The sequence below is a fragment of the Papio anubis genome, unplaced genomic scaffold (genome assembly GCF_008728515.1).
Source record: "Papio anubis isolate 15944 unplaced genomic scaffold, Panubis1.0 scaffold442, whole genome shotgun sequence".
Classification (NCBI taxonomy): domain Eukaryota; kingdom Metazoa; phylum Chordata; class Mammalia; order Primates; family Cercopithecidae; genus Papio; species Papio anubis.
Window position 1 is genome coordinate 1 of NW_022164597.1, and position 70,506 is coordinate 70,506.

Consider the following 70,506-nt stretch of genomic DNA (forward strand, 5'->3'; position numbering starts at 1 on the left):
ATTGTGGGTGCACTGCCTGGGTGTCATGGGAGAGGCCAGCGTGTGTGATCTGGGGAGGGCCGCTGCAGGCACTACCTGTGAAGCTCTGGCTCCTCCCTCTTCCTCCCCTTTCCCTTCGAGCCCCTCTTTTCCAGGAATCTTGCCACACCTGCACCTGCGCCCTCCCCTCCCCAGCCCTTCCACAGCTGCCGCAGCACACCCCTGCTCTGCGCTTGCCTCACCAGCTCTCTGCTCACTTTTCTCTCCCCATTTTCTCTCTGCTTTCTCTCCAACTGCCAGCTGATTGGGTCAGACAAATCCATCCTGTCCTGAGAGCCCCAGGCCCCACTTTGACTTCTAAACAGATCCTCCTCTTCTCTGAGGCCTCCCTTTCCAAGCCTGCCTGCGCGGGTGTCCTGTGACTTGACAGTGGCTCCCCAGCCCAAAGCCAGCCCCCTTCGTGTGTGACTTAGTCTGTTGTAGTGGTGAGCTGACACATCCAGGTGTGACCGTTCCTGAAAACTTGTGCCCCTTCTGTGGTATGCCCTGCCCTGTTCTATAAATATCCATAAATACTCTGTGGCATGCCCTGCCCTGTTCTATAAATATCTATAAATACTCTGTGGTACGCCCTGCCCTGTTCTATAAATATCTACAAATACTGATACATATATACACACACACACATATATATACACACACACCCCTACACATGGCCGACCGCCTCGCCTCTAGCGCTGGGAATCAGTCACCGTGCTGTCCTTGTGGAATCTTGTGGCCCAACAAGAGAAAACTCTCCCCTGACATTCCCCTCCAAATTGCACCACCTCCAGTGAGCCTCCCTGTCATGCGCAGCCTGTGGACAGCCACCCTCCGCCATCCCTCCCAGCCCCCACCAAGCATGGGGGTGCTGTGCAGGCAGCCGTGTGGACTGAAAGTCTCCACCAGTTCTGTTGTTCCTCAGCTGAGAATCAAACCCATTTCTGGATGGTGGGGAATGTGTCCTCTGCTGGCTGTGTTCTCTGTGGAGCTCAGGGGAGGGAAAAGGCCCAGCCATGTCTAGGGTGCTGTTGGGAGAGGTGAAAAGGCCACACCCTTTCTGAGGGACACTTCCTGGAAAGCCCCTGGAGCTTAGCTGGCTCTTATCCTGTGAAGCTGGCTGTGGCCACTGGGGGCAGGGCCATGAACTCAGCCTGGAGGAGCCTGCAGGGCACCTGTCACTCTGGAGGGGCAGACAGAACCGGTCACGAGGTGCACTGAGGGGCAGACAGAACAGGCCACCAGGCGCAGACAGGAGAGGCAGGCAGGGGGGACAGAATGGAAGATGCCTGGGGTGGATGGAAGTCAGGGCCCTTGAGTGCTGGTATCTGCCTTCCTGGCCACCACTATATCAGGCTTCCGAGCCTGTTGGCTGTCAGGGCCTCACTGTGCCCCATAGGTGCCATGACAGTCCCTGTGAAATCCACCAGGTGTCACCAATCAGCATACAGGTAACAGGCCTGGAAGGTTCCCAACAGCCAAGCTGGACATGCTCAGACACTCTGGGGCTCCTCGTTCAGTGACACAAACTCCAGGACCCAGTGAGGGAAATGGGAACCCACCAGGCTGAGCAGTATGGCTAAATCCATTTAGTCCATAATGAAAAGCAAAATAAACAGGAGTCATATCACCAGGGAGCCACAACCCCATCCCCACCTCCTTCCTCTGTCCTGTGCTATCAATAAATAAGTCTCCCAGACATAAATAATGACTAGAACCTCCTCCCCATATGCCAGCTCCAACCTCCATGAGGTACAATACAGGGGGTGACCCTAACCCCTGGAATATACAAAATGTTACACAGATACTATATGTACACTGGGGAAGGAGGGTCACCCCAGCAGCCCGTGCCCTCGCCTGCTCTACACTTAGCCCCACTGTCCCGCCTCAGCTGCCTCTCCCAGTAAGAAGACGGGAGCCCCTCTGAGGGAAAAGTTGCTTTGGTGAGAGTAGGGAGGCCATCAGGCCTCCTCCAAACAAACCAACTCCACCAGCCTCTGGCTCTTCAATAATAAACATCACCTTCCAGGAATGTAAGGACTCAGCCCTGAGTCAAGGTGGTGAAGGGTCTGGTTGTCTGTCCTTCTTAAACCCTCAGGTTAGAAATCGTACCACTGTTAATTAGCTACATTATTTGGTCTAACAGTTTTTCTTTATCATTCTGAAACTGGGTTTATCCAATACACTGATAAATTCATACAATTTGGAAGAGTCAGTTGAAGGACCAATATTTGCACTCTTTCAGTGAATGCAGGCAAATCTGTTATTTCATCTGTAAAATCATATTATTGCTCTCCTATTAATGTCATATTTATAAAAGTATCATGAGGATGCCAAATGCTAAAAATGGAGATGGTCTAGTAATAACTAGAGTTTCATTCCCCAGGAAGTGCGCATACAACTCCCCCTATATCCTAATACTGTGACGTATTTGGGGACATAGACATTAGAACTTCATGAAGTTTTCACTGTTGATTCTTTCCCAAGCATCATGAAGTTATGATTTAGGCAATGTATGACTGAAATAATTCATTCATCCTGTATAGGCACATTAACATAAATATGGCACAAAATATGCCTCTAACTGAAACCGAGAGGTATAAAAACATATTTCACTCTTCGTAAAGAACTTTGTGAGGAAATATAACTCTGTGATTGTATAGATACTTTTACTCATAATACTTTGACATTCACAAACAGTAGATTGCATTGCAGTTTGTAAACATTTTAAGTTGCATAAACTTCTCCTTGATTTTCAAATGCAGTATAATACTGTCCACTAAAACTGCTTTTTGTTTCGACTAAGTACTGTCACATATATTAGTTTATTAAAATGGTTGTTATTATTTTTAAAGTGTTTTCCATTCAAGGAAAAGAAGTAAATTCCTATGTCAGATTAACCAATGTGGCTGAAGAATAGGTATTAGCCAGAGAGGTCTAGATGGTAAAATCAATCTTCTAGCCTCAAAGAAGCTCCGTGAACATAGAGGAATGCCAGGTGTCACACAGCTTTCCTTCACTCGAATTCATTCTTGACTAGAGCCTGTATGCCTGTTCCAGGGACATTTAAACTCTGAAAGGATTTCTTATGATCTTCACTAAATACACTAAGAAGAATGCCAAGCAGTGCCCTTTTGTGTACTGGGACATGTAGTCATGTGATTAAAACAGGTAACATGAACTCTGACTTTAAAATGTATTGTAGATATAAATGCTCTAAGCTAGAAAAGGTTTTCCACATCCACAGTCCATGATGGGAGCCTTTCATTCCTCAGAAATAATCCCTTTTTAGGTCATTGAGAAAGAGTCCAACTGCTGCAGCTCATGCTGCAATATCTTCATGAGCCCAGAGCACATACAAATCCTAAGGGAACTACCATAGTACCGCGCTCATTCCTGGCACCAGAACAAATGAAACACACTCTATCCTGCACACACCTGCCAGAGCAGGCCACTTTCCTCTTCTGTGAGATTTAAAAAGCTCCCCAAAGTGTTATCACTCCCATCCCCAATACACAGAAAATAGGGGAAAGGCTGTTTCCAGTTCTTGGCCTTTAAACAACTCTAAATGTCAGTACTCACAGGGGCATATTACAAAGTAAGAAACTGCGCACTTGAGGGCAAACCACATATTGAGCTAATGAAGAGCTCACTGTGATTAGGATTCGATCAAACATAATAGCAGAACATAAGCCAATTTTATCTGAATTCTGTAATGAATATACATGCTACAATAACATTGAAAAAGCATGGCAGCCTATTCCAAACCAGTAAGAATAGTTTTGTGCAAATAGCGGGTCTTTGTGTGTTTGGACTCCCACCATGTAAGGGCAAACTCGATATGTGAGCTAATGACCTACAATTATCAAATTAAAAACAAAAATGCTAAAGGTAACTTTCTACAAACAAATTTAAACTGTAAATTAGAAACATAAATAAACATGAGGGGCTCTAACATTCCAATGAAGTAAATGAATTGTGTAGGGGATTCTTTTTTTTTTAAACTTCTTGACCAGCTCTCAGATGATGATGATGTTTATCTCCCTGTTCTTGGCTGCCCGGTAAAAGAATGGCACGCAGGGTTTGCTGGCCAAGCCTGGGTGCTCCTGGGTGTCCTGCGTTACAGGAAGCAGCTGCAGGATCTTCAGTGCAGTGGGGCTGTCACGGGGAGAACCCTCCCTGGCCTGTCCCGGTGCAGGCTTCATGTTGTGAAAATCTTTGGAGAGAGGGAGGCGGGGCTCTGAGTACACTGCGAGCCTCCCCTGCTCCGGCCTGCCCGCCCCGCCTGAGGACTCTACTCACCACCCTGCTCCTCCTCAGCCCCAAGTTCCTGGGGGGCTGGGGCCCCTGGAGCGGGCTCATCAAGAGGGTTCTGGGCAGCAGGGAGGAATTTGTCATGCCTCTCGTGGTCGCCCACAACCGGCAACACCATATCTTGCAGCTCCAGCAGCTTCACCTGAAGGGAGGGGTGCTCAGTTACCACGCCTGAGCCGGCGCCAGCACCCACCCTCACCCCCAACCCCGCAGAGATGTTGCACACCCTCTACCTTCATCTCCTCCTCGTTCTGGGCCAGCCTGCTGGCTTCCTCCTCCTTGTGCTGAGTGTTTGACTCTGCCCCCTGGCTCTCATATACCATGATGTGCTCTCCTGTGAGAGGACACGGCTCAGACACTGGGGCCCCTCTGAAGGCCCTGCAGCTCCCCGTGCCCGTGCCCTGGCCTCCTGCTTACTCATGCCATCTGTCGCTCCAGAGAGCTGGATGAATCCAAGCTCTAGTTTCTCCACCTGCTGCTTCCAGTCCACCTTATCCCTCGGGAGGTCCATAAAGTCACTCTGAAGCCAAAATAATAGGGTCACATCATGGGAGTGACCTGTCCTGCCCAACCCCCACTTTTCTTGGTCCATGCCAGGACTCACTCACCTTCACCTTCTCCATGGCCTCCCTCAGGGCCCGGTAGCTCTCCCCACACACAAACTCACCCCCAGTCCCTGGGGCTGGGGCCTCTCCTCTGGCTCCTTCCAGGCCGAGGCCACCAGGTGAGCCAGGTGCAGGCAGCACAGCCTTCACACCTTCTGCTGCCCACATAGCCGTGCCTGCTCCTCCTGGGAACTGGCTCCAGTGGAGTTGAAAAATGCCACTTGAAGGCAAGAGGTGAGTATTCTTGTAGGGGCATACACAGAACAAATGGGGCAGGGAGGTGGAGCACAGCCCCTTCCCTTGGGGCCTCAGAGAGTGCACCTGTTGGTCACAGGTGAAGTGGTGTCTGACCACTGGCTCCTGGAAGGGGTGAGGGTCCAGAGAAATCAGAAGGCGGGGAAACCAAGAGCATAAGGGGGTCTGGGAGGGACCACAGAGGAAGGTGGCAAAGTGGGGGCAGGGAAAGTCAGACTCACCGTGGCTTCCCGGCTCTCCAGGTCCTGTGGGACACTCGGCATAGGCCGAGGCACCCCCTCCTCCTCACTGTTCAGATGTCCTCCTCCATCTCCTGTGGGGAGGTGGCCAGAGGGGTCCTCAGAAAACCCAACAAGGGAGGTACTGTGGGCCCACCTCTGTCCCCACCCTCACTGTGTAACCCTGAGCCAGCCCCTCCCCAGAGGGGAATGAGCTGCTGTTCTTTAGTTTTCCTATAAGATCCAAGATCTTCTATATTGCCCAGGCACAGTCACACTACCGGTTGGTGCGGGAGTTCTGACCTGCTCCCTTTCTGATCTGGGCCAGTTCACTCATCCTTAGGCAACCTGGTGGCCCCCTGCTCCCAGGAGGTCATCATATTGATGCCGAACTTAGTGCAGACACCCGGTTGGCTTAACAACCAGCTCTTCTAAAGGTCTCTTCCAACCCCTCAATCCTATGCTGCTAACAGTCCCCCCTTCCTCCTGGGGCTCTCTCCTCTTCCTCTGAGTGGTCTCCTGTACCTTGTCCAGGGAGAGCCATGAGACTCAACTGGGTCTCCAGCTGTTGGTTCTGCTGGCCAGCAGCTTCTAGGCACTCCTAAGGGAATGGAAAACAGAGTGAGAAGGCACAGAGGTTGCCAGGTCGTCCCCCTCGGGGCCCTGTCCTCAGCGACTCCCTCTCCTGGGTCTCCTGCAACTTTTGGCAGGCCATCTCAGCCACCGCTTTGCCCTGAGCTTCCTGCTGCTGCAGCTGGTCCACGAGCTGGGTCTGCAGCAGTAACTGCCTGTGCGGCGCCTCCTTCTCAGAGGTCAGCTGCTAATGGGTGACCATGTACTGCTGCAGGTGACCCAGGTACTAGTCTCACTGCTGCTGCTGCAGACTCTGAGACTCTTGGCTCTTCAGCTGTATCTGCAGGAAGACCCTGGGCATGAGGGCATGTGGTGGGTGGCTTCCAGATTCTGGGCCCATTAATAGGGTAGCGAGGGCACGGTGGGGCTCTGTCACCTGCCCAGGCCCCTGGCCCCTTGCTCCAGGCCTAAGAGACTTCCTCCCTTTCCTAGAACCACATGTTTCCTTCCCCAGCCTCAAATCTCATGTCCTTCTTCCCACCATTTAAACTGTAGACCACAGACTGGTGGAAAAGCAGAAGGAGCCAATCACCATCTGCTAAGTGTGCTCCATGCCTAATGCTTTCCATGTGTTCTCTCATTTAATCCCCAGCACCTCCATAAGAAAAATATTAACTTCCTTTTGAAGTTAAAGAAACAGAGACTTAGAGATGAAAAGTAGTTGAATGGTGACCAGTGGAATCGAGGTTGGAATCCAGTTTGAATCTAAGGAGGCTTTTTTGTTTTATTTTGAGACAGAATGTCACCTTGTGGCCCATACTGGAGGGCAGTGGTGCAATCTCGACTCACTGCAACATCCACCTCCCAGGCTCAAGCGATTCTCGTGCCTCAGCCTCCTGAGTAGCTGAGATTACAGGCATGTGCCACCATGCCGGGCTAATTTGTTGTTGTTGTTATTTCAGTAGAGATGAGGTTTTGCAATTTTGGCCAGGTTGGTCTCAAACTCCTGACCTCAAGTAATTCTCCTGCCTCAGCCTCCCAAAGTGCTGGGGTTACAGGCAGGAGCCACTGTGCCCGGCATAAGGAGCCTCTTGTTCCACTGTCTCTTCCTCTATGGTTGGAGTAATCTATGCCTTTAGCTGGGGTGATGATGTCCAGACCTGGGAGGAGCCCAGGGCTACCCACCTCTAAAAGTCAGAGGGCAGGAAGCAAGAAACAGTCATGGAGCTGCCCTGGAGGTTGCTGCCATCACCTGCCCCCAGCTGGAGCTGCCTTTGGCCTGGCACCTCCCCTCCCCAGAGGCTGGTGCCTGCCTCCCAGCCCTTCTTGGATGGGGCAGAGGTTACCGTCTCCTTCACCTCGCTCAGCTTCTCCTGCAGCTCCTTTACTTGCTGCTCCAACTGCAGTGCGCTCTTGTTCTCATTGTTCTGGACAGAAAGAAGCAATCAGTGGCCAGCCACTGCAGCTGGAGACCCCAGAACTTGGTGTCTGCCTCCCATGTCACTGGGAAGGGTGGAGGCAAGTTAGAAAAATCATCCCCTCTCCCCCACAGCCATCAGAGCAGGGCCTGATGAGCTCTGGCTCACAGATGCCTTTAGAAGTACCATGTCATGTGAGGGCTACACTGCCCCATTTTACAGGTGGGGAAACAAAGGCCTGGAGGGCTAGGGATGAGGGCAGGCTGCCCAGGTGGGGCAACCCACCAGATCCTCAAAGCTGCACTGTGGCTCGGCCAGTTGCTTATTGAACTTGTAGTTCTGGGAGAGCAGGAGCCTCTCCTCCTGCATTCGCAGCCTCTTCTCCTGTTTTCGTAGCCTCTCCTCCTTCTCCCACAGCCTCTCCTCCTGCTTTCATAGCCTCTCCTCCTGCTTTTGCAGCCTCTCCTCCTCCTTTTGCAGCCTCTCCTCCTGCTTTCGTAGCCTCTCCTCCTTCTCCCACAGCCTCTCCTCCTGCTTTTGTAGTCTCTCCTCCTGCTTTCGCAGCCTCTCCTCCTGCTTTCGTAGCCTCTCCTCCTTCTCCCACAGTCTCTCCTCCTGCTTTCATAGCCTCTCCTCCTTCTCCCACAGCCTCTCCTCCTCCTTTTGCAGCCTCTCCTCCTGCTTTCGCAGCCTGTCACCCTGCTCCCCCAGCCTCTTCTGCTGCTCCCGAAGCATCTCCTTTTGCTCACACAGTCTCTCCTGCTCCTGCAGCCTCCTTTCCTCCTGCTCGTGGATCTTCTCCTCCTGCTTTTGGAGCCTCTCCTGCTGCTCTTGGAGCCTTCCTCCTCCTCCTGGAGTCTCTCCTTTTGCTCCTTGCTCAGGAGACTCAAGGCCTGATTGTTTTCCACCTGGGATTGGAGCTTTCCCTCCAGACTTTCCACCTCCTTCCTCAGGTGTTTGGCCTCATCTTGTAGCTGCTCCACCTCAGATGTCCCTGCTGGGGGTGCCGAGGATGGGGGCTCAGCTGAGAAATGAAGCAGACAATAAGGGGCTCTGGATTCCCCACCCACCACCCCCCCTCAAAGAAAAAGCCCTCCTTTTGATGCAGCTCCTCTCAGGCTTCCCAAACTTGGCCTCATTGCTAATGATTCCTTGCACCGGATGGTAGCCAATTTCCAAGCCATGTCAGATAGAGAGCACTGTGGGTGGCTGACAATGGGCACTCCTCTCTCTTTGCTGATGGGGACCCTGAGGCTCATGGAGATGACAAGGCTTGCTGGCTGATGACACAGACCACTTTCCTGCTGCCTCAAAGCCCTTCCATCCACCCACCTCCCTGGGGCATTCTAAGCCACCCCACAGCCCTCTGATGCCAGTCCTGCTCCCAGGTCACACCAGCCCCATCTTACCCATCTGGTGTTTGAGTTCAGACAAGCTCCTCTCCAGCTCCTGTATCCGATATATGTCACGTTTCTTCTCCTCCTTCAATGTGCGAGCCTGCCCAAAGTACAGGGGGAAAGGGCCCTGGAAAGAGGGGCTGGTGGCTGGACAGGCTACCATCTCCCTCTCTGCCCCCACCTCCACAAACCCAGACCCATGACCACCTCTGGCTGTACTAGTCCCATTTTACAGATGCCCAGAAAGATCCAGTGACCCATCAAAGGTGGGGGCTGAAGGGTCAGGTCTCACCTCCATCGACATTTTCCACATCCTCTCCTGCCACCGGGCCCTCTCTCCTTTTATATGTTGAGCATATTCATCTCTCTCTAGCTGGACTTGTTTAAGTGACTCTGTCACCTGCAAGAATGGCCACAGAAGTGAGAAAGGGCTGTCACTGGTCCTCACCTGCTCCTGGCCAGCTGGGATCATCTTTCTTCCACATCCCTCCCTCTGCAAAGCCTCACCTGTGTCACGTGTGTGTTCAGCAGCGCCCGCTCCTTTCTGGTCTGCTGTAACTGCCGCTGGAGGACTGCTTCACTGCGGCTCGAGGACTGGATGGTGAAGAGTGAGAAGTTTTGATGTGGGGAGCCCGGGCAGTGCCCCTTAAAAGGGCTAGGTCTAGGCTCAATATACAATTCAGTCAATAAAGATCAAGACATTTCTAAGCCCATGGCCTGGTTTTAAAAGAACTCAGTAAAGTTGGAAGGGACAGGGAAAGAGATTGAATTTACAGCTGGCTAACGGAGGCCCAGAGAGATCAGATAACATTGCTATTGTTATTACTGTTATTACTACCACTGTTTGAACCTTTATGGAGTGCTTCACCAGGTACCATACTAGCAATCCCATTTAATCCTCACAACCACCATATGAGACAGCTAATAGGATAACCCCTATTGTGTAGATGAAAAACGTCAAGTGTTCGAGGTTAAGGGCTTGCCTAAAATCACTCAGACTGAGCTGGGATTTGAACACCCAGGTCTATCCAATTATCTAAGCCCATTTTTCTTGCTGAGGGTGGGGGCACAGATAGCAAGGGGGAAATTAATCTTTTGTTCACTTTTTGAAAGGTTGATACATTCCCATAGTCCAAAACTCAGAAGGTACAGAAGGGAAGTGTCTCCCAGGCACCCCATTACTCTCTGCTGAATTTTTTACAAACCCTTGCAAACATGTTTTATGTATATTATCATAGTATGTACACACACACAGACACACACACTCACACCCACACACACACACCTTTCCTCTCTCTACAGAAATGGTGACATACTAAAGGTACTCTTCTGTACCTTCACAGTACAAGTACCGAATATCCCACCTAGGACTTGGCCAAGGCCACAGCCAGGTAAGGGCAGGGCAGGCACTTAGCCTCTGAGCTCTGCCTCCAGTGCTCGCTCCCCACAGTGCCCCCAACTCACCCACAGCAGCTGACTCAGCCCCAGGTTGCCTCTAACAACCACACACAAAAGCAGCAAGAAATGAGCATGCTGCCTTCTGGGCAGGACACTGCATCCTGCAGAAGGGACTTTTACACTCTCTCCTCCATCTGGGAAGCTGGGCTGCCAGGGGATGGGGCAGCTGGTTGGACTCACCCTGTCCTCTTCCTGCTGCTGTGCAGACACAGCAGAGAGAGCCCGCTCCAATTCTTGAATACGCTGTAAAGAGTATTGCAGGCGGCCGGCCAGATCCTTGGACTCTTCTGTAATGACAGAGGTGGAGATGGGGCCCAAAGGACTCCCCCTAAAGACCTGTCAAAGTGCCAGGTTGAAGGATGATGGGGTGCCCAGATTCCCACCTTCGAAGTGTCTGGCGGCACGTTTAGTATGGTAAAGGGTGGTCTTCAAGTCTGCCTTTTCCAGCGTGAGGATGTTGATTGTCTGAAATGGAATGTTTGGGAGAAAAGCCAAGCAAGTGCTGAAAGAGAAGGAAAGAAACATTCTCCGGAGGACAGGAGAAAACTCCCCACCCTCCACTCACCTCTAACTGCTCCGTCTGTGCTTTGTGTATGTCATTGTTTGCTTTCTTTTCCTATAGGAAGAGGAAGACAGAGCTCTTACCCGGGGGAGGCAGAGATGGCACAGCAAGAGACATGCCCCCAGAATGCCACCAATGCCCCAGCACAGGCCCACCCATGGGACCAGGTTATCAGGGACCCTGTGGGGATGTGGTGGAATCTGAGGGATGAGCCTTCTTCCCCAGGCTGGGAGTGGGCGAGACGAGACTGGTGCCTCTACATCTGAGTGCCCCCCAAACCCAGCAGTCATGTTGTGAGCAAACAAAGAAATCACGTTACTTCTTCCAGCTGATGTTCCACTTGTTTCTTCTGTTGTTTCTGTGGGGAGAGTCAAATTCAGGTGACTGAGGGTGGCCCCCTCAACTCTATTCCCCAGACCAGGAAGCGGTAGGCAGGGGCCAGGAATGGAATTTTAAAGACAAAATTCTCAGACCCAATGGCAACATGAACGGGTCAACTGTCCTCAAGCTCCCAAAGACAGAGGATTTGGGTCTTTGTTGGTTTTTGCCCACAGCCACGGAACTCAAAGTCTGAATCTGGATTCTCTCCAAAGGACAGTAACATAAACCTCTAGAGACAGAGTCTGAGAAAGGCCCCACCCTTCTGCCAGCTTGTGATTGAGAAAGGTGCGTTCATTCAACAAACATTTACTGAGCACGTACAAGCCAGGTACAGTTCTTCACAGCAGATATAGAATGGAAAAGGACAGACAGGAGCCCTTGGCCCTCAGGTTTCCATTGTAGGAGCCTTTAAATCTCAGACTCTCAGAGCTAACCGAGACCTTTGATGCTCTACCTCCTTTGGAAACAGCAGCGCAAGGAGGAGAGGTGGCTTGTCCAGACTCAAAAAGCAAATTGGGGACTGAGTCACAGCAGAAATACAGGGCCCCTGACAAACCATCAGGCTAGTGCTTCCCTGAGAGGTAGACAACCCCAGGGCATGTGTGGCAAGGACTGGAGCAGGGGTGTCTGGAGAAGAGAGAGTAGGCAAAGAGGACAGTGACAGAAGAGCCATGCTGCATGCTCCTTGCTCTGGGGTCCCTCCAGGTGAGGCCTGGGTGCTCCAGCTCCCCATTTGCCCTTGGCACCAGGGGCCCCGACCCTTTCTTCAGAGCCCCAAGGGGAAAGTAAAGCTCAGGATTGGCAGCGTGGAATCACAGGACCCCACTGGACTCTTACCAATGATTCTATGTTTTCACAGAGTTGATTGATTGTTGCAGAGCTTGAGTCTAGGGCTACTTTCAGTTCTTGGTTCCAGCTCTGAGGCGCATGCAGAGAGGAGGAGTTGGAGGAGGATTGTGGGAAGAGGTAGAGAGAACAATCATTAGGGCTGGGGTGTGTGTGTGGGCTGTCTCAACTGGCAGAGGGGCACCCAGCCCCCGCTGTGAGAGGAGGTTGGAGGGCTGGCCTGCAGGGTCACTGCACGTCAGCCCAGGGCCTCTTACTTCCAGATCCTTCAGAGTAGTAGATGATGCAGGAGTAATAAAAATTAGAAATTAAAAAAAAAAAACAAACAAACAAACCAAAAACTGACATGGGAAACGATTATGGATATAGACAAAATATATAAACAGCAAGGCGCCAGGCACGGTGGCTCACACATCTAATCTCAGCACTTTGGGAGGCTGAGGCTGGTGGATCACTTGAGGTCAAGAGTTCAAGGCCAGCCTGGCTGACATGGTGAAACCCCGTCTCTGCTAAAAACACAAAGATTAGCTCCACGTGGTGGCAGGTGCATTTAATACCAGCTACTCAGGAGGCTAAGACAAGAGAATCACTTGAACCCAGGAGGCAGAGGTTGCAGTAAGCCGAGATTGCACCATTCCACTCCACTCCAGTCTGGGTGACAGAGTGAGACTCTGTCACAAAAACAAAACAAAACAAAACAAAAAAGGCCCCGAATCCCACATGCCTGCTCCATACTTTATTCCCAAGTTACTTTTAAACTTTAAGGTCTCACCGTTTCCCAGATGACAAAAGATGCGGGGAAGGAAAAAACCCAATCAATCAAGCAGGTGAAGAAGCAGACATAAACAGGATGAAGGTTAATGGCAGCAAAATAAAATAAGCCAGAGGCAAAGTATCCCCCAAACCAGAGAATCCTCAGGGGCATGAGGGGCATGCACAGCTGGACAGAGCAAGCCGGAGAGGGGTTGCAGCACTGCTTCACCTTCCACTTGTGCAATGGGGGAGCGCTACCCACTGGAATGGTTAAGGTTGGACACCAGCACCTTCGGAATGTCCTGAATCTACAGGAGGTGACAAGGGAAAAACAAGGGCATGGGGAGAAAGACAGAAGTGGCTTAGAAACAAAAAAGTCAGGGTAGGAGGAAGATGTGGGTTGAGGAAAACAAAATGCTAAGAAGGGCAGAGGAGTTTGAAACCATGGCCTGTGCCATTCTTCCAAATGGCCACCTGCTGCCTTGCCAGGGGCAGGAAAAAATAGAAGGAAATGTTCCCTGAGTGATGCAGTCACAGGGTGGAGTCACCTGACCAACGCAGCTCTTAATATGCTCACTGGACCCATCTCCTCAAGCCCAGGATGTGGACGATGGATCTGGTAGAGCTCCAGACCTCCACCTCTATTTAAAAAACCAGACTCCTGAGTAAGGGTTCACTTGAACTAAGGGGGCTCCAGCTGAAAAACAAGTTTGAAAGGTACTGATCTTGTCCAGTATCGTCTTACAGAGGAAGAAACTGAGGCCAGGGGAAGAAGTGATTTTTCTGTGGTCACCCAGCAAGCTGGTGGCAAGTTAGATCCTCTCTTACTCCTAGTGCCTGGGACTGTCCTCACCACACACTGGCCCTCCTTCTGTAACTCCTAAAGGGACAGTCTGATGGCAAGTGGCTGTACACATTGTCCCAGCTTCCCCTTGAGAATGGGGATCAGGAAAATCAAACAGCAATGACAATTTCATGGGCATCCTGAGTGTTTACAGCAGACCATGTACTGGGGATTAACATAAAAACAACAACAATAAGGAATTTCATTTAAACTTCACAAATGGAAGTCAAACAATGCTACCTCTGTTTTACAGATGTGAAAACAGAGGCCCAAAATGCTCAAGCAATTTGCCGTAAATCAGATCCCTAGCAGATGGAGAGGCAGGATTCAATCCCAGAATCCTTAACCAGTAACCAGCAATCTCAACAATTATCCCCTACTGCCCCTTGGGCCCCCTGTCCCCAGGAGCCTGGTCAGCCAAGACTCACATCCCCAGGTGAGTGGCAACCACCAGAAGTGGTTGTCTCAGGGCTACCGCCAGTTTTTTTCTTTTTTGTCTTCTCTCCTGCCAGAACACCAGGGCTGTTCCTCTGATGATATTCTTTTAGCTGTGGGAAAGAAGAGCAGTAATACTCATGAGAACTACCAGCCCCTACAGCTACATCCCCCTTTACAGTTTTTGCAAAATAGTCTTTTATACCATCTGATTTAATGCCACCAACAACTGTACAACGCGTTGTCACAGTCACTTAGTGACTGAGAGGAATGTATATTATGGCTTAAAAAAAGTAGTGGGGAGGCAATAATGGAACTTAAACTCAGTCTTCTGACTCCAAGCTCTGGGGTTTTGCCATGAATCAGCAGCTGCCAGAGACCAAAACCAGAGGCAGAGGTAGAAAAGTAAACATTAAGTAGGCAGGAACTGCACACTGTGAGGTTTGGAGTCACACATCCTCACACATCTGTTAGTGTGAAGAAGTGCACTGGGACCTCTCAAACTTTTATATCAATGTGTCCTCATGGCAGAAGGCAGGTTTTTGGTAAATCTGTGAATTTCATCCCTAAGTACATTAATGTTTTTTCTCTCTCAAGAGAATCAAGGGAAACTGATGCTTCAGAAAGATCTCCCACATTTATGCTGAGACACTCAAAGTACCCAGGTTGAGATGATATGAGGAAGATTCAAGCTATCAAGTTCAGTTTTCCAAGATCTATTCCACAGAAGATGAGCAAATCTCACTTCAGAGACCACTGACTGAAGGGCAGTCTGGTCCCAGAACTGTGGAGAATTAGAATATGAGGTGGAGAACTCAGAAAAACATGTTAAAGTCTCTCTGGAGAGTAGAAGCCTAGGAAAAAATGAAAGCAAACCCATTCTCCCATTGCCACCCAGAGATACTGTCAACGTTTGATCTCACAGGGGAAGTGTAGGCTTTTCACAATGTCAATGTCTATGCAAAGGGAGTAAGGCAACCTGAAACCTGTTGCTCCTAAGTCCCATTGCCCCCATTCCCCTCCCAGCTGGAAATTTGTGCTGCGGCCAGAGGAACCAGAAATGGGGCGAGGATGCTTAGGGGACTGAGTTATAAGATCAAAGGCTGGTCTTGCAGCAGTAATGACAGTTCCTTGGGGGACTGTGACATCACTACATTCCACTCCTCCTGGGGGAGGGGGGGAACCACATCAGTGCAATGGTTGAGTTGCTGATCCATGATAGGGGAGGGGGATATAGGGCTGGGACCCAGGCCTTTGGAGGTGCCAGTCCAAAATGCCCAGGAAGGTCAGGCTCGGGTCAGCAGGAGGGGAGAGCAGAGTCTGCAGCAGGGAACCGTAGGAGTCAGCAGCCCAAAGTCACCCAGGGATGACTGGTGATGGTGGGGCGCTGGGGCTGGGGGACCGAGGTCCTCGGAAAGGTGAGCCCAAAGAATCCAGGGAGGTTGGGCTTGGGCGGTAGGATGTGAGCACCAAGTATGGAGCAGGGAGCCCCAGGAGTCACCCACCAAAAGTCACCGTGGGGTGATTGGTGAGGGCAGAGGCTGGGCTGCTTGCTGAAGGGGTGGGGTTGACTGACGAGACTTTGGTGAGGGGAGCCCAGAGGCACCAGTGTAGGGGACTCAGCTTGGTGTGCCTGAGGACTGGTATGGATTCTGGCAGTAGACTTGTCATTGGAAACGATCTCTGGCTAGGTTGGGGGGCCATGACCTGGTGTTTCTTACCTTTTTCTTGGCTGCTGCCAATTTTCTCTGTCGAGTTTCTTCTAACATTGTGGGGTGGGAAGGGAGGCAGTGTTGGGGCCACATCAGCGAACACCTCCTGTCACCTACCAGGCGGCTGTGCGACTGAGCCAGAGGTGGCGTAACCAGGGCCCCACTAGAACACAGAATAGGGGTGTGGCCTTAATGCTCCAAGCCCATTGGTCAATGAGAAAGATGAAAGGGAAAGGAGGCATGGCCAGTGAGCAGTGTGTCCAGGGGAACCTGTGGCATCACAAGGAAAGCTGCCCATGCAACTGCTGTCCCGCCCACTTGGAGAGAGGGGTGGGGCCTGCCTACTCCGGGAGAGGAGAGGGGCTGGGTTTTGCTTTAAAACTTTAAAAATAATCTTTAAAAAAATATGTGTTTATACTTTATATATATGTGTGTCAGTGTGTGTGTGTCTACATGTTCCTCCAGAGCTGTCTTCATTATCTAGCTTCTATACATGGTCTATGATTTTGGCCTACATTTTTCATCTTCAGATGGAATACAAGAATTACCAGTATTACCTCAATTGAGACACAAATCCAATAAAAATGGAAAATCCATAGCACGTTTGATGATTAATGAAGTGGACTATATTATCCAACATTCCAATAAGGTAAAATAATCGCAATGATTTCTCTTTTATGAAAGATATTTCTCTTATTCTCCTACATTATTAGGATTTTTTAAAGAACAAGAAACATGTTCAATATCTTTAAAAACACAAAGCATTTGGGCAGGGTGCGGTGGCTCACACCTGTAATCCCAGCACTCTGGGAGGCCTAGATGGGTGGATCACCTTAGGTCAGGAGTTCAAGACCAGCCTGGCCAACATGGTGAAACCCCATCTCTACTAAAAATACAAAAGCTAGCCAGGTGTGGTGGTGGGTACCTGTAATCTCAGCTACTCGGGAGGCTGAGGCAGTAGTCACGCCACTGCACTCCAGCCTGGGCGACAAAGTGAGACTCCATCTCAAAAGAAATAAAATAATAAAAAATAAACAAAACACAAAGCTTTCAATTTAATAAGCACTCAAAGCTCTTTACTGGTTTAAAGCATATACAAAGCCCATTTATCTAGAATCACCTGACCTCTCTAAAACTTGAAAATGAAACTGAATTTCTCACTTGATACTTGGCTATGACTTACAACCATGAAAACCAAGAATTGTGCTATATCACTGTGTATTGCTTGTTACCTGAATTCCACACTAGACTGAGATCAAGGGTTGAATCTTTTATGATTTGCTCCATAACCTGTGAGCTTCTCTTCCCACACCAAACTAAGCTTTTTTTAGAGTTCTACAATTCACAGTTAGTAGACAAGAGTGGTTCTCAAAAATGTAGTCTCTGGACTAGCAGCACCAGCAGAACCTGAGAACTTTTTATAAGTGCAAATTCTCAGGCCTCACCCTGGACCTCGTGAAAGAGAAACTCTGGAGTAGGGCTCAGCAATCTGTGCTGTAGTAATCCCTCCAGATGTTCAAGAACCTCTGGCATACAGCAGGTAGAAAAATGTGTTTCCTTCTGTAAGTCCAAAGCCAGGGATACCATATGTTCTGTCTTGATATGAAACCATGACATGCAATTAAAACACATAAATCTCCTTCCTACTCCCACCCTCCACCCAATGTGTTTTATTTTTATGAGTTAAATAAGAAAACAAGTGGCAATCAGAGATTCAGTCTAAAAAGTATATTTACAAGTGTCAGTTCTCTTTCAGCCTGATCTCATACAATTTACACCCTCTTACATCTCAAGTTTTTAAAAAAGTGTCTTCACAATGTAAGTCTCAGACACACTAGCAGTTCTATAATAAAACACCAAGTAGATGGGAATGTCCAAACTTACTAGAGAAGAAAAGTGGAATCATTGGCTGTATTTTCAAATTGCATTCAACAGGAAATGTGAGTTTTGAATTCTTTTCACCTTCACACTTCCACGTTAACAGAATCAAATCAGAATACTTCATTATTTCAAAGCCTCTAGCCAGGCAAAGTTTTATTGTATTACTTCTTGCTTTCAATGGATATAAAGCAGAGTCCTGGTAGGTACATTTTTTATGTCTACAAACATGCAGAACTAAACAGTTCCATCTGTTCAATATTAAAACAAAAGTCCTGTAAACCTTGGATAGTGAGTGTAATACTTCAGCACTAGCACTAAAGCCTCAAATATAAAAGGATACCAAGAACACCACTAGCAAACAAAATGAGCTTTCAGCCAGAAGCAGTAGTTCATGTCTGTAATCCCAGAACTTTGGCAAGCCAAGGTGGTAGGATCACTTTAAGTCAGGAGTTCAAGACCAACCTGGGCAGCATAGTGAATTCACATCTCTACAAAAAATTTTTAAGAATTAGCTGGGCATGGTGGCACACACCTGTAGTCCTAGCTACTTGGGAGGATGAGGTAGACAAAATTGCTTCAGCTCAGGAGTACGAGGCTGCAGCAACTATGATCATGCCACTGCACTCCAGCCTGGGTGACAGAGCAAGATCTAGATAATTACAATCTGTCCTGCTCCTGTTTATGTTAAAATCATTAAGTTAAAATGCTTTCAATCAGCAGGATAAAAATTAACTGAAATGTGACTTTGGAGGTTGGCTAGAAAATAGGCAATGGGGAAACAGGCAATTCCCACAAGAATAAAAGTGTCCAATAAGCATATAAAAAAGATTCAAGGTTAGGTGCCATGGCTCACGCCTCTAATCCCAGCACTTCAGGAGGCCAAGGTAGGTGGAACACCTGAGGTCGGGAGTTTGAGATCGGCCTGACCAACATGGTGAAACCCCATCTCTACTAAAAAATACAAAAAATTAGCCAGGCATGGTGGTGGGCACCTGTAATACCAGCTACTCAGGAAGCTGAAGCAGGAGAATCGCTTGAACCCAGAAGGTGGAGGTTGCAGTGAGCTGAGATTGCTCTGTTGCACTCCAGCCTGGGCGATACAGCAAGACTCCATCTCAAAAAAAGAAAAAAAAAAAACTTCAAAAGCACTAAAAACCAAAGAAATGTAATGAAAACAATGAGATTTTCTGCTTAAATACCAGCAAAGAGGACAAATGGAAGGGGGACACTGGAACTCTGCCCCTGTTGGTGGGAGTATAAACTAAACCAATTTTTCTGCAGGATAATTTGAAAATTTCTATTAAAAATCTTAAGACTGTTTTATGTTATTTTCCTCCAGAAATTCTACTTCTATGAATTCAGCCCAAAAATGCTTGATTGAGTCCATTAAAATACATACGTAAGAAAATTTACTTCTGGGGTGGCAAAGATTAACACTACATCGAGCTTTTACAAATGATGATGCCAAGGATATATTTACTGCCATAGAAATATGCCCCAAACATAGTGACAAAAGACTATATATTATGATTCTACTTTTTAAAATGCTTATATGCATAAAAAAGTATAAAAAGCAACAAACCAGAATGTTTTGAGTGGCAAAATTAAAGACTTCTTCATATTTTGTCTTCCAAATTATTACAGAAAGTGGTTTTCTTTGTAATCAGGGAGAAGTATTATTTTCATTTATTTATATCTAAATTTCTTTTCCTTATTTTTTCTCATGTATGTATCACATGTACTCTAGAGAGCTTGAATCCCTACCTCTTGAGGTAAATCAGACCATTTCTGTCTCTATCAACTTGCCTTTTTTGGACATTTCAAATCAATGGAATTATATAATATGTGGTCTCGTGTCTGGCTTTTTTACTTAGCTAATGTTTTTGATGTTGGTCTGTGACATATAACAGGTTTGGTAGTTTGATCATTACTGAGTCCATTGATGGATATACCACATTTTGTCAGCAGAGAGCCATTTAAACTTTGATTTCCATTTCCTGTGGTCTGAATGAAACCCTTGGAACACAAGACTTCTAGGGAAAGCTGCTGTGCATGTCAAAATAACTACTTATCAGAACCAGCTTTGTCATCAGGAACCTGAACTGTTGAAGACATTTTTATCATTTTGAAACTTTTTTTTTTTTGCAAGCAACTTTTGTGCTACTACACATCAGGACTTTTGAAGCATCTGATACATGCATCGAATAAGTATGAGCATGTGTCTGAGTGGACAAGTGAAACCATCTATGCTACACTGCATATTTTTTCCTCCCCCAGACTGGACCAGGGAATCTCTCAGCTTTCTAGAGTACCCTGTCTCCACTGACAAAGCCAAACAGTATTAAAGACCCTGCTGCTCTTCATTAGGCAGATTTGGAGGGGAGGCCCAGCAGCAAGGGAGGAGAGGAAAAAGAGAGGGGAGCTTGTGGAACAGGAAGCCCCCCGGGGTCCACGCATGGCTTTCCGCTGTGGAGGATGTTGTGCATGGGGAAGTGCTGATGGTGTCCCGAGGCAGCCTAGCACCTCCACTGGGCCCAGAAGGTCTTGACTTTGGAAGCTTACCCATGTTCCAGAAGTGTTTAAAAGCTGTTCTGGCTTTCGTTCTTTTCCTAAAAAATCATTACTTGGTAGTTAGTTATTAGTCTTTCTTTGGGAGAGGGACAGGGCTTTAAAATTGAAGAACGTAATTTTCATCAAAATATCAAAAATGGAAAAAAATTACTTTGTAAACAATTTGCCATACAAACCAAATGGCAGCTGTTGAGGATCTCAATAAAATGTTAAATGCATATGCTGCCGTTAGAATAAAGACATAAAAATTGAGAATAAAGAAAAAAATGCATTTGCTGTCAGTGGTACCATTTGCCTAAGGTTGGGTCATGGTGTCATCATACTGTGGTGGGGGGTATGTGTCGTGTATATGTGTGAAACTTTTCTTCTCAGGATGGATCATAATCCTAGCTGCAGTTTTCCTTCCAAATAAGATTACAAAGTAGTAAAACATGGGCTTGGAAGTGACAGACCTGAATGAATCAGCACAGTTTAAAGAAAAACCCAATAAAACTAACTTAACAATTCCGAGGTTGGTTTTTGAATACAATAGATACAATTATTTACTCTAAGCATCTGATTATGAATTTGAATCAGTAATACATACTGTCTTGACACCCCCCCTTTTTTTTAACGGAAACAGGTTTCACCCGGAAAACCCCAAAACAGTGACTTTTTTTTTTTTTTTAAGACAGGGTGTCACTCTGTCATGCAGGCTGCAGTGGAGTGGTGGATCTCAGCTCACTGCAGCCTCCACCTCCCACCTTAGCCTCCCAAGTAGCTGGGACCACAGGTGCCACCGCGCCCGGCTAATTTATTTTATTTTGTATACAGATGGGGTTTTGCCATGTTGCCCAGGGTGGTCTCAAACTTCTAGGCTCAAGCAGTTCACCCACTTCAGCCTCCCAAAGTGCTGTGTCTACAGGCATGAGCCACTGTGCCCAACCTGCAGTGACTTTTTAAAACATGAGTTCAAGCATCTCTTCTTAACTGCTTTAATTGGAGGTATCTCTTCTCTCATTCTCCTCATCTTTGGTGTTCCCCCAGAGTTCACTGTTGACTGGATGAACAACATATATTTCAAAGTCAAGGCTGGGCTGGGTGCAGTGGCTCATGCCTCTAATTGCAGCACCTTGGGAGTCCAAGGCAGGCAGATTGCTTGAATCCAGGAGTTCTACACCAGCCTGACCAACAGGGAGAAATCTTGTCGCTACTAAAAATACAAAAATTAGCTGGGTGTGGTGGTGCATGCCTGTAATCCCAGATACTCAGGAGACTGAGATAGGAGAATCACTGGAATCCAGGAGGTAGAGGGTGCAGTGAGTCAAGATCATGCCATTGCACTCCAGCCTGGGCAACAAGAGTGAAACTCCATCTCAGAAACAAACAAACAAATGAAACAAAATACAAAAACAAGAACACCTTTCTTCTGGAGTAGTCTATGTGCGCCACCTACCTAACCTACTGAAGGAAACCCAGATCCTTTCCTATTTCTCCCAGTTACAAGGCACTGTTACAACGTTCAGACTATTCAGAAATAAAAAGCCGGGAAATAGCAAACACTATGCATTTGTGGAGTTTAAGTCTGAGGATTTTGCCGAGATAGTTGCTGAAACAATGAACAACTACCTGTTTGGTGAAAGACTCTTGGAGAGTCATTTTATGTCACCTGAAAAAGTACAGAAAGAACTCTTTCAAGACTGGAATATTCCATTTAAGCAGCCATCATATCCATCAGTGAAATGTATAATCAGAATTGGCACTTACACAAAAGCTATGAATGGAGGAGTGATTTAAAAGGAAAGGATTACTTGGGAAGAAATTAGCTTAAAAAGGAATTGATTATTATTTTCCTTCTTTGATTTTACAGAAAATGGAAGGTATTTCAAAAATGAATCATCAGATGTCTACAAAAGGCCAAGTTTTACATAAGAAGAAAAAGGTTTTAGGTACTCCTGACACTCCTGAGAAGACAGTGGATATCTAGGGCCCCACACCGGTTTGTACATCAACATTTTTAAAAAGATGAAAATCTGAAGTGGCTGAAATGAATGATGATGATGAAAATAATGAAATAGTTTTCAAACAGCCCATATCCTGTGTAAAAGAATAAATACAAGAGACTCAAACACCTACACATTCACAGAAAAGATGAAGAAAAACCAATCAGTGATTTTCAATGTATTATATATAAGATTTCTTCTGAAAAATATTTTTATGAGAAAAATACATAAAATTAGCTGGGCATGGTGGCTCATGCCTGTAGTCCCAGCTACTCGGGAGGCAGAAGTGGATCACCTGAGCCCAGGAAGTTGAAGCTACAGTGAGCCGTGATCACGCCACTGCACTCCAGCCAAGTCAAGTCATTACATTTATCTTAGCCTATTCTAGGCTGGTTTAAGTGGGATTTGCATTAAGAATACGACAGGCAACCTCACAGACATCTAAGCACAAAACTCAAAATATGACCACACCATGGAAGGCCTGCCTGGGCTGGGAGGTGATTTTCCTCTCCTGCATGCCTTCACTCTGGACTTCTGCTCCATGCTTGTGCTCTGCTCTGTGGATGAACATTCTGCATGTGCTCCAGGCTCCTCCAGCCTCTGAGGCTTTGGCTTGCCCTGGAAGTACTCCTGGTCCCAGTGTTACTGGACCTTTCCATACAGATGCTCCTCTGCAAAAAATCTATTGAAAACTCTCTGTGTCATTTCCAATGAGCAGGAGAGAGAATCTGATCTGCCTAGCAGTGAGGGTGGGAGTTCCCTAGTTGTCCCTGGATTTGTAGTGCTGCCCTTTCCAGAGACTCGAGGAGGGGCCAGATATCCAAAAAGAGGGTGCGGGTGGGGCATCAGTAATACAGTCTACTTCAACAAGAAAGTAGAAAGTAGAGGTGGTGGCTCATGCCTATAATCCCAGCACTTTAGGAGGTCGAGGCAGGCAGATCACTTGAGCTCAGGAGTTTGAGAGCAGACTGGGCAACATGGCAAAACCCCATCTCTACTAATAATACAAAAAGTTAGCTGGGCATGGTGGCACATACCAGTAGTCCCAGGTACTTAGGAGGCTGGGGTGGGAGCATTACTTGAGCTCAGGAAGTAGAGGCTGCAGTGAGCCGCGATCATGATGCCACTGCACTCCAGCCTGGGCGAGAGTGAGACCCTGTCTCAAAAAAAAAAAAAAAAAAAGAGAAAGACATAAAATGGAAGCATCTGTGTTCATTATTGAAGTCATACTTTCCATCTATTTTTTCCACCTTCCCCTTTTCTCTCTAAAACACTGTATCTTAAGCTTTTCCCTACGTTATCAAGTACTCATAAGCATTATTTGAATGGTTGCATCAGAATCCATTATCTGGACTCATTGTCATTTATCCATCTGCAGTTGCTGGACATACTGCCCTTTCTTCCACACTCAGTCACCCTTCTGACCTTGCACTGTGTCCAGTTATCTACTAATACACATACTGGTCATTTAGGACTTAAAGTTAAGAATAGTCATCATGGTTTCCAACACTTCAAAAAGAATGTATCTTCCTAAAAATAGAATGGCTTAGTGGTTATACTTTTAAAGAAAAACAGACAAATCGATGTTGAAATTAATATGGTCTTTAGACCAATAGCGGCGGCTGACCCCTGGATGGAGCATTAGAGCTTGAGTGCACGTCCCACTCCAGGAGTTCCAGAAGAGGGAGTGCAGGCTGATGCCACCTCCACCCCCATCGCTCTAGGGGAGAAGGCAGAGCTGGTGCTGTTTGAAGTTTGGCTGCAGATCCTGGGCCAGCACTACACCAAGGCCTTGGAGGACAAAAGCAGCCCTGAGTTCTGGGCACTTCAGGGGCAGCTGACGAGATGGGTGAAGTGGCGGGATGAAGTGAGGGGTTGGGGAAGAGGCCTCGGGAAGATGGGTGATGACTGGACAAGACTTTGGTAGAGCTGTGACCCTCTTCATCCTCTCCTGACTCCCGAGCTGACCCTTGTTCTCAGACCTCTACAGAACTTTGACCAAGTGGTGATGGAGGAATTCTGGTGGGTCCGGGGTGGTTCTGGGTGACCCAGGGCTCACACCTGAGTTCTGGGGTTGAAGGCACGAGGCTGGAAGAGATGACCTCCCTTAGGCCCCTCAGGCTGCCAAGATCCCTGAAGTGGGATGATCCTCCACCAGGCCATGCCCACTGACCACCAGAGTGGGTGCCACCTTCTTCAGGGTGGTGCCAGCCCAGGTTCTCATGTGGGACTGTGTGCAGCAGGGTCTGCCCACCCTGTGGGAGGCAGAGGGCCTCCTGGGAGAGATGGTCATCCCAGACGTCGGTCAGTACCTCCTTCCCTCTGCAGGCCCCTCCCTCTGTCCATCTGCCTCCTCCCTCGGGCTCACTGCCTCCACATGCCCTGATCTGAAGCCTGCCTCCCCTCCTCATGGAGCCCTCCAAGGTGCTCATAGCCCCAGCTCTCTGGTCCCTCAGCACCTTCTGGGCCCAGATTCTATCTTCTCAGATGTCTGGAAGGCAGGGCCCTGCCTGGCCATAGGCTTCTTGGTCTGCTCTAGGCACTCCTAGCCCCGAAGCCTTCAGCCACTGGACATCTCCATCCCCGGCTATGCTGTGGCTCTCCTCATTCTAGGCCTCCTGCTAGTCACATTCACCCTTGTCCTGGTGAGTGTCTGGCTGGGCCTGGGCTCCTTCCTGAGGGGCAAGTTGAGCCTTTGATGCCTTGAGCCTTTGAGCCAAGCTGAGCGGTAAGCACGCCCCTTTACTCCCCTGATTCCCCCACCCAAGCCCAGTATCTCCTCACCCTCCAGCTGGGGCTGTGGGGTTTGTGGCCAGGGGGCTGGGCCTGATCCCAGTGACACTGCCCTTCTTGTCAAGGTGCTAAAGTGGAGGGCCTCCCATGGGGTGTTCAGCCTGGTGGCATAGAATTGTGCAGTGTGGTACAGAGGACCCTCTCCAGACAGGTAAGTGGAGGGCGGTTCTCCCTGACCCCACCCCAGGTGTTTGTTCTGGGTGGGGTCCAACCAACACCCCCTGCAGCCAAGGCCTTCTGCAAACACTCCCTGGGGGCTGTTGCTGGCAGCGCCTGGGTGGTGCAGTCAGTGTGCCAGAAAAGCTCCCCACTACTGTGGGCAGTGGCCCAGGCAGTCAAGCAGACTCCCCCAAGCAAGCCCCACCATCCCTAGGCTGTTCCCAGCTGCCTCCCACCAACCCTAGAAATGATGCTGGGGGCTGACAGAGACTGAAGTTAGGAGCACAGGAGGCCAGGAGACCTGGGACAGAGAACAGGGGAGGGAATCTTCCTTCCCCTACTTCCCACTGCATGAGCGCCAGACAGTGACACTCCTCCAGGTGCCTGGAGCTTACCAGGCACCTCCAGGTCCTGGAAGGACATGTGTGGATCCAACTCAGCTTCCCTGTTGTCTCATGGCCTTTCTTCTCCCTCCCCCAGGGCCAGGTGGATGTGGGAGGAGACACAGCACCATCCTGGGTGCCCTCAGACTCATTCCTCACTCCTGGCCTTCACTCCCTTTCCTCTACACACAGATGATCTCTCACGCTGCTGATCCCTCTGCTGAAATCCAAACTCCAAGCCTCTCCTCTCCCCGCCTTCACCTTGCCCCACAGCTTCCACAGACAGTGCCTCAACGCTGAGGAATGAATCCGGAGTTCCAACACCACAGACTTTCCCAGGAACTCAGAGCCAGAGAGGGCCAGGGTCCAGCCTGAGGCCACACAGCCAGGGGCTTCTTCCCTCCTAGACCCCCAAGGACTGGACTTGCAGGGCTGGGACAGAGGTAGGGTGGGGGAAAGCAATGCCTTGTCAACCCACACAGGGAGCCCCACTCCCATCCCCAAGGTGCATAAAGTCGAGGAACACCCCTGCTCCCACGTCCACGCTCACTCAGGGCCCTGCTCCAAGTGCTTGGCACTCACACTGGCCTCCCACCCTCCATGCCACAGGTATCGGTCTTATTTACAGAGGGGAAAATGGTGGCCAAGTGCCTCCCCCAGCATACACAGCTAGACCACACAGAGGACTTAGGCACAGCTGGGGGGCCCGCAGTCTCTGCTGCCCCTCTTGCCACCAAAGTGTGGTCCTGCTGCCAGGTGGCAGGAAGGGGATAGAAGTCTGCCCCAAAGAGGGCTGGGGCAAGGGCACCCTTATGACTGCCTGGTCCAGACCAGTAGGACTGGAGAGACTGTCAGTCCTAAGAGAAACGCTGGCCCTTTGGGGGTATGGAAAAGTCAGGAAGAAATCCAAGGTCGGTATTTTAAGAACTGATTTCTAGATATTTAGACAGTCATCTGGTGTGAGGAGCTGGGAGGGCCCCAGGGTAGAGTCCACAAGAGGAGGGAGACTGAAAAGGGGTCAGAGTGGGAATGGGAGCTGCTGACGGCAAGGCCCACCCTCCTCCCTGACCCCTCAAACCCAGCCAGAGAACCAGTCAGCCTCAGGCCAGAGGGTGTGAGCAACGGGGGCCCTGGCTGCCCTACAGTGGATCAGAGCCACTGGGTGTGGGGGGTCTTCCAGGGCAGGTGTGGGGCTGCTGGGGCAAAGTTAGGCAGACTCTCAGGGCAGAGACTGAGGGTGACCCTTGCAGCCACCCCCTACCCCCTGCAGGAGGAACACCGGGATAGGCAAGGGTCTTAGTCTAGAAAGCCCCAGCAGCTCCTGTGCCCATCAGGACACCGTTGAGGCTTGGTGGTGGTGGAACCCAGGAATGGTCTTTGAACCCATGACCTGGAAGGCGAAGCCAAGGACAGTCTTGGCCCATAGGCTCCCCTACCTGCAGGCAGTGGGCAGGCCCAGTGAGGGGACCCCAGGAGCCCACACCATGAGCTTACCTGGCCAAAGACAGCGGCCAGCACCAAGACATCAAAGAGGGTGGGTAGAAAGGTCATCACATCAGGGTTGACTGCGGCTGGCACCAGGTTCCTCTGTACTTCTGGAACACACAGGCCTCTCCTTCCTATCCCTGAAGTGCCCCTGCCCCCACCCCAGCACCCCGAAGACCAGCCTAATAGATGCATTTGTCCTGGGTCAGCCCCGCTGTCCAAGCAACTGCAATTTCTGACTAGAGAGCCAGGGTGGGGCAGGGTGTAGGAGGGGTCCCTGGAAGATGCTCCCCGGAATGCCCTGATGCCTAAAATGTTCCCCTTTGGGCCTTCTCAGGGAGGGAGGGTTATGGCAGCCTGTTCTCTCCAGCCACCTCCATCACCACAGGAGCCCTTATAGACGTCATGGGAGAGAATTGACCCACTGGAGCCAGGACCAGCATGGACGCAGCCCTGGGGCTGAGGCTAAGTGGACTCTGGGAGACCGTCACTCTATCTTCAAGCTTTGGTCTCCTGGCCCTCTACAAGCCAGGCTGTTTCAGGCTTTCCATGAGGCCTTGCACAGAGACAGAGTTCAAACACAGCTGGTGAACACAGCGGGCTTTAGGGAGGGCGCACATACCTAGTGGTGGGGGCTGGGTACCAGGGAAGGGAGGCCCTCAGACTAGTGTGGCCTGTCTGGAGGTGGCACAATGGGACCTGCACCACGTGAGGAGAGAGGGTCCACCTGGAAGAGTGGACCAGTCAGATGGTCACCAAGCGGGATGGCCACCGCCAGAGCCTGCAGGACAGCAGAGGGGGCTGGGAAGGGACAGAGGACAACTGAGGGGCAGGGAACTGGGTTTCCTTCATACAGACACATGAGTCTTCCTGAAGTGGGTCTTCCTCAAGGGGTGAGGGATCATTCCAGACACACCTCCAGCCCACCTCAAACCATCTCAGGAGGTCACCACCAACTCACACGGGCCAGCTGCATTGTCACAGTGACCCCAGAAGAGCACAGCCCTGTCCTTCAGATGAATAAACAGAGGGAGAGACACATCTCACAGCCTAAACCATGCTGCCTCCCAGATGTCATCCTTCAAATGTGAGGCCGGGCTGGGAGAGCCCCCAGTCCCCTCATCCCTCCCGCCCCAAGCCAGTTCCCATCCCTCACCAGAAGGAAAGGGGACTCTTCTATGGGGCACAGAGTGCCAGGTTCTCTATCACCTGGGGGAAGCAGCCAGGGGAGGGGGAGCTGCAGCTGGGTGAGAAAGAACCCAGGTCCCTACCTGAGAGGTGACCTCCAGCAAGCTGCTTTCTTTGCCTGTGGCCAAGGAGAGTCACAGGGGAGGGGCCAGGTTAAAAGAGCTCCACCGTGGAGCCCAGAGCTACTCAGAGAGAAATCCCCCATCCTCCTGATTCTGCTCCCAGCTCTTGCTGCTGGGATAACATCCTCCCCATCAGAGAGGCCGTGGGAGGCAGAGGCTGACCCTGCTCCTTCAGGCACCTCAGCGGGTTTGGGTCTGCATTCTTCATGATCAGGGAGGGGGTTCCTGGGATCACAAAGGTGAGGGGCAGCTTCTTGGGCTCCAGGTGCTCCAAAGTAGACCCTGCAGGGCACCAGAGCTAGAAGGACATTGGGGAGGCTGGGCACAGTGGCTCACACCTGTAATTTCAGCACTTTGAAAGACTGAGGTGGGCAGATCACCAGGTCAGGAGATCAAGACCATCCTGGCTAACACGGTGAAACCCCACCTCTACTAAAACTACAAAAAATTAGCCAGGTGTGGTGGCATGCACCTGTAGTCCCAGCCACTTGGGAGGCTGAGGCAGGAGAATCACTTGAACCCCGGGAGGTGGAGGTTGAACAAGGCTAGAACCTGAGCTCTGCCTGGCCATGGTGACTCTGAGCCAGGTAACCCTATGTTAGTCTCAGTCTGTCACTCTGTCTCATGGGGGATGTCAGCATTACCTCTGGAGTCAAAGTAGGGAAGCCAGGGTAACCAGAGTTCCCAGCAGGGACAAAGACCAAAGGACGCAGGGGTCAGGCCTGTCCCAGAAGGTCAGGCTGGACAAGGGGGCTCTGTGAAGCTGGGGCAACCGAGGGCCTGCCTTTCAGGTTAGAGGCATCTGGGTCCTGGTCTAGACCCTCATATGCCATCCAGAGACCCAACCCTGGGGACAGTTCCTCCCAGGCTGGTAGCAGAGAGTCGATCCTTGTACTCACCCCACCAAAAGCTCTGAAATGAGGGGGCCTATGGGTGGGGGAAAGACTCGTCAGAACAAGGTTCTCAGGTGCAGGTAAGGTTTGAGCTGGGCCTTAGGGCAGCCAGAGAGGTAGCTGACAGGCCCACTCACAAAGCCTGCCAGAGCATGCAGGAAGGACACAGATGTAGTGTTGGGAATGTTCTGGAAGACAGCAGGCAGCCTCCCACTCACCAATGGGGTCAAATGAGGTCAGGTCCACACACCAGGAGAAGCTGGTATCCACACACTGGTGCACTTTATTTCTTGTTTTAGAGACAGGGTCTTGCTCTGTTGCCCAGGCTGGAGTGCGGTGGTGCAATCATAGCTCACTGCAGCCTTGACCTCCTGGGTTCATGCGATCTTCCCACCTCAGCCTCCCGAGTAGCTGGGACTACAGGCGCATGCCACCATGCCTAATTTTATATTTCATAGACACAGGGTCTGGCTATGTTGCCCAGGCTGGTCTCAAGTGATCTTTCCACCTCAGCCTCCCAAAACACTTAGATTACAAGGACAAGCCAGCACTCCTGGCCACACTGGTGCATTTTGGCTGCCATGGTGCACAGGAGCTATGAGCTGGGGGATGGAGGGCAGAATTTTCTCCTGCACCTCTACCCAGACCTGCACCCAGACTGACCCCTGAGCTTCAGGGAACAGGTGTGGAGAGAACGCAGCAAGCAGAGTGGGCTAGCCCATGATGGAGATCCAGACTGGGATGAGGAGAGATAGGGCTCCAACCCTTGGCCTAGTAGCCCTTCCCAACCCCTTGGGGCCAAGATGACTTCCTAGGAAGCCAGGCATGGAGGCCAGCATGCACCTGAACTGAGGACAGAAGACTCTGATGAGAGGGAGGGGGAGGCCTCTGACATAGTTTGGATACTTGCCCCATCCACATCTGGTGTTGAAATGTGATCCCCAATGCTGGAGGTGGGGCCTATAGTGTGAGGTGTTTGGGTCATGGTGAGGGACTCCTCTTGAATGGCTTAGTGCCCTCCCTATGGTAATGAGTGAGTTTTCTTTTCTTTCTTTCTTTTTTTTTTTTTTGAGACAGAGTCTCGCTCACAGCCCAGGCTGGAGGGCAGTGGCGCGATCTCAGCTCACTGCAATCTCCACCTCCAGGGTTCAAGTGATTCAGTGAGTTTTCTAGTAGTTCACAGGAGAGCTGGTTGTTTAAAAGAGGCTGATGCCTCCTCTCTCTTTCTCCCTCTCTCACCATGGGACACGTCTTCTCCCTCTTTGCCACAGACAGTGCCTCAACCCTGAGGAATGAACCCGGAGTTCCAACACCACTGACGTTCCCAGGAACTCAGAGCCAGAGAGGGCCAGGCACCAGCCCAAGGTCACACAGCCAGGGGCTTCTTCCCTCCTGGACCCCCAAGGACTGGACTTGCAGGGCTGGGACAGAGGTGGAGTGGGGGAAAGCAATGACTTGTCAACCCATGCAGGGAGCCCCACTCCCATCCCCAAGGTGCATAAAGTCAAGGAACATCCCTGCTTCCATGTCCATGCTCATTCAGGGCCCTGTTCCAAGTGCTTGGCACTCACACTGGCCTCCCGCTCTCCTGCCACAGGTATTGATCTCATTTACAGAGGGGAGATTGTGGCCAAGAACCTTCCCCAGCACACATAGCTAGACCACACAGAGGACTTAGGTGCAGCTGAGGGGTCCACAGCCTCTGCTGCCCCTCCTGCCACTCATGCTCCCAGGGACCACACTTCGGAGAGGGAGGAATGAGAGTGAGCTGGGTGCTCACATATGGGGTACAGGGGACTAGGGAAGGATCAGCCAGGAGGAAAGGGCAAGGTCTGATCCTGTATGTACACATCACACAGCCCGCGGAGTCAGGAGAGCGAGGGCCAGGTCCCAGCTCTGCAGCTGCTTGGTATGTGACCATGGTTAAAGTCATCCCCCTGGACTCTCCATGCACTCTGCGTGCTGCATGCACCTTCTAGAAGGAGCCTGGACCCTGGCTGGCCTCATACTTGCTGCGTAGGCTGCAGACCCGCAAGTGCTTCTGCAAGGGGCTTTGCTTCTCCTCATAACAGTGGCACAGGCTGGCCGTGTGCTCTGGGGGTAGAATGGAGTAGCTCTGGAGGTAGCAGGTGGGGGCTGGGCTTGGGTTCCTGGTCCAGACAGGGCAGGGTACACCTCGGGGTCACAGGACCCAGCCCCCTCTCTAGCAGCCCTTGGCCCACATAGGCTGCCCAGCTGCCCACCCACAACTGATACCTTTGGGCAGCCCCAGCTGCTGCAGTTCACTGGACAAGGATCCGCCATCGACACTGTGCTTGGCCACACTGGGGAGGATGAAACTCAGCACTGCCACTGTGGCCTTGATGTCGCCTGACTCTGATGGACCCCTGGGTGGGACAGGGGGTGTCACCACCACCCCAACCACCTCCCAGTTGCCATATTAACTTCAGCTCAAAGCCCTGAGGCCTTCTGGAGCCAAGGCACTGCTACTGCTCCACCAGGATCTGGCAGAGGACCTTCCGGTGGGACTGTCAATGTCTTTCTTTCCCTCATGCTCCTCCACTAGGGAAGGTAAGTTAAGGATGCTCCAGGGAGGGGTAGGGGGGCCCCTACCATACCAGGCACCAGGCCGAGGTCCCAGGGTTGCCTGGGGCCTGTGGACTCAGCGGGGTACTCACCAAACTTGACATCAGCCGTGAGCTTCAGGATCTTCTCATACTATGGGGAAAGGAGACCTTCAGGGGGTGTCAGGCCCCTATTCCCCAGCCCCTCAACCCCAGCCTGGATCCTGCAATAAGAACAGACAGGCTGGAAAGAAGTATGGGAGGTGCCCAGAGAGGTTTCGAAGCTGGGTCACCCATCTCCCCGGGCCTAGTGCAGAGTTTCAGGGCACTGGGGGTCATAAGGTCATGGGACAATGGGGTGCTGGGTCTTGTACTTACATCAATCCCCTATCCCAGCAGTTCTTTAGTACCTGGCTGCAGAGCAGCTGCAACTTCACAGAGGATGGGAAGGGAAGTCCTTACATCAACCAGGCTGGCAAACCTCACCCCTCCTTCCTGGGGACTGGCTCAGAGCAGGCCAGCCGCTGATCAATGTCACAAAGCATGGTAGCACAGGCTGAGAGCACTGAGGCCTTAACCTTAGAGAAACCTCACCATCATCTACACCCACAGTCCCCAGCCCCAGCACCCCTCCTCCACCCAGACTAGACCCTGTGCACTCAACCATCTTGGCCAGCGTGCTGATCTCTGCCAGGACCCAGTCGGGACAGTCCAGATCACCACAGAACCGGAACCTCTGCAAGGGAGGGAGGCAGGTAATCAGGCTGGAGGGAGTGCTGAGGTGTGGCCAGGATCCGTGTGTCTCCCACACTACTGCCCAGCAGGGACCCTTGGTCCCCATCATAGATGGATACCCTCTGGCCACCTGTTCTCCCCTATCACCAGGCTGTTGAGTGAACTCTTTCCCTGACCCACCCTACCACCAAACCCTGCTCTGAGGTCTACTCCAGGCATTCGTCTGCTCAGCAAACATCAGTTGAGTACCTTCTCTGTGCTAGCTCCCACTGAAAGCGCTGGGGTACAGCAGGGGATAAAACAAAGTTCTGGGCCTCACAGAGATGAGTGACCTCTCTCCCCTCTTCCCCATACCCACACAAGTCTAGCCACTCCGGCTTCCCTGCTGCTGCTCAGGGACACCAGCCTTGCTCCTGCCTCCATGCCTGCTGCACTCTCTGCATGACTTGTTATCCTTTATTTCATTCCACTCTCTGCTCAAGTGACACCTCATCAGACCAGTCTCTTTTTTTTCTTTTAAAGACGGCTATCGCTCTGTTGCCCAGGTTGGAGTGCAATGGCACAAACTTGGCTCACTGTAACTTCCACTTCCCGGGTTCAAGCAATTCTCCTGCCTCAGCCTCCCAAGTAGCTGAGACTACAGGCATGCGCCACTACGCCTGGGTTTTTTTGTATTTTTAGTAGAGACAGGGTTTCACCACACTGGCCATGCTGGTCTCTAACTCCTGACCTCAGGTCATCCGCACACTTTGGCCTCTCAAAGTGCTGGGATTACAGGCGTAAGCCACTCTACCTGGCCAGGCCCTGCTTGATCATACTTCCTAAAATAGCCCCTCACACAAGGAAATTTTGGTGGCTGGTACACTAATTTTATTGTGGTAATCCAAGAGCCAGGAAGATTTGGTCTTTACTTGTCCAGCCTCATCTTTCCCTAACCTCCAGATAATACTCTCCCAGCTATGGGAATGTGCATTCATTCCTGGGGAGCCATGCTCTCTCTCACCTGAAGTCTCTGCACATGCTGTTCCCTGTCTGAAGACACACGCCTCCCACCCTTGCCTGCCAACCCCAGTGCACAAACTGTACTTCAGCCAGCCAGCTCCTGCCATCCGCCTTTAAGGTTAATAGCATCCTCAGGAAGCCCCCTTAGCACTACACACAAGGCACGGTTAGGTCTCTGCCCCTGGAGCCTTAACTATGACTTCCAATTCAAGCCTCCGATTTCCCCTTCCCTGGGCAGCTCAAGTCCTCTCAGCGCCTAGCACACTTCATGGTATAGACTAGGCGCTTAGAAAGCACGGATGGATGGACTGGATGGATGGATGGATGGACTGGATGGATGGATGGATGGATGGATAAGTCTCAACCCCAAAACTACTACTTTCCGGCTCTGGAAAGAGCGGAGGGACTTCCTAACAGTGTGCAAGAGTGAGCCTGAGTCTAAACACGTTCTTGTCTAAGTCCCACAGCAGGGCTGGGGAAGGGGGTGTCCTTGGGAGGTCCTCTTGGGGCTGGGGAAGATCTGAAAGGACTCCCAGCTCCAGACAAGCCCTAGTTCCTGCCCTGGGAGGCGGGGGCCCTTCCTTTCACTAGGGAAGCACAGGGACTCTAAGCCGGCGGGTCTGCTCTGTCTTACCCGCCCCCCACCGCCGCCCCCGTCTCCGGAGAGGGGTAGTGGTGGACTTTTCTCTAGCAGACTCGCAGCCCTCACGCCCGCACACACCGTGTTTGCGGAAAGGCCAGCGCAGACACCCTCCCCGGTTTCCCGAGCCACTGGTGCCCCCTCATTCCCTCTCCAGCAGCCCTGGTGCCTCATCATCAGGCCAGGAAGCCAGGACCCGGGAATTTCTTTTTCAGGTTCTGCAGGGTCAGCGGAGTCGGCGATCACGTGACTTGGACTAACGGCCTCTGGGAGGGCGGGGCCTGCTCGAGTGAGGCTGGGAGCAGACTGCAGCCCACTGGAGGTGCCGGGGGGCGAAATGCTGGCATCTTCTCCTCCGTCTTGCAGAATCCTTCGCTGGAAAAAACAAGCGCACATCCGCAGTTTAACTGAGGACCGAATTAAGGCATTAGGAAAGACCGTGGAAGTTGTTTCATTTAATTTAAGTGGGTAGGATCCCGGGAGATTCAGGTCATTGCCATGTTTTCCGCTGTTAAGCGAATAGCATAATACACAGCTGTGGCAAAAGACATTTTAAAAACTATTGAAATCTACTACACATACAGAAAATTGTAGCTGTTATAAATATAAAGCTTAATACGTTTTCATCAACTGTAGACCTAACATAACCAGCACCCAAATAAGGAAATAACCAGATAACTTCTTCAAGTGCATGTGTATTTTATTTCATTTTGATGAGTCGTCTAGGTGCCTAACAAAAAAGACTGTCATAATTGACATGCTCAGGAAAACTCACTACAGCTTCAACATCAATAAATGCTTAATGTTTGCCAATCTGATGGGGAAAAAATCGGTTGCTTGGATTGCAGTCGTAGTCTGCTTACCAGTAGGTTTGAGCTAATGGGTAGTCTAGAACAACTAAGTTTCCGACATTGACTTCAGAGGCAAAAACAAAAAGACAAAACACGACAAAAATACATTAGAGAATAAACTAATACCCCAAGAAGCAACTGAATACAGTCATCCCTTAGTAACCTCAGGATATTGGTTCCAGGACCCCAGAGATACCAAATTCACCGATGCTCAAGTCCCTGAGATAATATGGCATAGTATTTGCATATAACCTATGCACATCCTTCCGTATACTTTAAATCATCTCTAGATTACTACAATACCTAATACAACGTAAATGCTTTGTAAATACCTGTTATAAAGTATTTATAATTTTTTGTTTTTTATTGTTTTACTTTTTCCAAGTATTTTTGATGCACAGTTGGTTAAATCCAAGGACCCAGAACCGAGGATACAAAGAGCTGACTGTAGTTTGAGCTCTCTCCTCAATTCCATGCCCATTCCATGCACCAGGTACAGCTGGTTTTATTGTTGTAGGTTTTCAAGTTTTCAAAAGAGAGCTCATGACAAGTAAACTGCTCTATGGAATAGAAAGAAATGGAAAGTGTCCCAATTCATGGTAAAATTGAACTCATTTCTGAAGAGTTCTTTTACAAATCACAAGCACTAGCCTGTTGAAAACAACAGTATGTTAGGTTACTAGACTATCTTATACCACATTGAAGAAAAATTTTAAGAACATAAGACCTGTAATCAGAGTACTTTGGGAAGCCAAGGTCAGTGGATTGCTTGAGCCCCGGAGTTCTAGACCATCTTGGGCAAGAAAGGGAGACTTTGATCTCTACAAAAAATTAGCTGCTTGTGCTGGTGCACACATGTCGTCCCAGCTACCTAAGAGGCTGAGGTGGGAGGATCTCTTGAGCTTGGGAGGTGGAGGCTGCAGTGAGCCATGATGGCGCCACTGTACTCCATCCAGCCTGAGCAACAGAATGACACCATCTCAAAAGCAAAACAAAACAAAACAAAAACAAAAAGGCTGGGCGCAGTGGCTCACGTCTATAATCCTAGCACTTTGGGAGGCCGAGGCAGGCAGATCACCTGAGGTCAGGAATTGGAGACCAGCCTGGCCAACATGGCAAAACCCGTCTCTACTAAAAAAAAGAAAAAATAAATTAGCTGTGTCTGGTGGTGGGTACCTGTAATCCCAGCTACTCGGGAGGCTGAGGCACAAGAATCGCTTGAACCCAGGAGGTGGAGGTTGCAGTGAGAGAAGATCGCACCACTACATTACAGTCGGCCCATGCAACAGGGTGAGAATCCATCTCAAAAAAAAAAAAAAAAAAGTAAGAATGGTTCAACTTTCATTTCATCCAATCGATAGGTTAAAGAAGAGAAAAATGGACAGATTTGGAAAACCATTTTTTATTTGAAAAGAGAAAATTAGGAACAGATGAAAACTGTCTTAAGAGTATTTGAAAAACAAAACAGCAAATTTAACATCAGACAGACAAAATATTTAAATTGAGAAATAAAGTTAAAAGGTGGGTGGCATGCCTTTTTATTATCATACTGGAGCATTGTTTCATAGATGCTTGTTTTACCATTAAAGATTGACTATTTAGAGCCTTGGCTTTCACACATTAGAGTGTATCATCAACCCCTGCAGGGCTTGTGAAACCAGCTGCTGGGCCCCACACCAGAGTTTCTAACTCAGTAGGACTGAGGTGGGGCCTGAGCATTGCAGGTCTATGTTCCCAGGTGATGCTGATGCTTCCAATTTGAGACTTCCAATTTCAAAGACTAGTGGCCTTGAAAACCACTAGTGTCGGGAAATATACTAGAGAATATGTTATGAATATACTGGAGAATATGTATATATGTTAACTTACAAATTTCTGTTCAGTAGAAAAGACAACTCCCAAAGATGACATTTTTATGTCCCAATATGATTTTTTTTTAAGTCAGAATCTCTCTCTGTCACCTAGGCTGGAGTACAGTGGCATGATCTTGGCTCACTGCAACCTCCACCTCCCAGGTTGAAGTGATTCTCCTGCCTCAGCCTCCCAAGTTGCTGGGACTACAAGTGCCCAGCACTGCACCTGGCTAATTTTTGTATTTTTCGTAGAGACAGGGTTTCACCATGTTGGCTAGTCTGGTCTTGAACTCCTGACCTCAGGTGATCCACCCACCTCGACCTCCCAAAGTGCTGTGATTACAGGCATGAGCCACCATGCCCGGTCTCCCTAGAGGATATTAACAAGTTTTGGCTCTATCTCAGAATGCATTTCGGAATGCCCTTCTTGGATCACTACAGACACTGTCTTTCAAAATGCTCCTTTACTAGCTTCATCGTGTTGTGACTCCCTTGGAAATTAAAGAAAATATCTTATACGTATTCCTTCATTATCTGTATGAAAGTCAAGCTTTTCTCATTGTGAAAATTATACTTCAGGCTGGGTGCAGTTGCTCACACCTGTAATCCCAGCACTTCGGGAGGCCAAAGTGGCAGGATCACTTGAGGCCAGGAGTTTGACACCAGCCTGGCCAATATGTCGAACCCCATGTGTACCAAAAAGAAAAATCAAGATTAGCTGGGTGTGGTGGCACACACCTGTAGTTCCAGCTACTTGGGAGGCAGAGGCACAAGAATTGTTTGAACCCAGGAGGCAGAGGTTGCCATGAGCTGAGCTCATGCCACTGAACTCCATCCAGAGCCAGAGCGAGACTCTGTCTCAAAGAAAAAAAAAAAAAGAAAGAAAGAAAAAATTATACTTTGATACAATATGCTAATATAAAGGATATGATATGGTTTGGCTTTGTGTCCCCATCCAGGTCTCACCTTGAATTGCAATAATCCCCATGTTTCAAAGGTGGGACCAGGTGGAGATAATTGAATCATGGGGTCAGTTTCTCCCATGCTGTTCTCATGACAGTGAGTGAGTTCTCATGAGATTTGATGGTTTTAATTATGGGCATTCCCCTTTGCTTTGCTCTCCTTCTCTCTCCTGCTGCCCTGTGAAGAGGTGTCTTCTGCCATAATTGTAAGTTTCCTGAGGCCTCCCCAGCCATGCAGAACTGTGAGTCAATTTAAACCTCTTTTCTTTATAAATTACCTAGTCTTGGGTATTTCTTCATAGCAGTGTGAGAATGGACTAATACAGTGTACTAATAACAGCCCAGACAGTAGTACGCAGGTACTACTATACTTTGATGCTAGAGGGATTCCCATTAAGGTCAGGAGCAGTATGTGCTATCAATACCATGATCCAACATTGTTCCAGAGGTTTTTAGGTCAGCAGTTGTCAACTGGAGGTGATTTTGCCTCCCTAGGGATATTTGACAATATCTGAAATGATTCTGGCTGTCACACTGAGGAGTGCTATTGATATGTAGCAGGCGGAGGCTGGGGATGTTGCTAAACATCCTGTGAGGCACAAACAGCTCCATAACAAAGAATTATCCAGCCCAAAACGTCAATAATGCAGCTGTTGAGAAACCCTAGCCTAGACAAATAAAATATGGGAAATCCAGTAACATAAATATGGGAAAATAATAAACTAGTATTTGCCAATGACAGTCTAACTAGGAGGTCCAAAAGAAGCACCTGAAGAATGGTTAGATTTTGCAGGGGCTGCATGGTGGCTCATGCCTATAACCCCAGTGCATTGTGAGATAGCATTGGGAGGATCTCTTGAGGCCAAGAGTTCAAGACCAGCCTAGGCAACATAGACCATATCTCTACCAAAATTTAAAACATCAGGCAGATGTGGTGGTGTGCTCTGAGAGTCCCAACTGCTGAGGTGGGAGTGTCACTTGAACCCATGAATTGGAGGCTATGGTGAGCTGTGATCATGCCACTGTACTAAAAAAAAAATTTTTTTTTGAGATAGGGTTGTTCTCCGTTGCATATGGGGTCTTGCTGTGTTGCCCAGGCTGGTCTCAAACTCCTGGCCTCAAGCAGTCTTCCTGCCTTAGCCCCCGAAAGTGTTGAGATTACAGGCATGAGCCACTCCCCATGGCCTTACAAAATAAAAATAAAAAAACAAAGAAGGTACAGGATGTTATGTGGCCCATTGAAAGATGTTGGAAAACAGTTGTGCATGTGACCCCGCTGTAACCAGTTATACAAGTATCAGGATTAAGAAATGTGTTGTGTGTGGCTTTCCCAAGTTTAGGTTCCTGCTGAAAGAATGAGGTGGACCTTTTCTTCCTCCCCTTCTCACCTCCCTGCAAGAACCTGGACTGTGCATTTTGACAGGGAGGCTCTTACCTCTGGCAGGCCATGGGGGCATGCAGAGCCTTTCCATGTGTGTTTTCTGGGCACTCGGATAAAGACCCCCTGTCCAGGCCTTTGTTTAGGATATTTGGCCCATGGAGGAATGAGGCTGGAATCACCTGGGAGGGGCAGAGGCTTCAACTGGAAGGAGGAGTGACCTGAACTCCAGGTTCTGCGCCTACACTTTGTTTCCATGCAGCACCCTGTTAGTGGTGACTGGGGCCTGGAAGTCAGGGGCCTTGGTGGCCAAGTGTTGGGTGGACAAGAGGAGCTGAGGAAGGTTAGGGGAATCTCTCCAGCACTGCCCCCTCCCTGTCCCCAAATCAATGCCCTCTGTCAGCTCAGATGCAGCCCCAGCCAGCAACAGTGCAGGTCAGGAAGGGCGAATGCACTCAGCAGGGATCTGCTCCACAGTCTCCGCCTCACTTCATCTCAGGTTGTGGGGAGTGAGTCCCCACACACTGATGATATACTGTCAGCTGAGAATGTTCAGCTTGATTTAGAAAGATAAGGTGGGACATCTCTTGGGCATGGCGTGTGGAGCAGTGCCATCCCTGTGTGGCAGCGAGCCAAGCAATAAACCAGAATGTGCAAAACCTGCATCCCAGAATCACCGTTCCCGGAGGGAAAGCCTATATTGTCAAGATGCCCGCAACTAAATTAACCCAAACATTCCACCCAGCCTCGAAAACCAGTAGAACTTTGACATTAATATACTAACGCTCAGGTCTTTACAGAAATGTGTAAGAATAGCCACATACTGTAACATGTGGTCATTGAGAGAGGAGCCCGTCAGAACAAATGGAACCAAGTCCAGAAACATGTCTGTCTGGGCGCAAGATGCCAGCAAGTGTGTCAGCCAGGGAAGCAGACCAGGAGCAGATATTTATTAAGATTTAAAACGGGCTCCGTAGCTCAGACCTATAATTACTATACTTTGTGAGGCTGAGGTGGAGGATCACTTGGGCCCAGGAATTTGAGGCTACAGTGAGCTGTGATCATGCCACCCAATTGCAGCCTGGAGACAGAGCAAGACCCCGTCTCAAAAAAAAAGTGCTTAGATGCGCCCTTACATGAAGCTACCTTGGGTACAGCTTCCAAGACTGGGGAGACCTCACTCAGGACCAGGGGGCCCAGCCCTAGCTCAGCTTCCACCGCCTGAACGGCACCTGGAGGAGGTGGCCACAATGTCCTCAGTCCATGCTCGGTTGGGTCTCAGATCCCCTGATCATCATGCCTTTTCTGCCCAAGCTTTGCCTCACTATGGCCTCCACTGACCACAGCCTCTTCCACCTTCCCAAACGGACCCCTGCTCATGCTCCCCAGCCCGCAGGAGCACCTGCGTCTCCAGGAAGCCCACCCTGCTGGCTCTGGGCTCTATATAGGAGAGCTGAGCAGGCTGGATCCCACCACTGAGTTCAGTCTCGGGGGTCTCCACCCATGCTAGGCTTCCACTGATGGAACGTAAGTGGCCTGGGGGTCCTTTACATCCACACAAGATCCCCATGGTGACCAGGAATGGGGTTCTGAGAGGTTAAATGACTTGCCCAGGGCCCCAGAACTGGCTAGAATTCCTGCACTGCCACATCCAAGGCCATGTTTGGGCCTCCCATTTGGGGGCCCGGACACCCCTCTGCATTTACCAGGCTGGGAAACGCATGTCTGCCGCAGTTTCCTCCCAGTGACTTACAGCAGCTGCGGATTTCTGGGGGTCTTCTACAAGGCCCACCGCAGCAGGGAGCCGAGAACTCTTACAGAGCCCTGTGTTCTCTCTCCACCCGCTTCAGCTCCGAACTCATGTACTAGCTGGTCTGATGTGAGAACAGGCCTTGGTGAGGGTGTTGGGGCTCTCTCTGGTCAGTAACCCAGGCCTTCAGGAATCAGGTGATGTCGATCTGGAGAGGAGGTGCCTGCTGGAGGGACTAGGGGGAGCAAGCCCGGCCCAGGGCCCTGGCCTCCTGCTGGGGCATCCCCCTCTTCCTTCGCAGGGTCCCCTGAGAATCCGAAGGCATCCAGGGTAAAGTGCAGGGTTCAGCTGTGTCCTGGGGTCCAGGAAAGCCAAGGAGAAGTTGCTCTACCTGCTGTCCACCAGGCACCCCGGCAGAGAACAGCCTCAGCCCACCCCAGCCCAACACCAGATCCCAGGGACTGATCCACCTGTAAGAGGGCAGCATGAGACTGCCCCCATTGTCCCCAGAGAGTCCCCTCAGTCATGGGTCCTGACCAGGGTGCAGGTGGGCCCAGCAGGCTGGCCCAGCATGGGTGTGGCTGCCCATTGGTCCTCTGAAGAGCCTCAGGGGCTTGTGGCAGCCGATGTGTGTCTGGGCTTGGAAGTAGAGGAGGGCAGGGGACACTTGTTTTGCATTCAAGTCCTCAGCAAAGACAGGGACCCCAGGCTCTGGGCACCCCAGCTCTGCCCACTCCTACCCACAGCCAACCACCATTTGGCCCAGGCAAGTCGCCCCAGCTCCCACAGAGGGAGCCACCCTCCCCACCTCCTGATGTTTGCCCGCACCAGTCAAGCTCCATTCTGGAAAAAATACCCTCCACATCCTTGGGAAGGCACTTCGTCCTTGGCTCCTTTCCAGAGCTGTCATCCCCACTTCCATTTTCCACTTATCATTCAATGCAGAGACCAGCTTCTTCCCTGGGCCAGGGCTGCTCTGGAGGCAGGGAGGTTGTGGTCAGGCCATGGGGTATAGCAGAGCACTGGGTATAGACCAGGCTCTCCAGGAACACCTGGGCAGAGAAGTCAGAGACCCACAGGTGAGTGCCCCTCCTTCCAGCCCCACCCACCTCACAGGCAGAAAGAGGGAGGCTTCACAAGGAGGCTGAGGTAAACAGGGGAGCCTGGGTCACCTCTGTCTGATCTCCTGCCCTCCTGGGAGAAAGCCAGAGGCTGAAATTGGGAGGTGTCAAGAGCCCTGGCCCAGCCCTGGTTTCACTGATGAGGCTCAAGGAGGGGCTGGGTCAGCCCAAGTCACTGAGTCCATAGGGGAGGGTTCTGAACAAAACCCAGGACCCTAGAGCTAGCTGAGGTTCCATCCCTTTCCCACATAGACCAAGGTAGGGGCATGCACTGGCTTCTGGCTTCTAAGGCGGAGGCTTAGCTCACGTCTCCCTCCCCTTGCCTGCAGCTGTTGTCACACATCAAAAGTGAGTTTTTCCCTGAGGGCCTGGAGGCGCAGCTCCCTGGACTGGACCAGGTGGCCAATCCAAACAAGTCCCTGTGCGTCCCCACCAGCCAGGCCTTCTCACACCACACAGCAGCTGGAGGCACCAGGATACCCTGGCGGATTCCAGAGATGAGCCCTCCCCGAGGCTTCCACAGCAGCACTGCCACCCCCTATCCCACCACAAGCCCCATGTCCATCCAGCCTTCAAGAACCTGGCCCCTCACACATACCTGCCCCACTCCTCACACCTGGCTTTCCTGTGAAAAGTGGAACCAGTTCCACCTGGGCCAGCTGGAGAAGGGCCTCAAGAAATCACCATTTTGGGGACTCATTCCAATCATTCATTCATTTATTCACCAAATACCCACTGTCCACCTTTCTGTACCAGGCCGGGGTGATGGTCAAGCGGAACACATGTCCCAAGGAGCTTTCCTCTCTTTAGAGACAGGCAGGCGGACTCTCACACCATGAGGTGCCCTCTGGGCTAGGGGGTGCCCAGGGCTGGATGCAGGGGAGGGTCTTGCCCACAGGAGGTGCTGGTGGATATGGATGTGGAGGCCACTATGGGGTGAGGGTGTCCAGACATAGGTCCTAGCATGTGCCCAGGCCCAGGGTGTGACCTGGGGCAGGTGCAGGGCTGCTTTATCTGGAAGGTTTCCTGACTCTGCCAACGATGGGCCGTGGCTGGATCAGGCTTCATGTTGATTTTTAATATTATATTTAATACATTTTGATTATGTAACTAAATATGATTATTGTGATAAAGTTATGAAATATAGAAAAGTTAAAAACACAAACCAACAAACCCCTTGTCTCCCTAAATAACTGCTTCAAAAGTATTCTTGGACTTTTCCCCCATGTATCTGCAGCTATAAACATAAGCTGCCCAAGATAGTATCCTTCCCCATGTTCTGTTTTGGAGCTGGAGTTTTCACCCAGCAGTGAATGGAGGCAGGCTTTAAACAGGCCAGGCATTGTGAGGACCCTGGGAAAGGAGACTGACCATGTTACTGGGTGACCTTGGGCAAGTCTCGCCCTCCTCAGAGCCTGGATTTTCTCAGTCCAGTGAAGGGCAGGAAGGGCTGTGGTAGGACTGCATCAGCACTTCCCAAACTCAGAACTGCCACATGGAGCTGTGTGAGCTGTCACTGTACAGCCCCAGGGGCAGGAGCATTCTTGTCATAGCCTCTGTGGGTGGGGCTCCTGCCCGAAAGTGTGGTGTGTGAACCTGGTGCCCACAAGAGGATTTCAGGTGATATGCAGATGCATTTATTCTTACCATTACCTTCTATTTGTAGTAAATGAGACCGATTCTCACTGGGAGGGCTTGTTAACCCACAGATCACTGAACCCCCTCCTCAGAGGTTCTGATTCAGGAGGTCTGGGGTGGTGCCTGAGAATCTGCATTTCTAACATTCTCAGGTGATGGTGATGCTGATGCTGCTGGCTCAGGGACCACACTTTGAGAACCACTAATCACAAATTTCCTTTTATTCATTTATTTAAGGCGAGGTTTTTCTCTGTCACCCAGGCTGGAGTATAATGGTACAATCATGGCTCATGGCAGCCTCGACCTCCCAGGCTCAAGCAATCCTCCTGCCTCACTTCCCGAGTAGCTGAAACCATAGGTGCACGCCACCATGCTGGATTTTTTTTTTGTTTTTTGTAGAGATGGAGTTTCACTATGTTGTTCAGGCTGGTCTTGAACTCCTGGGCTTAAGCAATTCACATGCCTTGGCTTCCTAAAGCAAAAGTTTCTTTTTAAATATGTTTATTTAAGTTTTAAAAATGAGTTGACTTAAAGCACAGGAATAGATCTTCAACACCAACCACTGGGGAAATGCAAATTAAAACCACAGTAAGATATCACTACATGTCTATTAAAACAGCTCAAATCAAACATAGTGATAATATCAAATATTGGCGAGGATGCAGACAAAACTCACTCTCTCATACATCGCTGGTGGGAATATAAAATGGTACAGACACTCTAGAAAATAGTTTGGCAGCTTCTTTAATTAAACATACACCTTAATATATGACCCAGCAATTGCTTCTGGGCATTTGTACCAGAAAATAAAACTGATGTCTGCACAAAAACTCACACATGATTGTTCATGGCAGATTTATTTGTAATAGCCCCAAACTGGAAACAACTAAATGCCCCCAATAGGTAAATGGTTAAGCAAACTGATACATCCATTCTATGAAATGCTATCCAACAATAAAAAGGGGGCCAGGAATGGTGGCTCACACCTGTATTCCCAACACTTTGGGAGGCCAAGGTGAGTGGATCACTTGAGGTCAGGAGTTCGAGACCAGCTTGGCCAACATAGTGAAAACCTGCCTCTACTTAAAAAAAGAAAAAAAAAGTCTGGGCATGGTGTCTCTTACCTGTAATCCCAGCACTTTGGGAACCTGAGGTAGGTGGATCACCTGAGGTCAGGAGTTCGAGAGCAGCCTGGCCAACATGGTGATAACTCTTCTCTACTAAAAATACAAAAAAATTAGCCAGGCATGGTAGCAGGCATCTGTAATCCCAGCTCCTTGGGAGGCTGAGGCAGGAGAATCACTTGAATCCAGGAGGCGGAGGTTGCAGTGAACCGAGATCATGCCATTGCACTCCACTGTGGGCAACAAGAGTGAAACTTTGTCTCAAAAAAAAAAAAAAAAAAAGCCGGGCGTGTTGGTGGGTGCCTATAATCCCAGCTATTCGGGAGTCTGAGGCAGGAGAATCACTTGAACCCAAGAGGTGGAGGTTGCAGTGAGCTGAGATCACACCAGTGCACTCCAGCTTGGACAACAGAGTGAGACTCCATCTCAAAAACAAACAAACAAACAAAAAACCAGAAAAACAATAAAAACAAACATGCACAACTTGGATGGATCTCAAAGGGCATTTGCTGAGTAGAAAAAAAAGGTAATCTCAAAAGGCCACATACTGTGTGATTCCATTTATGTAATGTTCTTTTTTTGTTTGATTTTTGTTTTGTTTTTGAGACAAAGTCTCAGTCTGGCCCTACTGGAGTGCAGTGGTGCTATCTCGGCTCACTGCAGCCTCCGCCTCCCGGGTTCAAGTAAGTCTTGTGCCTCAGCCTTCCAAGTAGCTGGGAGTACAGGCATGCACCATCATGCCTGACTAATTTTTGTATTTTTAGTAGAGACAGAGTTTTGCCATGTTGGCTAGGCTGGTCTTGAACTCCTGGCCTCAGCTGATCGACCCACGTCTGCCTCCCAAAGTGCTGGGATTATAGGTGTGAGCCACCATGCCAGGCCTTCATTCATTCATTCATTCATTCATTGAGACAGAGTCTCACCCTGTCTCTCAGGCTGGACTGCAGTGGCAGGATCACTGTAGCCTCCACTTCCCAGGTTCAAGTGATTTTCCTGCCTCAGCCTCCATGTAGCTGGAACTACAAGCTGGTGCCACCATGCCTGGTTAATTTTTGCATTTTATAATGTTCTTGAAGTGACAAGATTATAAAGACAGAAAGCAGATTAGTGTTTGCCATGGGTAGGAATAATGGAGGGGAAGAGCCAGGAATGAGTGCAGAGGGGAATAGCAGGAGGGGGATTTTCGTGGTGGTGGAACAGTTCTGTATCTTGATTGTAGTGGTGGTTAAGGGAGTCTACATATGTGATAAAATGGCATAGACCTAGACATGTGACATTGTTAGATTTTGTTCTACACTAATATAAAATAGAACCTTTGGAGGAAACTGAGTGAGGAGTCCATGAAACCTCTCTGTACCATCTTTGAAATTTCCTCTGAATCTGTATTTCCAAATAAAGGGTTAAAATTTTTAAAATTGCTTTAGACAAAAATATTAAATAAAAATAATATTGATTGTATGCAGGTCTGGCAAACCTTTGACACATTGAATGACGGGCATCTCGAACCCATCCAAGGCACAATTGCCCCTGGCCAGGCCCTGTCCTAGGCTAAGTCACCTGCTGGAAGATAGGACTCTGGACTCTCTCCTGCTTGGCTTTGGGGTAGAGATGCCAGATAAAATATAGGATACCCAGTTAAATTTAGATTTCTGCTAGCAAATAATTATTTAGTAAGTATGTACCATGCATATTTAGGACATACTTATACTAAAAATTATTTCTCTAAATTATCTTTTAACCATCTTCACCAAGTATTGATATTTCTCTAAATTCTTTCAAGTATGTATGTAGTTACTTTAAAGCTCTTGCCTGCTAATTCCACAATGTGAGCCATTTACGGGTCTGCTTTTTTTTTTTTTTTTAATGGAGTTTTGCTCCTGTAGAGGCTGGAGTACAATGGCACCATCTCGGCTCATTGCAACCTCTGCCTCCCAGGTTCAAGCAATTCTCCTACCTTAGCCTCCCGAGCAGACGGAACTATTGGTGCACATTACCACACCCAGCTAATTTTTGTATTTTTAGTAGAGATGGGGTTTCACCATGTTGGCAAGGATGGTCTTGAACTCCTGACCTCAGGTGATCCACCCACCTCAGCCTCCTAAAGTGCTGGAAGTACAGATTTGAGCCACCGTGCCTGGCCCTGGTTTTTTTTGTTTGTTTGTTTTTGTTTTGTTTTTGTTTTCTCTTTGAGACAAGATCTCACTCTGTTAACAGTCCAGGCTGTAGTGCAGTGGCATGATCTCAGGTCACTGCAACCTCCACCTCCCCAGGCTCAAGCCATTCTTCCACCTCAGCCTTCCAAGTAGCTGAGACCACAGGCACGTGTTACCAGCAGTCCTGACTGGTTTCGTGGAAGAAAATTTTTCCACAGACAGGGTCAGGGGCAGTGTTTATGGTATGAAACTGTTCCGCTTCAGATCATCAGGCATTAGATTCTCATAAAGAGTGTGAAACCTAGATCCCTCATGGTGCAGTTCACATTAGGGTTCAGGCTCCTATGAGAATCTAATGCCTGCTGATCTGACGGGAGGTGGAGTTCAGACAGTAGCCCTCACTGCCCACCCCTCATCTCCTGCTGCACAGACTGGTTCCTAACAGGTCACCAACTGGTACAGTCCACAGCCTGGGGGTTATGGACACCCTAGCTGCACACCCCTACACCCGACTCATTTTTGAATTTTTAGTAGAGATGGGGTTTTGCCACATTGCCCAGCCTAGTCTCGAAGTCTTGAGCTCAAGTGATCTACCTGCCTTGGCCTCCCAAAGTGCTGGGATTACAGGCATGAGCCACCATGTACGGTGGGTCGGTTTGTATTAACTGGTTTTCTCTTAATTTTAGGGTATATTTTCTTGCTTTTTCACATGTCTAGTAAGTATTACTTGATCTGTGGAACGTTGTGAACCTTCATTGTAGAGATGTTGATTATGTTATCCTACTCTAGTGTTGAGTTGTTTTGGCAGGGAATTAAATTACTGATGGGTTAACCTGATCATGTGTGTCAAGGCTCCATTTTAGGTTTTGTTAGGGTGAGCTGTTTTTCAGTTTTCCCCTTAATCCTAGGGAATCTTCCTTAATCCCAAGGCACGGCCTTCTAGGCCCTCCTGTGAATGTCTGGGATATTCATTAAGACCTGAGATTCCAAGAGTGGAGACTGGCTGAGCCAGAATTCAGATGTGTCTCCAGTAATCTGTGACTACTGAAATCACTGTTTAGCTTTCAGCTCCCCATTGGCTGTTCTGTGTTGGGCCTTGCAGAGTCTCAACCCACACATTCATCATTTGGGATTTGGCCAAGGACCTGCAGCAACCTCTATAAGATTTCTGGGGCTCCTTCTCTGCAACTCTATCCTTTCTGATACTCTGCCACACACATTTTAGCAGCCCTGAGTGGCAGTCTCTGTTTCCTCCACCAAACAAGATTGATCCTCTTGGCTTGGACTCTGCTTCCTTGTGCGGTCATCGAGGTTTTGGAAACTTTCCCCACCAGAAAAATGTAGCAGTCACTTCATGTGATTCCTTTTGCTCAGTTTGTATCTGGAACTGCCTATTTTCCAATGCCTGAAGACAATTTCTTCATATACTTTCTCCAGCTTTGTAGTTGTTTATACTGGGAGACTATCATCAATACAGGTACTCCATCATGGCCACAATTTCAAGTACTATTAATATCATATTCATTCTATTCTAAAAGTAGAGAAGACAAAGACCAATAATTCTATGAAAAATGGAAAAAAATATGAAAGTTCAAAGAAAAAGAAACGAATATGCCTCTGACACACAGGAAAAAATGTTTAACTTCACTGATAATAAGAAAGATACAATTTTAGGCTGGGTGCAGTGGCTCACATCTGTAATCCCAGTACTTTGGGAGACTGAGGTGGGAGGACCACTTGAGACCACAAAGTGGAGGTGGTAGTGAGCCAAGATGGCACCACTTGGGGTGGCAGAGAGAGATCCTGTCTCAAAAAAAAAATAAAAAATAAAAAACATATACACACACACACACACACACACACACACACACACACAAAACATCCTGCAACCTCTACATGTGGCCATGATTGCTAACAGGGATCAGATTTGCCTCCCACCTTGAACAACTAGAAAAATGGAACAACATATATAAAACAATAGTTTTCAGACATTGGAGAATAGGTCGAGCAGAACTATGATCGCTAAAAGAAGGTGAACTCTATAGTGTCCTCAGTTTACTGCCAGAAGCAATTACAGGCTCCAACACAGAGAGAGGAATCCAAAGTTCAGTGGTCTTGGTGGATTGAGGAGACAGAGATCAGAGCTTGGGAAAATCTTCAAGGCCGGTAGAATTTGTGAGATAGAGTACCAGAGAGGAGGTGGGAGAAGAGAGCGTGTGAACTCTGGACAGCTATAGAAGATACCCTCAAGCCTTTGGCTCAGGGCAGATGTGGACATATGTGAGAAGAAAGTACCCACAGAAAGAACCACAAGAAAGTAGACCAAAGAATCCCCAGAACTCACAACAGGCTAGAGAGAATTCATATTCTCACTAGTCAGAATGAAAACACCTCATAACACTTAGGAAATGGAAGAGAAGTTTAGAAAAGTATTGCCTTAATAGTGGGGCTAAATGAGCACTGGGGTAGAGGCTTCTCTGAAACTGTCCTAGCAAAGATTGAAAGCAAACCTTGAATAGATCGATCCAACCTATTTCAAATAACTTAACTAGTGCTGGAACAGAGTCCCACATTATTTAAAAGAAAACAAAATCCAGCCATCACAACACAAAAACACGATGTCTACCAGTCAGTAAAACATTGCCAGGCAATGGCCAGGCACAGTGGCTCATGCCTGTAATCCCACCACTTTGGGAGGCTGAGGTGGGCAGATTGCCTGAGGCCAGGAGTTCAAGGCCAGCCTGGCCAACAGGGCTAAATCCTGTCTCTACTAAAAATACAAAAATTAGTCAGGAGTGGTGATATGCACCTGAAGTCCCAGCTACTTGGGAGGCTGAGACGTGAGAATCACTTGAACCTGGGAGATGGGGATTGCAGTGAGGTGAGATCACAATGACAAAGATGATGTAATTAGCAGACAAGGACATTAAAAAACATATTATAAATATGCTCCATATGTTCAAGAAGTCTAGAAAAATCTGAACATGATGAGAAGAGAGAAATGGAAGATATATTGGAAAAAAAAAAAAATGAAAACCCACAGGCTGGGTGCAGTGGCTCACAACTGTAATTCCAGCACTTTGGGAGGCTGAGACGCAAGAATTGCTTGAGCCCATGAGTTCAAGACCAGCCTGGGCAACATAGGGAGACCTATCTCTATAAATAATTTAAAAATTAGCCAGGCATGGTGGCATGCACCTGTAGTCGCAGCTACTCAGGAGGCAGGAAGATCACCTGAGCACAGGAGGTCAAGGTTGCAGTGAGCTGTGATTGTGCCACTGTACTCCAGCCTTGGGCAACACAGCAAGACCTTGTCTCAAAAGAAAACAAAAAGAATTACTAGAGATGAAAAAGTTAACTTTGCAGATATGAGAATAAAAGCAGTTTAAAAAAGTCAGTGAGGCCAGGTGTGGTGGCTCATGCCTGTAATCATCCCAGCACTTTGGGAGGCCAAGGCAGGGGGATTGCTTGAGGCCAGGAGTTCGAGACCAGCCTGGGCAACATAGCGAGGCCTCATCTCTACAAACAAACAAGCAAGCAAACAAACAAACAAACAAAAAACAGAATAAAAAATTTTCAAAAAATTTAATGAAGACAAAATAAAGACTTTTTCACACAAACAAATCCAGGATAATCACCAGCAGGTCTACACTCTGAGAAGTGTTCAAAGCAGCTCTTTGGTCAGAAGAAAAAGGACACTAGATAGAAATTAGGATCTACACAAAGGAATGGAGACCACTGACATCATAAATACTTGGATAAATTGAAAAGATCCTATTTTCTCATTTTTTGATGTCTAGAAATAGTTGACTGAGGCAAAAGTAGTAACATATTGTGATGTTTATAACATGTGGAAGTAAAATGATGACAAGAATGGCACAAGGGGCAGGTGGGGAAATGTTAGAATACTATCATTATAAGGTGGCGGTCACAGTTGAGGGAGGTGCTAAATCTCTGTGATTCCACCTGGAATACTGCGTTGCTCCTGGAAGTGGGAAGAGGGAGTTTCAGAGACTTCCCCCGGGCTCTTCCTACTATAGGGGCTCATACCCACAGGTCAGGGAGTAAAGTGAGAGCTCTGTTAGCTTCTAAGCATACTTATATCAATTGCATATCTAGGGACAGAGAAATGACAACTGGATGGGGCTGTGGCCTCTTCATCCAGGGATCCATTTATTACCGAGCCTTCATGTGTCCTCAGTCTTGTTGGGGAGGGGACATGGCGGCATTGTGGATCTTACGGTGTCAGGGTCAGCTCTAATCCTATACAAATGCCCCTCAGTCTGGGTGTTCCCTTTTCATCAGCTACAGTTACTTTCATCAATGACCCCAGATCCCCTTGGAGAATAATGAATGAATACCATGTGGTAATGTTGCAGAATCTTTTTCCAAGAATACCCAGCCTCCCCTACAATCCATGAGCTGTAGGTCTCAAATGTCAATCTGAAAACTGAGTAGGAAATTGCATCTTTTTGTTACAGCCTTCTGCTTGCCAGCTCTTGTGGTTTCCTGAATACACAAATCAGGAAATATCCTAGAGCTCACACCTGTAATCCCAACAATTTGGGAGGCTGAGGCAGGAGGATTGCTTGAGCTCAGGAGTTTGAGACCAGTCTAGGCAGCATAGCAAGACCTCATCTTCACTAAAAATTAAAAAAAAAAAAAAAAAAAGCCAGGCATGGTGGTACATGCCTGTAATCCCAGCTACTTGGGAGGCTGAGGTGGGATTATTGCTTGAATCCAGGAGGTTGAGGCTGTAGAGAGCTATGATTGTGTCACCGCACTCCAGACTGGGCTACAGATTAAGATCCTGTCTCAAAAAACAAAACAAAACAAAACAAAATCACCCTAGTAAACTGCCTATATAACTCTTCCCAGAAATGCCATCAGTTTTTAGCCAATACAGCAGATCCCTGGAGGTCAAGGCATCCTGATTATCATTCTAGTCTTCCTACTAATTAAGTTAATTACATCCACCTTGTTGATGATGGTGAAGTGCACCACTTGGCATCTGCTCTTCTCGCCTTCCACCATTCCCACTGACACCAGGAAGCCTGGTCTCATGGCTGCATCTCCTCTTGTCGACTCTGGCTTTCAAAGGATAGTGCCACTGAGTCTCTGAAATATTCAGGTGCCTTTCTCACTAATGCCTTCCTTGTTATCCTAGTGAGAGGAGTCCCTGTGAGGCCTCCAAGGGCACATAGTCAAGTGGTGGATTCCGAATATGCTGGCATGTAATGAACCATTCCAACATTCCTACCTCCCTGTACTTTCCGGCTTCTTTGATGCTTTGCAAATGCAGTTCTGCAATCTCCACCTAGTTCACTGCAGCAATTGTTCCGTCCATATTTCAAGGAGCCACTCCAGCAATGTGTTGGAGCCCCAGGTGTCCTTGCCAAGCCGTTAAATCCTGAGAGTGCTCCCAGGTCAGTGTATTCTCATGTATACAGCCTTTAGTCTCCCCCTGGTTCAACACTATTATGTCCAGTCCTCCACCTCCTCTCCCAGATTCTGCCAGTACACACTCAGCAGCTCCTGCAACATTTTTGGCAAAGAAATCATTCTCCCAGAGTAGATTGTGCCTGTGACCTTGGGCCATGATGAGGAATGACCGTAGCCTGGTGTCAATGTGGGGCAGCAATGATGACACACCTCATCCTGCTGTAAGGCCTTGCTGGAGGCTCTTTGCCTAGTCTCCAGGCAAGGGGCAGCTGCCGTTAGCAAGGAAAGGGGGCTACTTCTTTTAGCCCAGAGCATTGAGTGGAAACTGGAGGCTCAAAGTTCTCAGATGTATCCACTTAAGTCTCCCCATACCAGATATCAGGATCCCATTGTTCCTCTCCCCTCCCCTACTGTCCTCTCCCCTCCCCTTTCTCCTCTCCCCTCCCCTCCCCTCTTTTCTCTCCTCTCTTTTCTCTTCTCTTATTTCTTTTCTCTTCTCTTTCTTTTTCACTCTTTCTTTCTCTTTCTTTTTGAGATGGCATCTCACTCTGCCACCCAGGCTGGAGTGCAGTGATATGATCTTGGCTCACTGCAACCTCTGCCTCTTGGGCCCAAGGGATCCTCGCACCTCAGTCTCCTGGGTAGCTGGGACCACAGGTACATGCTACCACATCTGGCTCATTTTCATATTTTTTATAGAGATGGGGTTTCACCATGTTGCCCAGGCTGGTCTCGAACTCCCGGGCTCAAGGGATCCTCCTGCCTCAGCCTCCCAAAGTGCTGGGATTACAGGTATGAGCCACTGCACTCAGTCTCCTTTTCCTTAAGTAATTCTAAATAAAAACAAGACTAAATCATAAAATAAAATTTGTATTTTTTGGGGAAATGACACAAAACTTCCATGATAGCTGAAATTAAAATAGTTTATTTCTTGATTTTCTGCTCTGTGTGTGTGTGTGCACACATTTCCACACTTGTCCTTGCTTCGTGCCCTATGTATGTACTTGCTGTTGCTACTGTGTCAATCTGCACAATGTTTGGCTCACAATTTCCAGCAAACAAAAGCTCTACACAGCCTAATTTTCAAGCAGTCGAGACTGAAGTAGCAGTCTCCTTCTGGGTTTAACTTGAATTAAACTGCCAGGCTGCACTTGTGTGGGAAACTGACAATTTTCAGCAAGAAATTTCCAGGTGAGGCCTGTCACCCTCCAGTGTAACTCTAGGGCCTGCTTGGCAGGAGGACTGGCTTTGGCTGGAGACTGGGTCAAGAGGGCTCTCCTGGCATGGCACATTCCCATCCCAGGGAAGGAGCTCTGTTGGGAGCATGAGATGGACCAAGAAGACCCATCCATTAGGAAAGTGGCCCTGGGTCTGTCCAGTTTTAATGGAGGAGGTTGCTTGGTACAATAACCACTTCTGATGGGGAAACTAGTTGGAGACATGGGCATTCATGGTCTTTCCCACGTGTGCCCCACTGCGACCCAAACTGGAGGAGTGAGAAGTTCCAGAAGACAGATCAAGGGTGGTGTACATGTCACCACAGCCCAGGCTGGGCTCCTACCATCACCCATCAGTCCTGCCCTCTGGAGCTCTGGGCAGGGTGGCAGAAGCCCTTTTTGTGGTCTGGGTTTTTAGCCAGGATGCCTAGGGCTTCCTAACACCCACATGGGCCAGCCCAGTGTAAAGATCCTGAAAGTAGGAGAACAGCAGTTGATCAAGTGAACCAAGATATGACTAAAACTATCTCTGATGGGAAAGTTTTTGATGACAAAGAGTCTGGCTTATAGAAAGATGGCCCTGAGCATGGCACCTCTGACCAAATCCTTCACTCTGATCTACTGAGCGTATGAGCCCCAGCCTTGCTCACAGTTGGGGCTGGAGGAAGAACTCATGGAGGCCACTTGATAACTGCATTTCCTGTGTGCCTGTCACCGCTGATTCCACCCACACTGTCCTCTGCCCCAGCCAGCTGAGCCCTGCCATGCCCTGCCATTGCAGTCAGGGCTCTTTGGGTGTGAGTGACAGAAAATTCACTTGAGTTGGCTTAGGGAAGAAGGGAAGCTCATTGGTCAGTAAGTTAGCCAGGGGCAGACCAGGGAACAGTTGGGCCTCAGGAATACCTGGACTCAGAGTCACCAGCGCTGTTAGGATTTGCAGACTCCTTCCCTTGTGTCTGTCTCCACCTCAGTCTGCAGACCAGTTTTGTGCTCTCACAGCACCTTTCCCCACAAGGTTGGAGTCAGGCTGTTGGCAACATGAGGCTTCCATCTTCCTGGCTTTGCCTCCAAGGAAGGATGGGGCTCTCTTCCATTAGTTCTGATTCAGAAAATTCCAGAAGAAAGTTTCTGCTTGGTCTGGTCTGGGTTGGCTGGGTAGCTGGGACACTAAAACTGCCAAGCCCTCTAGTGTCATGTGGTTGAAGTAGGGTGGGGAGGTGTATTAGTTCAGGGTGCCATGCCAAAATACCACAGGCTGGGTGGCTTAAACCACAAACATTTATTTCTCACAGTTCTGGAGGCTGGGAAATCCAAGATCAAAGTGCCAGCAAGGCAGGTTTCATTCTGAGGCCTCTTCTCTTGTCCCGTAGGTGGCTGCCATATTGTGTGCTCACATGACCTCTTCTTTGTATTTGTGCAGAGAGAGAGTGAGTGCACTCTCTGGTGTTTTGTCTTATAAGGACACTAATCCTACTGAATCAGGGCCCCACCCTTAGGACCTCATTTAACCTTGATGACTTCCTGAGAGGCCTCATCTCCAAATACAGCCACACAGAGGGTTAGGGCTTCAACATATGAATTTGGAGGAGACAGAGACACTCAGTTCATGATGGGAAGAAAAACTATGAAAAAAGGGGTGCAGTGGTCAGAAAAGGGGGCAGACAAAATGTTCTCCTCATTTCCCCCAATACACCCCCCCCCCCACACACACACACGGCCCTGCCTTTGCCCCTTCCCCCCAAGGCCACTCTCCACCCCATGATTATTTACCTCCCTCCTATCCTGCTCTCTGAAGCTGCCCCTTTCCCTACATTGTCCTGTGGCTCATGGATTGCTGCATGCAGGTAGGTGCATGTAAATGTAGCTGGGGGCTGGGGGCCTCCTGGACCATGTGTGTCCTCAGCTCCACCATGGGATTGGGTCAGGAAGTGAGTCTCACCCATGTCTATTGTCCTCAGGCAGAGCCTAGCCCTGGGACATGAGCTCAGTGGGTGCTGCAGCTTTGTTGGATTCACCTCAGGCCCCCTTTCCCCACATCCACTTATAAGGTTCCCAGGGCCTTGATGCCTCTGTCCCTGGAAGAAAAGAATGTGATTATGCAGCTCACATGAACCTGCTGGTGACTTCCCGCAATAGAAGGACATAATTTTCTAGTTCAAAAGAGTCTACCGAGTGACTAGCACAGTGAATGAAGACCTACAACAAGGCACATAATTGGGAAATTCCAGAAAACTAAGGGTAGAGAGAAAATCCTAAAATCTTCCAGAGAGAAAAGACAGGTCACATGTAAAGAGCCAAGACTCCGCATGACACCAGCTTCTTCCCAACAGCACTGGGAACTAGAAAATAATAGAGCAATATTTCCCAATGTGAGGAGAAGTTATGTTTAAATTAAAACATTACACCCAGCCAAACTAGTAATCAGGAGTTGGGGCAGAACAATGACATTCTAAAATGCATGAGGGTCAGAAAGCTTGGCTTCCATTCACTCTTTCTTGGGAAGCCACTGGAAAATGTGAGAGAGTAAACCAAGGAAAAAGAAGATCTGGGGCCAGGGAACAGGAGATGCACACAGAAGAGGCAGCAGGAATTCACATGATGGTGCAGAGACATGCCAGGATGCCAGCCATGCCTTGGGCTGAGAGCTGAGTCCAGTTTGGAGTGGAAATATGGACAGCAAGGGAGAGAGGGAAGCCTCCAGGAAAATGATGGGGCTGATAGAGTATCCAGTGTATCTTAGTTTCTGGATAATTATCACTAGGCATTTGATAGATTAGTTGGAGCATCTGAAAAAATAGGTAATTGAATAAAAAAAGAAACCAAATGAGGGGGAATAATCTGAAGCAATTATTAACTCCAGGGGAAGAAAGGAAAGATGAAACAATTTCAGTGCGGGACTTGGGTTAGAGACAATATTTAGATGGCTACAAGAATGTAAATGCTTTTGACTTCATAAGATTGTGATCCAGTCGAATTAGTGAAATGGAGGCAAGGAAATTAAGGCTTCATGGAGAAGGTAAGCCCTATACTGAGCTATACCAGGAACTGACAGATATTAAAGAAAACAAATCAAGAGATAGCAACATAAACATTCTTTAGAAATATGATGATAACATACCAGGGGAAGTCACAAAATGAGTTTAAAGTGATGACTTCTGGGAATTAGTACGCAAAGGCAAGAAAGGAAAGGGCAGAGGAAATGCTTTTTGATATAAGCCTTTCATTACCATTTTGTTATTTTATTCTTCTTTTCCTGTTTTGCTGAGGATTTCTTGCTCCAGATACCATTTTGTTGTTACCTCTGTGTATCTAGTACTTTGACCAGAATTAAATATAATGTTGTAAGTTCTGGAGATCTGTTGTAAAGCATGATGACTATAGTTAATAATGTATACTTGAAAATTGCTAAGAGTAGATTTTTTGCTTTTATTATTATTATTTGAGACAGAGTCTTGCTCTGTCACCCAGGCTGGAGTGCAGTGTTGCAATCTCATCTCACTGAAACCTCCACCTCCCAAGCTCAAGTGATTCTCCTGCCTCAGCCTCCCAAGTAGCTGGGACTACAGGTGTGTGCCACCATGCCCGGCTAATTTTTTGTATTTTTAGTAGAGACGCTGTTTCTCCATGTTAGCAGGATGGTCTCCATTTCCTGACCTCGTGTTCTGCCTGCCTTGGCCTCCTAAAGTGATGGGGTTATAGGCATGAGCCACCAAGCCTGGCCTACTTTTATTATTTTTAATCAACATATAATTGTATATACTTATGGGGTACTATATAATGTTTTTATACATGTGTACAATGTGTAACGATCAAATCACAATTGGCCTCTCCACCAGCTCAAACATTTATCATTTCTTTGTTCTGGGGGCATTCAAAATCCACTCTTCTGGCTATTTAAAAATATACAATAAATTGTCATGAATTATAGTTACCCTATAGTGCTAAAGACACTAGAACTATTCCTCCTATCTAGCTGTACTCTTTGTTTTTATTTTGTTTTGTTTTTCTTCCCCAGACAGGGTCTCACTCTGCCCCCTAGGCTGGAATGAAGTGGTGCAATCACAACTCACTGCGGCCTTGATCTCTTGGGCCCAAGTGATCCTCCTACCTCAGCCTCTAGAGTAGCTGGGACTACAGGCTTGCACCAACGTGCCTGATTAATTTCTAATTTTTTTGTAGAGATTGGATGTCCTATGTTGTCCAGCCTGGTCTCAAACTCCCGGGCTCAAGTGATCCTCCCACACTGCTAGGATTACAGGTGTGAGCCACTGCACTCAGCCATGTACTCTTGTATCTGTTAACCTGTTAGCCAACCTTTGGCTACTTACTCCCCCTTACCCTTCCTCACCTCTAGTAAACACTGTTCTAAGTAAATACATCTTAAATGTTCTTACCACAAAAAATAAAAGCATGAGAGGTGATTAAAATGTTAATTAACTTGTTTTAATGATTTCACAATGTATGCGTATATCACATTGAACACTGTCAATATACACAATTTTTATTTGTCAATTATACTTTAATAAAGATGAGAGAATAATTGAATATAATGTTAAAAAACAACTGCAAAACCTAAAGAAAATTAATAATCCAGTTCAAATCAGCCTTTTACAGATGAGGTCACTGAAGTGTAGAGAGGTGAGCTGACTTGTCTGATGTTACACAGCAAGTCACTGGCAGAGCTTGACCTGAAACCCAAAGTCAAGCATTTTCTATTACCTCCAGGTCCTTCAGTCCAGCCCTCCCGGGGCTCTGCCTTGGGAATTGGTACTGGTGACAAAGGGAATAGAGAGGAACATGCATAGAGCTCTCCATTTAGATTGACATATTCACACTGTGCCAGGGCACCGGCAAGAAACAGTGCAAGCTCCAAGAGTACTCGCCCCGACCCTTTTCCCCCTCCCCATCCTCTGTCATAACCAACTTCAGCTAAAAGGTCTGAGAAGATAAGAGAATCTTAGATGACTCTCACTAGGGTGTAAATGACTCCCCCATGATTTTTATTTTATGGAGACATAACTCTAAAAACAGTTTGACGGCTAGGATGCCAGGCAGTAGGATGAAGACAGTGGGGAAACTGCCCAGGGTAATGAAGAAGGTGGAGGCACTGAGGCCCTGAGTAATTTTATAAAGAACACCTTAGCAAATGTCCAGCACCGTGGTTTCTTACCTTCACTCAGGACCCACAAGGCCCCGCGTTCTGATAGGTTTTATCAGACAAATTGCACTCAGTCATGCTTCATTCATTTTCCTTGGAGAGTTCCCAGGTACATAGAATTGAGATAATCTCCCCCCTTGCCATCACCCTCATGAAGACACTCCATGTTTCTGTTTGCAATACAATCTTATTTCTGTTTGCAATACAGTCTTATACGGATCGATATTAGATTTTCATGGTGCCCTTTGTATTTTGCAACTATTGCTCAAGCTGGAGACCCAAAAAGAGCTTTAGCTTTAGAGTCAAAGAGCCCTGGGTTCCAGGTTCAGCTGAGATACTGTGAGCACGTCGCTAGCCCACTCTGATCCTGTTTCATAGTTGTATAATCACCTATTTCCCATCAATAACGAGGCTGGAGAGAAAAGTGCCCACTCTGAAAAGTGCCCACTCTGTGCCCAGTACACAGTAGGAGCTTAGTAAGCTTAACTTCTCTTGCTTCCTCACTATCCTAAAGTGTTAGCAGAAAGACAGAGATGGGAATAGCACCTGAAGGTCTTTTAGCCAAGTCCAAGGCTGTCCAGATTCGGAGTGGGGAGAAGCAGTTCCCCCATATAACCTGCAGGTGGCACCAGAGCAGCGCGGGAGCTGAGGGTTCCGCTCCAGCCTTCCTGGAGACTCCGGTAGCGCGGGGTAGGGCGAGGCAGAGGTGGTGCGGATCAGTCCACACCATTTAGAATAGACACATGGGTCTTCTGGCTAATATCCTCTCTTTGGTAGGGTGATCATATGCTTTATCATCCAAACAAATCCAGACACTTCGGAGAGTGAAAGGGGCACTATAATAATTGCACCAGGACAGCAGACGTAACCTTAACTGTACCTGGCAAACCAGAACATATGGTCACCTTACCCTCCGGTCACTTTTTCTTCCTTGTTTCCATTCTTTTAATTGTTTTTCTTTTTAAACACACAGCATTCTCTTTCTCCAAGTACCACTGTCTTTGAAAATGCCCTTGCCTTCGGGATATTGTCACCAGGCAACCTCCGCTTTCGCATCTTGAGTCTGAACAGTCTCTCTGAACCCACCCCAAAGGCTGGTTTTAGCTTCCGGTCAGAAGATTCTGTTCCTGGCTTGCCATTCCCACGACTCAAGCATTAAAAATGTCATACGTGAAACAGTGGCCCTTATCTTAACTTTAGTGCCTCTTTGCTAAATTTATTCCTGTAATTTTTTTTTTTTTTTTTTTGAGACAGAGTCTGGCTCTGTCGCTCAGGCTACAGTGCAGTGGCGCAATCTCAGCTCACTGCAACCTCCGCCTGCTGGGTTCCAGTGGTTCTCCTTCCTCAGCCTCCCAAGTAGCTGGCACTATAGGCGCCTATCACCACGCCTGGCTAATTTTTTTTTTTTTTTTTTTTGAGACCGAGTCTCACTCTTGTCGCCCAGACTGGAGTCCAGTGGCACAATCTTGACTCACTACAACCTCCGCCTCCTGGGTTCGAGCAATTCTCCTGCCTCAGCCTCCCGAGTAGCTGGGACTACAGGCGCCTGCCACTATGCCCGGCTAATTTTTGTATTTTTAGTAGAGACAGGGTTTCACCATGTTGGCCAGGCTGGTCTCAAACTCTTGACCTCGGGTGATTCGCCAGCCTCGGCACCCCAAGTGCTGCGATTACAGGTGTGAGCCACCACGCCCGGCCTAATTTTTGTATTTTTAGCAGAGATGGGATTTCACCACTTTGGCCAGACTGGTCAAAAACTCCTGACCTCAGGTTGTCCGCCCACCTCAGCTTCCCAAAGTGCTAGGATTACAGGCGTGAGCCACCATGACTGGCCTAATTTTTGTATTTTTAGCAGAGACGGGGTTTCACCACTTTGGCCAGGCTCATCAGAAACTCCTGACCTCAGGTGATCTGCCCACCTCAGCCTCCCAAAGTTCTGGGATTACATGTGTGAGCCACCGCACCCAGCTCTATTTCTGTAATTTTGTTCTGAGTGTTCATGTCCATTGTCTGAATTTACACATGTTGGATTATTGAATTGCAAGTAGACAAGTCCCATTAAGCACGATTCTTATATTTCCAAGATTACTCCATTCAACCCCAAATGAGCATGCCATTTATCCCCTTGTTTCTGAACCCTCTTCACTTAATAATCTCATAAACATCCATCCGTTGCAAAAAGGACTCTAACTGTTCTCACTTCCATTTTTAGTTGATTCTTTGCTATCCAAGTAATGATTTGTCTGGGGGAGTCATTAGTAGAGAATTGTGCTCTTAAATTTATTAAAAATAAAATGGTTGGATCCTGCTAATTAATATCTCTCGCTCTGTCATTCTCACATTGCAACGAATGACTATGGGTTTCTGTCTTAACCTAAAATCTAGGTTAGAAATTTGGTTTTATCTGAATAAGGTATTAATAGATAATGTGAGAAACAAATTTAATTTACTGAAACTTTTCTCAGCTAAGAATGACTCTAGTGGTCATAAATATGTATGTAAGCAAGTGGAAAATTGGGCTGTAAATATGTAAACTCTTAAAATATTATGTTTGGAGACAAGATTTTCCTTTTTTTCTTTATAGTAAAGTATATTTGCTATAGTTGGAATGGTTGTGTCTCTTCCAAAATTCATGTCAGAACTTAAACCCAATGTGATAGTATTAAGAGTTGGAGTCTTTAGGAGATGACTAAGTTGTGAGGGAGGAGCCCCCTCATGAGTGAGATTAGTGACCTTATGAAAGGGGTTGAGGGAGATACCTAGCTCTGTTTTCTTCTTTTGTTTTTCTGTCTTTTCCATCATGTTAGGATACAGTGTTCAAGGTGCCGTCTTGGAAGCAGAGAGCAGCCCTCGCTAGACTACAAACCTGCTGGCACCTTGATCTTGGACTTCCCAGCCACCAGAACTGTGAGAAATACATTTTTATTCTTTACCCATTACCCAGTCTCAGATATTTTGTTACAGCAAGCACAAATGGACTAAGACAGTATCTCACATACAGTGAGGTGCATGTACCTTAAGCTCCAACTCCATACTTTGTTTTGTTTTTGAGATGGAGTCTCTCTCTGTTGCCCAGACTGGAGTGCAGTGGCGCAATCTTGGCTCAGTGAAAACTCCACCTCCTGGATTCAAGCAATTCTCCTGCCTCAGCCTCCTGAGTGGCTGGGATTACAGGCGCCTACCACCACACCTAGCTAATTTTTGTGTTGTGGTAGAGATGGGGTTTCACCATGTTGGCCGAGCTATTCTTGAACTCCTGACCTCAAGTGACCCACCCGCCTTGGCCTCCCAAAGTGCTGGGATTACAGGTGTGAGTCACTGCGCCCAGCCAACTCCATAGTATTTACATATGTGCACACTCATGTGACCACCACTCAGCTCAAGATACAGAATGTTCCCATCAGCACAGAGGGCTCCCGCTTGCCCCTTCTCAGTTGCTGTCCCCTCAAAGTTAACCAGGATCCTGACCTCTGTCACCATGGATTAGTTTTGCCTGTTCTTGAACTTCATATAAATGGAATCATTCAGTATGTGCGCGTTTGTGGCTGGCTTCTTTCATTCAACATAATCCTGTGAGATTTAGCCATGTTTTGGGTACTGGTAGTTGCTTATTTTTCTGGTTGTGTAGTTTTCCATATTTCATTTATTATCCTTCTATTTTTGTCTCTAACTCAGTGTCTTGTGGGGTCTATTGGGCCTTTTTAGCTAGATTGATATTAAACATCTTCTTATCAATGGAGCTTAGGACATTTTTAGAAGACAAAAGCCTAATAAATCCAAGCCCCCCAATCTTAAGCCAAGCTTCCTTCTCATGCTGCTTCAGTTGCTCTTCTTCATGTGGTATTTTTTCCCTCACAAAACTGATGGAAATTAAGAAACCCAAAAGTTCTTCATCATGTTATCAGCTTAGGGACTCTTGTTATCTGAATAACAGGGTAGATATTTATAATCTGAAATGTTAAAATAACAATAGCAAACACTTATATAGCAGTAACTTCTGTTCAAAGTGCTTCACATGTATTATTTTCCTCAAGACAACTCTGAAATAGACACCATTATTGTCATTCCCACATTTTAGATGGGGAAATGGAGGCACAGCAAGACCATGTAACTTTCCCAAGGTAGTAGAGCCAGGACTTGAACCTGTGTTTTCTGGCTTTAGAGCCTGCACACTTCACCACCACACCATATTAGGTAACATGATACTTCGTATGGTTAAATCTTTTCTTCACTTGGGAGCATTTTCTGAATAATTTGAATCTTATAATTTTTTTTCAAAGAATACAAGTAAATTGAACTGGAAAATCTAATACAGAATGTGTGGAATTCATAAATAAATTATAGGACTCTCTGGTTTTAAATAATAATTATTTGCTTAGCTTGTGACCTTTGTCAGCAGAGTTGTAATGTGCTTGCCTCATTTTCCTCCTCTTCAACAGGAGGAGATGGGCTCAGAGACAGGCACAATTTATCATAAAATCTCATCACACTTTCCCTCACCATCTGGAAGCTGGAGATAGGTTTGTGAAGTCTTAATTGAGAAAGAGTTGAATGCTGCTTGTAGCATAGTGGGTTTTAAAAAGATGGTTTTACTATCCAATTCTGTTGCACAGGACCCCGTGAGTTTTGGCAATTAACATATGTGCCCAAGAGTTTTCACACAAAGATTATCAGGGTTCTAGAGAAGATTATCTTCCAGTTTTAATCTGCTGTTAAAATGCTATATTTCTTTATAGATGAACTAATTAATTATTGGTCACTTGTTTTTATTAGACATTTCTCTGCCTCTTTGTGCTGTGCTTTGTCTCTTTATGCCCAGCCCCAGGTTTTGTCTCCTAACTGCAAGAGAAAGATCATTGAAATATTCTCTCTCTCAAACTCCTGGGTTCAACTGATCCTCCCCTGTCTGCCTCCTGAGTAGCTGGCATTACAGGTGTGCACCACTGTACACACACACACAAACATGCATATAGACACACAGACATCCACATGTATACACACACAGAGACATACACATATCCACACACATTCATTAGAAATACATTTACACACACAAACCCACACATGCACACACACACATACACACCTTGTTTCCATCTTCTTCTCAGGACTCGGGGCTCTCAGAGTGGAAAGAGTCTTGTACTATGAGTCCAGGATCAACTGTGCAATGTTGCCCAAGCGTCTTCCCTCTTGAGATCTTGTTTATAATAATAAACATCCTTACCCACCAATTAGGGTTATTTTGAAGACAAAACAGAAAAAGTAACAGGATTATGGCATGTTGTATAGTAAAAAAGGAAAAAAAAATTAACCTTGACCAAAAAGAGGTCCGGCCTTTGTCCTAGACTCCTGGGAGGTAACCATCAACACGTAATACCTGATAGGAATATCTTTGCCTGGGGATCTGGCTCGTGATGGATGGTCTAACAGTGAGATTTAGGGTGGGGATTAGCCAGGCCAGGAAAAGTGACTATGTGATTTAGAGTATGGGCTTTAGGTCACTTCTGGAAAGACTGGAAACTGAAAACTGAGAGGATCCACATGGACAATCCAGCATGCCTCTGTGATGAAGTTTCAGTAAAAACCCTGAACACTGAGGCTTGAGGGATCCTCATTGGCTGGGAATACTCCGTGTGTATTGGCACATAGAGAAGCTGGGAGGGTAATACACTCTGACTGCATGGGGAAGGGATAATGGACAGTCCGTGCCTGATGCCTTCCTGGACCCAGACCTAGGCCTTTCTTCCCCTGGCTGATTTTAATCTGTATCCTTTCCATGTAATCAGAGTATAACAGATTTCTGTGGGTTGTAGCCAGTTCTTAGAGGTAAGCAAGCAGAGTTGATCTACTGCCTGCTTGAAAAAACTATTTAAAAATCCCTAAACCAAAGAAGGCCAGAGCTGTCATGAATCTGACTCAACAGATTTTGAAGCCAAAGCTGAGGGCATTTGAAGCCAAAGCCAGGCTAGACAGAGATGAGGTTCCTGGGAGGGAACAGGCGCAGCTCTGCTCAGGCTGCAGTGTCCCTGGGCTACAGCTGGACAAGGGCTCCCTCTGGGTCACAGCTTCTATGGACAGAGTTTGGGGCAGGTAGACTGTCTGATTTGCAGGACTCTGGTGATGAGCTCAGCTGGGAAACTGTGTGGTAATGGGAAGGGAATGGTTTTGCTTTTTTAAATTATCTATCCCCTGCATGTTTAGATCCACATTGGAATTCAGTGTGGAAATTGCCTTTGAACAGCCTAAGTCTGAACTCTGGGCTATGTGTCCAGTTTCCCGGCCTCCAGCTTTGTTCACTCCTTACCCCCACCCATCACTGATGCCAGATCCATCCTCCTAAATATCCTTTCATCATGTTACTCTCCCCACCACCTCTTGGCACCTTCTACACAACAGGAAATGCCTCCCACCTCAGCCTGACATTCAAGGTTCTTTCTGATGTGGCCCACCTCTCACCAGCCCACCTCTCACCACCCCACCACATCTCCCTGTGGGCCCTGCCAACTTGGATCAATTTTTTTCTGTCCATGAGCTGAACTTTCCCACTTCCATACTGTTGCTTACACTGTGACCTTCCTGTGCATGTTCTTTCCCTCCCTCTCCCCAAGTCCAAATGCTATAGGCTGAATTGTTCTTCCCCAAAATTCATTCTTGGAGCCCTAACCCCCTATGTGATTGTATTTGGAAACAGGGCCCTTAAGAGGTAAAGTTCAGTGTGGGAGGAGGGGCAGAGCAAGGTGGCTGTATAACAGTCTCCACCAATCATTCCCCCTGTGAGGTGGCTGGCTTCAGCTGAGACCCAGCACATTCCCAGCTACAGTGGCTATGGTGAGAGGTTTCTTTTGCTTGAGAAAAGCAGATGGAAAAGTACAGCTGTTTTGCAGCTTAGGTGCCTGCCTGGCCACAATGGGGTAGAGAGCACCAAATGGGCTCTTGTGGTCACTGACTTTAGGCCTTGGCTCTTAGATGACATTTCTGGGCCTGTCTTGGGCCAGAGGGAAGCCCACTGCCCTGAAGGGTGAGTCCCAGGCCTGGAAGCATTCACCACAAGTGACTTAAGAGCCCTTGGGCCCTAAATAAACATCAACAGTAGCCTGGCAGCACTCCCTGTGGGCCTGTGGTGGTGGCCACAGGGTGAGGCTCCTCTGCCTGTGGAAAGGGAAAGGCAGAGTGGGAAGGACTTTGTCTCATGGTTTCAGTGTCAGCTCAGCTGCCTTAGAATAAAGCACCAGGTAAATTTCTAAGGTTTTTGACTCCAGTCTCTGGCTTCCAGACAACATCTCTGGACCCACCAGGGCCTGAGGAAACTCATTGTCTTGAAGGGAAAGACACAAGCCTGGCTGGCTTTGCCACCTGCTGGCTGTAGAGCCCCAGGGCCTGGAGTGAACATAGGCAATAGCCAGGTAGTGTTGACAGTGGGCCTTGAGTGAGACCCAGTGCTTTGCTGGCTTTAGGTCTGACCCAGAGCAGTCCCAGTGGTGGTGGCCATGGGGATGTTGTGTTAGCCCACCTCCAGCTCCAAGTGGCTTGGCAGAGAGAGAAAACGAGGGAGGTAGGAAGAGAGAGAGAGAGAGAGACAGACAGACAGACAGACAGACTGCTTTTTGGAGAGAAATTACAGGTAAAGAATAAGAGTCTCTACTGCTTGGTAGCTCAGAAAATTCCTCCAGATCTTATCCAAGACCAGCAAGGCAGTTCCTCTATGAGTCTGCAAGAACCACAGCATAACTGGGCTTGGAGTGTCACCTAAGAAAGATACAGTTTAGATCACAATACCCACATCCTTTCAAATACTTGGATAGACTTCCAAGGGTGGGTACAAACAAGCCCAGGCTGAGAAGATGGCGGCAGCTTAAAATCCGCCATAGAATATTTGCACCTTGGAAAATGGCAAACACTACAGAACAGACTTCTGTTCCCTCCCCAAAAGAGAGCGCCCTGTGTAACAACAGCACAGCACTGCCGCATCCCTGAGCAGAGCGCTGTGTGTTGCAGCAAAGTAGGGGTGGGTGTCTTCTCCCTTGGGCTACAGAATACACATTTTTTTCCTCAGCACATGGATCCTTCTCAAGGATAGACTATATCTTAGGTCATGTGACACATCTTAAAACATTAGAAAAAAATGAAATAATATCAAACATCTTCTCTGATAACAGTGGAATAAAACTAGAAGTTAGTAACAAGAGAAATGTTGGAAACTATACAAACACATGGAGATGAAATAATATGCTCTGGAATGACCAGTGGGTCAACTGAAAAGAAATTAGAAGGAAGTTAAGGAAACACTGTAAAATGATAAATGGAAACCCTGTATGCAGGAACTATGGCATGACAGAAGCAGTACTCAGGGGGCTTTATGAAACATAAACACCTAGCACAAAAGAGTAGAAAAACACATCAAAATAAAACCACCTAACTTTCAGTTTTTAAGAAATCTTAAAGAAATAGAAAGAAGCAAGAACAAGGCAAACTAAAATTAATTAGAAGAAGAGAAATAATAAAAGATCAGAGAAGAAATAAAATGGAATTGAAATAAGAAAACAATCAAAAAGAAAAATCAATGAAGTGAAGAGTTAGTTTTGGAAAAAGATAAATATTGATAGGCTTTTAGCTAAGATAAGACAAATGAATAAAATCAAAGAGGCTGTTATAGAATTATGGGATCACTGATGGCTATTATAAGCAACTGTATATGCAAAAGAAATAGAAAACCTACTAAAATGGATACATTTCTAGACACATCCAGCCTTCCAAGATTGAACTATGATGAAATTCAAAACCTGAACAGACCAATAAGAAATAATGAGGTCGGGCAGTAATAAAAAGTCTCCCAGCAAAGAAAAGTCTGGGACCTGATGCTCACTGCTGAATTCTGCAAACATTTTAAGAGACTCATATCAACCTTACCCAAACTGTTCCAAAACTGAGACCTTACCCAACTATTCAAACTCATTCTACAAGGCAGCATTACCCTGATAAAACCAAAGATACACATCCAAAACAAAGAGAATATAGGCCAATATCACTGATGAATATTGATGCAAAAATCTTTCACAAAATATTAGCAAATTGAATTCATCAACACATTAAAGTTGGGGTGCAGTGTCCCAGGTTCACTCAACCCTTCTCCTTTTCCTGTGAGTGTCTACTTTGGCTGTGCTCCCAGGTGGCAGCAGTGGTGGCAATGTTGGTGTGTGTGCCTCCAGGACAAGGGGAAAGTGAGTATGCCCTTCTCACCTCCTGCCAGGTGTCTGCAGCCTGGCACCAGCTCTGGCCAGGTCTTCAAGCAAGGGACCTGGAGATGTTCTTTCCTAATTTTTGGATTGGGAAATGGAGGCAAATTCTGGGTACTAGAGTTAGAACTAAGATAAAGCTGAATAGCGGGGGGCCTGGGGTCCTGAGAGGCAGAGACTTGAAACCCTCTAGAGTGTGTGGGGAGCTGGGTGTGTGTTCTGGCCAGTTGCTTCTCCCTGTGCCTCAATGTTCCAGGTACCCTTGGAGGGCCTGAGATGCTGGGGATGCCTGGAGCCTGACTGCATGGTCTGGCCACCCTGATGCCCTTGTGTTCTCTATAACAGGCCAGTAAGGCCGAGGAGAAGGTCTCTGAGAGCTTCATGCACTCCATGGACCCACAGTTGGAGCAGCAAATGGAGACCACCCAGAGCCTGGTGGACTCCTATGTGGCCATTGTCAACAAAACCATGTGGGACCTCATGGTTGGTCTCATGCCCAAGACCACACATGCACCTCAGGATCAACAATGTGCATGCACCGCCTCATGCGGGCAGGGGGCTCCTGTGGCACTGGGGATGCAGATGGCCATGTTGGCTTGGAAGAGATGCCAGCCAGCCCTATGGGACTAGGTCCAGGGAGAGGGGCACGGTCAAGACCAGAGCTGTCCCATAGAACTAGAACGTGGGACTGAGCACAGTGGCCCATGCCTGTAATCCCAGTACTTTGGGAGGCCAAGGCAGAAGGATCACTTGAGCTCAGGAGTTTGAGACCAGCCTGGGCAACATAGTGAGACCTGGTCCCTACAAAAAAATTTAAAAGATAGCTGGGCCTGGTGGTGGCATGTGCCTGTAGTCCTAGCTACTCAACAGGCTAACATTGGAGGATCACTTTGAGCCCAGGAGGTTGAGGCTGCAGTGAGCAGTGATCTCACCTACTGTATTCCAACCTGGCAGCAGAGTGAGATCCTATCTCCAAAAATTAAAAACTGAGTAGACAGGTGTCCTGGTGTCATGATAGGTCCTGGCTCCCCTCTCCAGTCTGTGACCTAGGACAGGTTACTTTTCTTCTGGGCCTCAGTGTCCCCATCTGAGTGAAAAAAGGCAGTGGGGAAGTAGGTCTTCGAGTCTAAGTGGTGTAAAAGCTACATCTGAAAAGACACACTTGGGGCTCCAAGCCCAGTGCACAGTCCCAGCAGGGCGTGGCGGGGTGGCCGGGGTGGCACAGGCATCAGGTCCCAACCTCCTTCCCTCTTTGCCCACTCTAAGATCAAGGAGTTCATCTTCTCGGATCTGCTGACCAACCTGCACTCAAGTGGAGAAAAGGACATGCTGATGGAGGAGTCCATCCCAGTTGGATGCAGGTACCAGGGCCGGCCCCCACAGCCCCAAAGCACCCCAGCCTCCATGGCTGAGCCTGTGGGCTCTTGGAACAGGCTCCATTCCCAAGCTGGCAGGTGTGGGTGTTCTTTGGAGTCATTAGAGAGGGCAGAGAGCTCATGGTTTATGGTGCAGGGGCTGGGAACTTGGAGGGGGCTGTATGTGGGGCTGGATACTGAGGCGGTCAGAGGCCTAGGAACATCATCCTGGGCATGCTATACCTGTCATGCAGTCTGAGTCATGCTGCCAGGGCAGGGCATCCAGCTCCCAGCCTGGGAGTGCCGAGAGCCGAATCCACTGCAGAGCAGCGGTGATAGTCAGGGTCCTACCTCCTCTATCTGTCGGCAATCCACTGGTGATCTGGGATAAAATCTTGAGAGTCCCATACACGTGGTCATCCCACAACACACCTCACAGGCCAGGCAGGGACACACAGGCCCCGTCCCTTCCTCCCAGGTACCATCATAGCTGCTAGCATGTGACTGAGGGCAGGGTCCCTGGCCCCCGCTGAAGCACTATCGCTGGACAGTGGGCTCAGGCACTTTGGCCTGTTGCTCCTAGGGGTCAACTGTGCCATTCAGCCAAGGGGACCACAGTGCCTGTTGGCCCAGCTGAGCTCCGCCTGAGCCCACCCACCTCCCCTGTCACAGACTCTCCCTCTTCTGCTTTTCCCAGCAGGAAGGGCCCAGCCTCACCTATGTGGCCTGCAGACCCCACAAATAGCTGAGGCTCCCCTCTTAGATTTATAAGTCTATGGCCAGTGGCATATGCCCTTCCTGCCTCCCCCAGGGTCCTTTCAGAGGGTCCTGGGCTTTCTGACCACCCAGAGGGGCCTCTGGCGCTCACTCCAGCCATTCATTCCTTTAAGGTTCACCATCCTGGGTCAAGCAGTGTTCTTTCTCTGTCAGGCCTGTTGGCTGTTGGGTGGAGCTCGCCAAGGCAAGAGGTGGCCCTGGGCCAGTGGGTTGGAAGAGAGGGTGACCAGAGAAGAGAGAAGCCCAAAGGGGCTAAGCACTGGTCTGAATTGTGGGTGCACTGCCTGGGTGTCATGGGAGAGGCCAG

The 70,506-nt window shown here is 48.4% G+C and overlaps 1 protein-coding gene, 1 long non-coding RNA gene and 1 pseudogene across 5 annotated transcripts; 1 reads left to right on the forward strand and 2 right to left on the reverse strand.

The window, feature by feature from the left end:
• Positions 1-2,668: 2,668 nt before the first annotated feature.
• LOC100999721 (golgin subfamily A member 6C-like) lies at positions 2,669-15,972 on the reverse strand. Of its 4 annotated transcripts, none has more exons than XM_031662155.1 (18): positions 15,799-15,972; positions 14,071-14,190; positions 12,037-12,117; positions 11,138-11,176; positions 10,822-10,872; positions 10,640-10,721; positions 10,437-10,543; positions 9,306-9,392; positions 9,091-9,198; positions 8,811-8,925; positions 8,151-8,398; positions 7,342-7,410; positions 5,936-6,011; positions 5,414-5,505; positions 4,750-4,852; positions 4,566-4,666; positions 4,321-4,474; positions 2,669-4,234 (listed from the first exon to the last, which is right to left on the reverse strand). In XM_031662155.1, the coding sequence occupies exons 1-18, from the start codon at positions 15,880-15,882 to the stop codon at positions 4,038-4,040; spliced, it is 1,914 nt and encodes a 637-aa protein (XP_031518015.1). In that variant the 5' UTR covers positions 15,883-15,972; the 3' UTR covers positions 2,669-4,037. The 4 variants fall into 4 exon arrangements, with proteins under 4 accessions (XP_031518015.1, XP_031518013.1, XP_031518014.1 ...); XM_031662153.1 differs by having other exon boundaries at positions 8,151-8,425; XM_031662154.1 differs by having other exon boundaries at positions 8,151-8,425; positions 8,811-8,898; positions 15,799-15,970.
• A 5,577-nt stretch (positions 15,973-21,549) lies between these two features.
• LOC101004095 lies at positions 21,550-22,393 on the forward strand (annotated as a pseudogene).
• Positions 22,394-23,362: 969 nt separating this feature from the next.
• On the reverse strand, positions 23,363-29,611 carry LOC116273180. Its single transcript, XR_004181637.1, has 3 exons — positions 29,465-29,611; positions 28,315-28,349; positions 23,363-27,844 (listed from the first exon to the last, which is right to left on the reverse strand). It is a non-coding gene; the product is annotated as an uncharacterized LOC116273180 (long non-coding RNA).
• Positions 29,612-70,506: the final 40,895 nt, after the last annotated feature.

Excerpts from the sequence above, each read along its gene's own strand:
- LOC100999721 (XM_031662153.1), bottom strand. The coding sequence starts at position 15,882 with ATGTGGCCCCAACACTGCCTCCCTTCCCACCCCACAATGTTAGAAGAA. Across the intron at positions 10,544-10,639 it reads TGCCGCCAGACACTTCGAAG|AAGAGTCCAAGGATCTGGCC; the intron begins GTGGGAATCTGG and ends CTGTCATTACAG. Across the intron at positions 7,411-8,150 it reads GCAGGAGCAGGAGAGACTGT|AACAATGAGAACAAGAGCGC; the intron begins GTGAGCAAAAGG and ends CTTTCTGTCCAG.